The following is a 52,404-nucleotide window of genomic DNA, read 5'->3' on the forward strand; positions in this document are numbered from 1 at the left end:
CAGAAGGAAAAGTAATATCCAAATCATTTACTTTTAGAGTTCTAAGATGTTCAAAAGCAAAAGTAAGAGCAAAGATTTTCTTTTTAACAAAAGCAAGAAGATAAGTCTGGAATGCATGTTAAGTAGAAAAACAACCCCCCCCAAAAAAAGTACCGTGGTTGTAGTCTACTTTCAAAATAAACCCCAGCTATCATTGGTTATGCTTCTATTTTTAATTGATGTTATCAAATTAGCGTTCAGTACCCACAGTCAAGATGAATCTGACATAAACTGAAATTAACAAGTTCCAGTACTGAATTACAGCAATCTAAGATGAACTGCCCTATAGAACAGAGGTTACAATTCAGTTATTCTTAGGAGATAATAAATGCAATTAGATTCCATATTTTATTGGGAAAAACATCAGCAAAGTTCTCAAATCCTGGACAAAGACTTTAGAGCCTGAATTAGGTTGGCAATTTTCTCACAAGTGTAAGGGTTGTTTTTTCAGTCCAGGACTTTTAAATAACAGACTAATAATCAATAGAAATTAAAGTGACATTTTGACCCTGCAAGAAAACACAAACAATATCACAAGCACAATCAGCGATAAGCTCTACTGCCCCAAAATAAAAAATCCCCGGAGATATGACTGTTACTTTGTCTTCTATAATATTCTTTTACATTAATCATATTGTTCTCTCATATTGCACTCCCTTTGTTTATTTGGAGGCCTTATTTTGGCTTTGGTGAGGTTTTACATTTGTCCTTGTGAGGAACAGCAATTTTATAACTAAAAAGCATGAAAAGGTTAAGAGAAACATTTCCTTCCCTATTCCCCCCATAAGCCCAGCATCCCAAGAACATTGATAGTGAAGATCATGGAAGAAACAGTGCCCAAGATAGGAATAGGAGAATAGACAGGGAAGGTTGTAGTCAACAGTATCAAGCTTTAAGAAAAAATAAAATCCTTCGGCAAAGTATAAATAAATGTTTGAGTAAGGAATGTCTGTTAGGAGATACAAATTATCACAATGGATAAAAATGAAGAAACTTTCTGGCATAGAAACTGAATAAAGAAATGAGTCAATGTCCTTACAGTCATGAAATATATCTAATTCAGCATAAAATATTATTTGAAAGACAGAAGACTGAAAAAATTACAAAGATAACTCTTTTCTAGTGTTCTGGATCAGTTATTGATAAATGTAAAATCTGGGTGGCAGGGCTGAAAAAATGAACTTTGATTTTATCATTAAGTATATGCTTCTGGAGGTCACTTTTGACATGCCTATAACTTCGATAAATCTCGGAAATCCATAAAAACCAGCACAAAAATAGGCAAGTGGGTTTAAAGCTGTTTTGACTTAGATTTATTAATATGTCCCGTATTATTTTAGCTTCAGTTTCATGACTGGATATTCATGATGGTACAAGCTGGTATGAAAAAAAAATCAAAGATCTTAGTTTTCAATATCTCTGTTCTGCCACTGAACCACTGTTTTGTGTTGAAGGTGTTTCTTAGCAGCTGTTGTCTTTCGTTTGCCTAGTTGACAGGCTGTACTGAGGCTTTGCTAATAATTGTTTGATGATCCATTGGTTCCCCAGTAAGATATGTGATTTAAAAGCAAGTAATAAATAAAAAAGAAGGCAAAGTAGAGTAGCTTTTGTCTGAGATACTTGGAAACTGCTCATTATAAGTGTAAAAACTGTATTCTGGTTTAAAAGAGCTCATTTCCCATTTTTAAAAAGCGTTAATCCCTATATTCTTATCAAGGCTCAGTAGAGCCTACAAAGACTACAGAGATTTATTTTTTAAGGAACATAAGGTGTTCAGCTGCAAATGGAGGTGTTTCTACCATGTTCGAATCTCTACAGAATGTTTAAACTATATGAGTTTCACCAGCTTGTCCATATCTTTATCTCCACACCTGCATCTACTCATCTTGACAGTGAGGTAAGGAGTACAAGAGTTTTAAAGCCCTCAGTTTTAAGAAAGGTTTCTCTAAAAAACTGTGAACAATTTCTTATGTCTTATTTCAAAATTCTTATATACCATACAAGTGTAAGAGATGATATAAAACTAAAGAGTGATGGTTTGTAACACGCCTACAGAAGGCTTCAGGGCTACCCAAAACACAGGTACAGCCAACTCAGTGTTTGGAAAGGTCAAAGGTTACATGTATGGCCTATCTGAACTGTTGCATGCACCTGCGATATATGGCAGAAACGCTTCCAAAGGATGCAAAAAATTAGCTAACATTGAGTAGTTTTGAAGCTCTGTAAAAAAAGAAGTTTGGCAAACTCATCACCATTTGGGAGAGTAAACACCTGAAGGAGCTCTCAAGGAGATGTATGCCTTACAGCATTTTAAACAAATATCAAGGTAGTTAACTTGCATGAAAAATACACTGTCATTTGATTTCAGTAATTTTTTAAAAGGAATAGAATTATAATTGTTTATATCAAACAATTACCAAAATTGCATAAGTTGCTATGTTACTTTCAAGCACCATTTCAGTCCCAAGCACAAATTACAGAAGAGAATTTCTGTTGCATTTCAAATGCTTTTGAACCACAAATTGTCCTACGCAGGGAATTCATGCTCCATAAGTTTTCTGGGCAGAATTAATGTTATGCAAAGACACTCTTCACCATTCGTTATCCCATTATATGCTAGCTACATTTTCACACTCATTTCTAGCACTAATTGGGTTACTTAAAAAATAAGAAATTAAATCAACAGACCTATTTTCTAGGAATCCATCCATCACTGCAGCACCTAAGTCATGCAAGATCGTCATGTGTAGAAAAAGGGGGTTTTTTATGGTTCAGCATCTACGTGTCTCTCATTAGGTTTTGGTTCACAGCCCCAACCAATTCTGTCAGTAGTCACATACTCCAGGCAGAGATCTCCTGGTCCAGCCTGCTCATCACAGTCAGACCTATAGCAAGATGGTTTCTTCTGCCGACAGGAGGTGGTACCATTACAGCTGTGAAATTACTTAAATCCTATAGACCATCTTTGTAAAGGTATCTGAAAATGCAGATACGCCTCCAGTGTTATTTTTAAAACATACTGGCTCCCAACTCCTTCAGGGAGTCAGCTGCCTTAGTATTTCCAAATTAATCTTGCATGAAACCACCTTGCAAAATTTGCCCACCTGTTTTCTTTGATCTTCCAACAAGTATCTGTGACAGTGTCTGGGAGCAAACTCCAGTTTGCCAAATGCTGGTTCAGGATACCTGCAGGATCATCTTTCCACTCCTGGAGCTGCTAATTGAAGAGCTAGACTATAAGCTTTGTAAGGGACAAAACATTACCAGCTTTTTTTTTTTTTTTTTTTCAAGTGCCACAAATATATCAATAGCTTCTGTTAAAAAGAAATTTTTAATTCACAGCCAGTTTCCACCAATACCAGTTTCCCATGGATACTATTTAGCTTCACTCGTTGAAAGCAAATTAACAACGTGGTGTGGAACAGAGCTGTCATCTGTGCATTCATTTATGCCCAACACCCTGCGCTTTGGCGTATGATACGCTGAAAAATGAATTCTTACATGATCAGATCTCAGATCTATCAAAGTATTGTCTACATGAACTCTTACTAGCAAAGCAGAGAGTAAGGAAATAAAAAACTGGAAAAAGAAGATAACTCTCTTTTCAACTGGAAGCAGCTGTTCAGGCTGTCTGAAAAACAAGAATTCAGTTTGTAGCAACAAAACCGAGACCACTTGAAAATGTTCAAGGAGAGAGAGAAAAATCCTCAAATACAGACCTGACAAGCCTCCCACGCTTGGCGAGACACTCGTGCAGCTGGCTCCCACCTCGAGCTCCTCCTCAAGCAGAGCTGTATCCCAGCACAGTGTCACGGCCTCCCCCCTGCTCCATGCCAGATGTGGCCTGGGGTCTCTGGGTCTAACACAGCAGGTCTGACACTGCCTGGGCACTTTCCAAGGAGTCCAGATAAAAAGCCGAGTGTCCTGCCCTCACAGCCCCTTGCGACAACATAGCTTGTCTGAAGCCCCCCGTGCAGGTCATCTCTCCCATGGCATGAGCCACTCCTAGGTCTGACATGTCTCCAGAGGAGAGGTCTGCACAACTGGAAAGTGACTGTCAAAAGTTTTCATGTAGTCCAGGGATAAAACCTCTATCTAGGACATGGGCGAACCATGTTAGAGACCCGAAACACCCCTTTTCAGCCATAAAAAACTGTCTCCTGCGTCCCCAGAAAGCACCTAGCACCTGAACTGCAGCCTTTCTGGAGCCTGGTGTGTTTGTTTTCAGTCAAAATTACACCCTTCTCTAAGAAATCTCCCCTAGAAAAGTCTTATCAGAGCAAATACATTTACAAAGAATTTCAATTTTGACAAAGCCATACTTCTTAGTGATAAGTACAGCTCTCGCAGTTGCATCCTAGTGCATCAATGTATGCTAATTACTGGGACGTGGTGAGCTTTGTTCTCTGTTTACAAAAATGAAAGCATAGGCATGAACTCTTTCTGTCAACTGTCATAATTAGCAGTAAGCTAGTTTTCACTGATGAAATTTTCTGGCAAGTTGTCAACCAGAAAATTGAAAATCAGAAAGAGAACATTTATCAGACTTTGAAAACAAGTGTAGCATTTAAGCATGTTTAATGCAAGACGTGATTTCACTGCATACCACTAATCCATGTGGAGCAGAGTGGAAACAAACAGAAATGGGTATCTGTTGAGAGAGAAGGAAGGGAATAGATTAGCTAACAAGGGCATGTGTTATACAAATTTGAAGGAAGGTCTAAAGCATCCAGTTTTTCTTATTTACTAAGTTGGAAATTTCTGGATATAGCGGTAAAAGCCCTTCCTTATCTGTGCAATTTTGTATATCCACGGTGGGAATTCACCTTACACTTGCTACACAAGTGTTTCTGTCTCCACTGAGGACGATGAAGAATGCTGAACTAGAAAAGACTTAATCAAAAAGCCACAAAAGTTTGGAGGATTCACCATGTCAAATCGGACTGTTGTTCTTGCAATATCAGTGTACTTCTACCACACCGGAAGTGACAAATGACTTGGCAGAGGGAAAAATGTAACACATCCGAACTCAGATTTAACAGAACAACTACATATAAAACTCATATTTAAACTCCTAATTTCTCATTGGCTTTTAACACCACTGATATGTAGTAAAGTAATGTAGTTTTCTAGCAACTACAGCAAGAATATGTTACTGAGGAAAACAGCTATAAAAAGCCTTCATACTGAGAGTATGGGAAATTAGGAATATATGCAAGTTTTACAAATAACAATCTAGATGAAAGCAATTTAAGACCACTTCAGGACTATACACCTCTCCCTTTATTACTGGCAGGGTGTAACAAGGAGCAGGACAAGACATGCCTGCCCTGAGAGGAGAGAGGAGGATGCCAGGTGAATACAGAAGGGCAGAGTCAAGAAATAGAGAGTCTCCCATCTCAGACACATGGAAGATGAGGTATTTGGAGTTTACGTTTTGAAAGTCAGCAAGATAATTTTAAAAGAGATTACATGATTATTCTAAGAGCTTTTATGAGCTCCTTACCACACTTCAGTATGAAAATTTCCATCATAAAGAAAAATTCCCTCTATATTCCTATATGAGTCCTTCTTCAATATCCAAAGCAAGGAGGGAACTATCTGGCAAACTCATATCAGACTAACACCATAAAGCAGAAATTTTCTTGGTGTATTTATTTTGTAATGTGGGTGTTATTCATGAAAAACATCAACAGGGAGGAGACTGACCATCTAACCTTGCTAATATGTGTGCTCTTCTCTGTCCCTCAAAATAATATTGTGATTCCTCAAAGGCTAGACTGAATGGCTTTTCAGATTTAACTTTAAAGATACAGGCTTGAGTCTTTGGGATGGTTCCCAAAGGCACATCAAGGATGGATGCACCTCCAAGGGCCAAATTAACAGGGAAAATAGTTCCATTATCCATCACCTATTACTGCCCAAGAATAAAGTGGCAGCAGCCGGAAAGATCTTGAAGTGGGATAAGGGGGCCAAAAGGGCACCTCCCAAAAGTGCCTACCAACAGGTTGATTGTCTTCTTCATGATGACAGAAGATTGTTTCTGAAAAATTCCCCACCACCAGCCTTAAGACTCCAGGATCTGTGTCAAATACAATGCTCATATTTAACTTTCTGCTTCCAAAGTACTTTCTTATCTTGAGATGGAAACTGCTTAGAAGCCATACCAGAACATATTAGCAGTCAGGTGTTGTAAACCCATCATTGCTTAGATGGTCTACTTCAAATGGGCAACCTTCAAGTTGTCTCACCCTCTCTAGTTAGCTCCTTCTAGGCAAAAGCTTACTATGAATACTTTCCTCTGGACTGTCTCATTCAGCTTGTAATGGAGTTACACTGTCCAAATAACTTTCTGTTCATATGTAGCCCACAAATACGGAAACTTTCTTTGAGATGCTCTCAGCATAGGAGCAATGTAGTGAGTCTAGGAAATGAACAGTGCTTCTGAAGATGAAAATGAATCTCTTAAAACATTAGAAGTTTGGTAAGTACTCGTATCAGAACAAGGAACAGGCACAGGAACACAGATGTTTCACCTGGTCTTGACAAAATACATTTTCAGAGCTTAGGCAAATGTGATAGCAATTTTTACAAATATTTCCAAAGAATTTTCAAGTAAGTGAAAGGTAGTTTCAAAGGGCATATATTCTTCTTCATGTTCACCATGAGGGAGAGAACAGGATGTACAAGGAGGGGCTGGGAGACCAGGGTTTGTTCAGCCTTACAGAGTGAAGGTTCAGGACTGAATGTATTACTTCCTTCAACTGCCTAATAAAAGGGTGTAGAAACAGGGCAGCCAGGCTGGAGGTGCATGGTGAAGAGGCGATGGGCACAAGCTAGAACATGGTAAATTCCAGTAAGGTACAAGGAAAAAATAATTCAGCAAAAGCAGGACGTAGGTATAAGAGTCGATCAGAAAATCAGTGTTGTCTCAACATTGTCACCAGCGACTAGGCCCCCAAAACCTGGACTAACATCTTGACATGAGTTTGCAGTGGCTTGTTGAGCTGGCTATCATGAGACTTAGAGAAAAGACTGAGGTGTGACCATTGTACGGAGGTATGAACTATGTCGATATGTGGTACGAAAGTACGGACAACGTTGTGACCTGGTACAAGCCTATTCTACTGGAGCAGCAAAGTGAAGAACTGCTGTCAAAGAAGATGGACCGGACTGGCTGTGCCAGCATCGATGAAGTAATCTCAAACCTCAGTTGAACTTTCCTCATTATAGTGTCATTATAATATAAAAACACACCTCCTGGTAAGAAGCTACCTGCCTCCAAAGCTGATCACGCCTCAGACACTCTTATCCGGGCATGCATGGAAGCTTTACTCCAGACAGGCGGAGATTGGCAGCTTTCCACGGGACAGAGGTGGAGTGGAGGTGAGTCCAAGGAGTGTTACCTAGAATAAAAGATGGTTCCTCGATAACTGAATTTCTGAAGATCTTCCCCACTGAAAGACCATGACTGTCGAAGAAGAAGCAGCAGAATGCCTTCTGGATTCGGGACCATCAGGACACCTGTGGACCCGTGGTGGTAGCTATAATCCTCTTTTCCCCTTTTTCACTTTATTTTTCTTATTCTGCCTTCTTTCTATTGCAAGCCGCTTTATGGGCAAAACCAATAAAGTAATTGTGTGTTGAAAGCATAACTCCCTGGGCCTGATGCCATTTCTTTTGCGCTTCGGGATCACAGCTGAAACGAACCATCATGCATCCACCGATGAGTGGACCATGACACTAGGTCAAAAACTGGAAAAGGTTTTCCAGAGAGGTTGTGGGATTTCCATCCTTGCAGTTATTCAAAACTATGTTGGACATGGCCCCCACATAACTGTCTCTGCTTTAAGCAGTGGTGGGATTAGATGGCCTCCAGATGTCCCTTTCAACCTGAATTATTCTGAGATTCTATGACGAGTAGTTAATGAGATTACAGTAAGGAGGTTTGTTAGACATGTAGATATGTAGATAAAACTTTTCAACATCAGGAAGAGTGAAACTCTGAAATCAATTGCCTACAGAGTATGAACATCACTAGAAGTCCCCCGAGAACAGTGTAGGGCAACATGTCAGACAAGTCTTTTTGATCCTGGGGTGGGGTGGGGTACTGGGAGTTCTACTTCTGCTCAGTGTTTAAACAATTTGCCATAATGCCTTAAGTCCCCTTTTTTAACACTTTGTTAGAAAGGAGAAAGATATTAACCTACTTAAGCCATTTAGAGGTTAAAATAAACACAGGTAAATCAGATCTACCAACCTGTCAAGCTCCAACTTTGAAACATGGTGTTAGAGAAAGCTAAGGAGGCAAAAAATATTCTTAGATGACACAGAAAATGTTGTCAGATTAATTCCTTAGAGGACATACATAGAGAAGCATAAGGAAGGCTGGTAGTGGAGAGGTTTCTGATGTAACCCATTTTCCACAATAAAAATGACAGACCTCAAATTGCATCTAGTCTTCCAAAGTCCCAACTTCGGGACTAACCTGAATCATTTCCCTTTAATAATAAATAAGCTGTGTAGCCTGGAGAGACATTATATTAATTTAGGGACAAAGTTTGCTATGCAAATAACATAAAGAGCTTTTCGCAGTAGCATGCATGAGAATAAGTAGATGTCACCATGACAGTATTGTTTAAAGCAGACATGTGGCCTGCTAGGAGGTGTCTCATTTGATGAATCTCCCACTGTCAATGTCACCGAGGGTGAAAGTCCAAAAGAAGATATGAAAAGGTTTATAGACAGGCAGAGGTAGGGACAAATGTAAGGTTAAAAATAAATTTAAATAGTAATTGGAGGCTAATAGTCAGTTAAATTGTTTCAAAAATAGGAAAAAATGTTTAGGAACATGTGAGTAAAGAAAGGATTTAAAAATTAAAATTTGTTATAATGTCTATTTAATTAGAAGCAGAAAAATATTTTTTACAACTACAAGCTATAATCACAAGACAAAAAAGTATACTTAACAGTGCCATCTTTTATAATATTACAAAAATGTCTTGATCACCATTCATTAACTCTGTACCTTTTAAGAACTTGAATTGATTTATTTTATTTACGTATACTAGCACCGTGACACCATATGCCTCTACCATATATCACATTTTGACTTTGGTATTAAGAGTGAAAAATGTTCTGCCTGCAACAACCACAGACTCAAGTGTCCAGAAAAAGACGGTATCACAGAATGGTTGAGGTTAGAAGGGAAGTCTGTAGGTCACCTGTTCCAATGCCTCTGCTCAAGTCAGGCCACCCAGATCAGGTTGCCCAAGACCACGTCCAGATGGCTGTTGAATATCTCCAAGGGTGAAGACTCCACAATATCTCTGGACAAGTGCCAGTGCTCGGTCAGTCTCACAGTAAAACTGAATTTGCTGATGTTCTGAGGAAACCTCCTTTGTTTCAGTTTGTGCCCATTGCCTCTGGTCCTGGCACTGGGCACCATGGAAAAGAGCCTGGCTCCATCCTCTTTGTACCCTCCTTTCAGGTATTTCTATACATAGATGAGATTCCTCTGAGCCTTCTCATCTCTAGGCTAAGCAGTCACAGCTCTCTCAGCCTTTTCTCATAGGAAAAGCTTTCCAGCTCCTTAATCACCTTCATTGGACTATCCAGCATGTCCATGTCTTTCTTGTACTGGGGAGTCCAGAACTGGATACCACAATCCAGGTGTGTCTCCCTAGTGCTGAGAGGAGGTGAAGGACCACTTCCCTCAACCTGCTGGCAACACTTCTCCTAACACAGCCCAGGATGTCATTAAATTACTGGTAATAGACCGCTGTTACTCAGCAATAATCATGATTTCTTCCTCATCATTCAAACCCACCATTCAAATCATTGTCCTAACTTTATAAGTGGTGTGAATGCAACGTAGAAACTAACAGAGAATACAAACAAAGCTTAGTATTTTATCATTTACCTTACTTTGCTCTTTCCAAGATCCACGAATTTTAAAATTGAAGCTACTTACCTAAGTTTTGCGGTGAGATAACTAACATGCCTGTGTCCATAGGCCATAGCCACATGCCACAAGCGGAAAGCCATTTGGGATGCCAGTTTAGCTCCTTGAGCAACTGTTAGCTCCTGAGCCTTTTTCTTTGTACTCCAAGAACATCTGGCCACTACCAGCCTCCTCAGGGGCAGGTGATCAGAGCGCCAGGCCACCAGCAGTATGCTATTTTTTCCCAGAAAAGAAGAAAAAAAGACTGTTTTCCTTTTCCCTTTTTTAACTCTCCATCCATCATAATGCTTTTCTGAAAGGAATTCCACATTCAGATCAACTGTATTAATAAACAAGGCATATTTCCCCATCTACTAACTCCTTCCCTACTAATCAGCAAATTTCCACTTTTTTCCTCCATTTAGTAAAGCGATGATTCATTTTCTACCTCAGAGGGCTCCTGTAAGGCTGAAGCACCCAGGACATGTGAAATGTTCATATCAAACCAAGCCACAAGACAGTTCATAAATTCATAAAAAGCTGTTAATATCATTGTAATCCACAAATATTTTTCTCACTGACAGATTTTAGCCCCTGTTTATGTTTGTAGGGGGAAGAAAGCTCATTCCTCAACACTCATCTCATGAAGACCTCTCTCCCCAAGCAATCACTTTAAAAATATGACCCTCTAGGCCCTGCCTGAGTTTATTTCAAGCCTTTAAAAGTGATAAAAGTAGATGGTGGAACTAAAATAGAACACACTTTGTGGTTTAGTCTGAAAATAAATGTTTAGCAGATAGTGGATAGGCAGCAAGAGAACAGATACGTGAATGCTGTGTGCTGCCCTAATCTTTCCTATAGCATCTTCTAGCATGGCATATGCTCCCAACCATACAGTGCCATAACTGGGAAACAGCCAAGTGTCCCCATCAATATCAGTGCTTGGCCTGGCTCTGGAAGGAGCTAAAATTTCTTAGAAGGCAGGACTTTTTAACCTCTCATTGCAGAATTGAGAGAAATTAGAGAACAAATTTTTGAAAAAAAAAATATTTTCTTTCAATACATTTTTGCAAAAGTATTGCCACATATCACTTGTTTTGGGACAACACCAGATAAAAGGTGAAAAGAGTAAGGCAATTTCCAAGAAGTGTCTTCTAAGGGTTTGCTAAAAGAGCAGAAGTTTTTGAAATAGTAGTGTAACAATTTTTAGCTTATGAGGAATGTTTTTCCGTTTAGCTGGCTGAATTGCTCACAGTGCATGTTGAGACAGCATAGTCTTTTCTGTGCATGTCTACACGTCATTTGTGTCTTGCCATGAGGTTCCACAAAGTTTGTTGGACTGTCATAAAATAGAATTAAATAAAATAATGTATAAGTTCCGAGGGTGTGTAATGTTCAATGACTCATGACTAGAGCCAATACTGACAGACTGGATCAGATGAAAAAGTGGTCTTTATTACTTCACTACACTTCTCTGGCAAACAGAAAAAAAAACCCAATCTTTAATTCTAGTAATTATATAAGCTTAACAGCAGTATGAACAATATGGTGGCAGGGGACATGGTATGATGGAATGACGTATCTCAGTTAAAGCAAAACCCTGCGCTAAAAGGTTGATGATTGTTAGGATGCAAATGGTACCACTCCATCTTCTTACCCAAGAATGGCAAAATCCGTGTACCCAAGATACTCCTACCTATATCAGCTTCTTAATCAGCAATACCCAACACTGAAACTCATCCTCCCTGGGATGGAGCATAGGAATCAAAGCTTTTTGAGTAGGAAGAAGTACAAACCAAGGCTTTCAGCTGCATGTCCTGCAACAGCTACATGGCCAGAAGATGCCACTCCAGCAATACCTCTGTAGGTGCCTCAGCCTTTGAATTAATTGCCTTAACAAGATACAGTTATTCCGTAAAACAGGAGGTCCTCAAAGTCCCATCTGAGGGTTTAAGTATCTTCCAACAAACGTATCCTCCAGTCTTGTCTCCTGCCTGGTTCCTTCTACTTGGTCAAACCAATCCCTTTCCCGTGTCACGAGCCACTGCTTGCCATTTGGGAACATCTCTGCTGTAAAGAACATCAGACTGGCTGGAAACCCTGTCAGTTCATTTTCTGCAAAACTATAGCATTTCCTTCAAAGGGGCTGGCCAGTTATAGGCCTGGCAATTCATCTACCTGAAATTCTCTGGCTTGATATTTAAACAAAGGTCTTCTCACTTCTCTCAGTAACCAAATAGCTTGCTGCATTTCTTCAGAGGGAAAGAAATTTCTATTCATTGCATGTATTTTGTAAAGTGCCTTGGGATCCCTTCAAATGAAAAGGGCTATAAAATGATACAGTTTTATTATTTTAATTTATTTGTAAGCTCTGTGTTTTTTGATGAGACCAAAATGCTTTCTGCAGAACAGCATGGTGCTTGTCCTGGCTATCATCTGATTTTTTTTAAGCCATATAAACAAGAAATATCCCTTTATAAAACCTTTCTACTTTTTTCTATACTGGTTAAGAAATAAATAAAAATGTTATACAGGTGTTTTGCAGTGGTTGTATGAGGAAATGTAATCTGACATGTTGCATATGTGATACCAGTTAATATTACTTGAATAGGTAGGATTCAAAATTTGTGTGCTCCTGGCCAGAACTGGTGTGAAGAGTTAAGCTTGTAAATTCATAAAAAGAGCTCTATATTAGTCATCTGATATTAATGGGGTGTGAGTTGCAGCTCTGATGTTCATGGGGTTATCATTAGGTCTATGTGACCTAATTGTATTTTATTTTATGTCTAAAATTCACTTATCAGAGTGAAATCATAAATGTGGTTTCTGTCACCCACAGAACAATTACTTTCAGTACAAAGCCCGTGAAGAGCAAGGTCTGCTTCTCTTTAAAGAGTAGGTAGAATTTAACAGAATGTTTTATGCCAGCAGTGTACTTTCTATATCTTACCCAGCTGCCATTTAACACTACCAAAACCTATAGGCATATACATTTTCCTGAAGCTTCCTACAGGTCCAAGTTTTTGCTTTGTGTATGCTGAGCCTGTGCCCAAGCCAAGCAACTCCTTGCTCAGTTCATGCTTGTGCCTGACAGCTGTGGCTTGGACACCTCTGGCACGTGCCTCCTGGGGTTCAACAGAACCTGCAGCTGCAGCCACCACCATTTGGTATTCAGGCAGGTGAAAATAACTCTGTAGTAACAGAATTAACCTGGGGACAGAGCACTCTACACCGTGCTCAAATCCAGCTCTGAGTTCTACAATATGAGGTTCAAACTTGTATCACTCACTTGGGTCAAAGCACCCTGGTAATGCACACGGAAACTCATCGGTGTTGCAGAGGTTTGCCGAGAGTGGAAGTTGCAGAGATTTTTACACAGCGGAAAAGGAAAGCTTTTCCACTGTATAAAACCAAATAAAGCCTGTTGGACATAACTGAAGTGTTCTCATGGGATGAGAAGCGCGTATGTTCTCCCCCTGACCCCAGAGACAATACATGGATTTTTTCATTAGATGAATGAGATGTCTCAAATGTTTCATTTTGTCAAGAAAAATATTTCAATTACTTTCATAATGTTTTATACAATCCATTTATTACTATTGTTATTATTATTATTGCTCACTCTTATGGCCGCCACACTGAGGACCCAATTAGTATCTACCTCTGGATTATGGCGCAATCAACAGCAAAACATTTTTAAAAGGCACAAACACAAATGCAATTAAGAACCATCTGTATCATCATATGTTGCTGATATCTACAGGGTGCTGTAGGGTGGCTAAATTTCACTTTGCCCTCTCAGATAAGGAAAGAGAAACTCCATACCAAGAAACAGCTGCCAGGGAGCACTGTATGTGCTTACATATGGGACAGAGCTGTAACACATGCCACAGTTCACATAGGGACAAAGCACTGTATTTTTAATGTGATTGATATAGCTGGAGGCACTCACTGAGTTTTTGGGATATACAGGAGTTGCAAAAATGGGAAAAAAAGGAGGGGAAAAAAAAGGGAAGATAGTGATGTACAGATAACAGCTTTACACCTACAGTCCTTTTTTTCAGGCAAGAAGGCAACAGGAGCTGGAGCAGGAGTGGCAAGAAGAGGGGGGTATGATAAGCTAGGTAAGCCTAATCCCTGTGCAGGAGTTGTGCTGTCTGTGGCAACACCACCAGTAGCTCCTTCCTCAGTTGGTGGCATAACTCTTTGCTGAGCAATGAATGGCCCGTGCATCTCTCCATCCCACCCCAGACACTTCTTGGACAAACCAGAGATGAGAAACATCACCAGACTGAGGAAAAAGGTGCTCTGAGAACATGACATACCAACTTACCTACTACAGAGGGCAGCATACTAATGCTATTTTTGAGCTAATAAAGGCATTTCTTAATAGGGCATTTTTGGCCATACAAATGTCTTCTTCTAAAAGAAAGGAAAGACAGAGGAGAGGTATGTATCCCTAAAATCCATCCTGGCATTTCCTTGGCTAATTAACCATGGTTTTAGTGGTTTTAGTACATTACAACTTCACAGAACAAGAGTATTTTCACAGATCAATCAAAGGACTGTCCAACAGATGCAGAATTTCAATGCTGTGTTTCAGATTTTTAGAAACAGAAAATGAATATAGTCAACAGGTTTCTAGCCCATACTGAGCAATAACAGAAGACCAACCTTTAGTCCCAGGTCTATCATCAGACTGCCTTCATGATTGCTTCCTGCTAATGCTTTTTGAAAACCTTGTGAAGCAAAATATTTTAAGAACGGTCCTGGCTTTGTTGGAGACAGACAGCTAAGTATTTGCTTTGACAGGAGAGAGTCTGGAACAAAACACAGCAGCAGTAATAAGTAGTCTTCTTCCAAGACATGATGGCCTATACCAAGAAATTCTGCAGTATTTCACAGAAGTTTCCAAACTCCCTTTTTACCTTACAACTTTTTCCCACCAGACCTAATCTTTGGTTCCTCAGTATCCATCTTTTCTACTTTATCGGAATACACTGAGACCCTCTAAATTGTTTGTGTTTTCAAACCTTTTAGAATGTATTTCAGCTGATTTGAAGAGAGATAGGTTGCTTTTCTTTTGAAATGACAGGAGGAAATACAAACTTCCATCTTTCAGAAAATACACACAATTCTTTCAGTATTGCTCTGAAAAGCACTTACTTCTCAAATACAATTTTCTTCAATTGTGAGTTTGTTTCAAATGGAAATATTTTTATTATTCTTTGGCTGTGCCATAACAGAAAATGCAAATTAAACAATTCTCATTTCAGATCAAAATATAAAATCCTTCTTCTATTAAAATCTTTTAAAATGAGACATAAACAGCACTTTGGAGTGCCATCCCATCTCTACCATTAGTCCTCAAAGCCACATTGAAAATTCTCCTTTGGTAATAGTTTCTTTCCAATTTTATACCCCTCAGAAATTTGCACTTCCCTTCAGAAGAGAAGAATATTTGCTTCCTTGCTAGCAAAGCAAGGAAACTCAGACCCCAAATGTTAACATGAGCAGGAGACTGAAACTGGTGCTAAATCTTAGCTTTCTAATTACCAGCTGTCTCACAGTCCTGATCTATCCCAGGGACATGCTCAAAGCCATCAGATTCCCATTTAGGAGGCATAGGGGGCAAGGTTCCCAGAATTTCTAATTAGGGCTGAAAACATGATAAATTATACAGACAAAAAAAATCTTGATCTTTTACCTCCTTGATGTAGCCGTATCTAATGACACGCTTTCTGAGAAGGTTTCAGCCTTAGCATTTCACTTGCAATCACAATAAAAAAGCTCCACCTCTCGAGATACTTTCATCAAATATGGTATCGAGTAATGCTGAGCAACATACCCTGCTGTTTGCACGTGGTAGGAGGAAGCTATTATCCCAGTTACATTTCCTGCTGTTTGCACGTGGTACGAATGCAGCAGGAAGGAGGAAGCTATTATCCCAGTTACATTATTATCAGTCATGAGTAATTTGTGACAAGTATTTATATTGATTTTGAAGATGTGGACAAAACATGTGCCTTTTTCTAACAGGATTTTGTCAATTATCCGCATATCACACATGCAAAGCACTGTTGCAGATGCTGAAGGGGAAAACGTGGATTTCACCTCTTATTTTTCACAATTAGATCATTTCACATACAATAGAGTATTGGCATTATGGTAACAAGGTTTTTAACGGTTGTGTATAGATCAAATGTAGCAACGAATATAAACATATAAGGAAAATATTGTTAGCTGTTAAAATTAGCTGGTTGGTCAAATATTGTTTTGTGTGTTCATTCCCCAGAATCCACTGTATGAAAATGTCCATTTTTTTCTTTTTTTTAGCTTCCTAAAAGAGCACTTCTTTGCTGTCCAGCAGATACAGAATGCGTTGGCACATACACCAGAGTACATCATCAGCTATTCCTTTCCTGAGCAATAGCTCTCATTTTAGATTCCATTTTAAAATTGTAGTTTCTCAGTCCTAAGAAGGAAAAGCTTCTTCTTATAACTAGTTTCCCTTCCCATCAGACACTGTAGTTCAGCCAAAAATTCCTGGGTATCCTTCCCAGAGCAACATTTACTAAAATGCCCTGCTGCACAGAACAGGGCCTTGGAACAAAGTTGGGCACCAACTTCCCTTGTGTTAATAACACCTTCTATGTGTCCTAAATACCTGGAATTTGTGTTATATTCCTGGCAAGGTTAGTGTTAGCTTAATGCCTAAAATGGTGGTTGAAAACTTGAAGGTTTTCATCCTCCTAACTTTGTTATTCAACTACATAAATAATTCTTTTGGACTATGACTGAGCCATGGCCTTCAATTTCATGTGCTAGCAATACATGCTGTATGTATAAAAGTACTTTTATTTATGAGTTTTCAACTTGTTTTCATTTTCAAAAGCTGTGGTTTTGTTCTTCTGCTACGGTGATAGATCATCTTTATCCCCTCTCAACATCCATTTTCCTCTGTGTGTAGGGTGGCCCATCCAGCCCCCTTCCTTTGTAACCTGAACTTAGCTAATGGAAACACATGCTAAAAAGTTCACATAGTGCAAAGTTGCATTTTTCAAGAAAGAAATCAAACCAAAGTACTTTGATTCAGCCAGTTGAAACATCTCCTTTCAGTCTATCACTCTAGCAATTAATATATGTACTCACTATTTTGTACTACACACCTGCAAGATACAGTTAAAAATGAAGCACTTCGATATTATCCAGGCAAAGTTAATTTCTTTATTTGACAGTTTAGGTAAGTTATCACAAACTCCGTCAGTTTTGCTGAATCCACATTTTTCTGAAAAAAAAAAAAAATACTCCATTGGAAAAAAATGACTAGATTTACAAGGGTTATGTTTGATTAAGACCTGATAAGCAATTAAAAACAAAAAATCCCAGCAAAATCTCCCATCTGTCTTCTTTGCGAGAACTACATTTAATTGCCAACACCAACAGAAACAGTGGTTCAAATCAATGAGAGTTTTCCCTTTGTCTTTCACAGGAAAAAATTTTCCCTTTGATTTTTCCCCTGAATTTCTCAACATCTTGAGATATTGCTCATTCACTAAGCTTGGAGTTTGTCACAATCTGAGAATCATTTCTCTGTTGTCTGCTGGTCTCGCCATTTCGTACATTTCAAACAGATTTTGACTCGTGCTGTGCTGTCCCATTACCACACAGCCTTCACGTCGGAGCTCTGTCTTTTAGGCAGCATCATAAGTATTTAAAGCTGGAACCTGAGCAATTCAAAAATATTACCTTTCTGCGAGGAGGTGGGACAGGGGAAACAAGGATATTCTCATTGGTGGTCGTTTCTGTGTTTATTAAGCCTTTTATTAGTGTGCATAAAGAGTAACCAAACCTTATCAGAGAGCAGTTTTCTGCAATCTTTCACAAAAAGAGTATAGAAAGGAAAAATTAACTGTCTTTACTTTCATATTTCATTTTTTGAGCAGTCTTCATCATTCTGTGAGGTACATCAGCTTTGCTTTACTTCCTTCTTTTCCTTCTACTGTTTCACCAGTTCATAACCCCTCAAAAATGTGTTGCTGCCACTCCTATCATGTGGTCAAGGCTGCTTAAGAGGAAGCCAATTTCTACCATGACATCTAAACCATTCTATGATTCTACGATTCTATGTGTGGGGGAGACATTTAAAGGCACAAATGAGACAAGACATCTAAGGCCTACCAGAAACTGTATACACTGTGGCATGCATATTTTTGAGAGTAGTTGCTTTGCCCCTTGGGACCTAAGTTCCTCTTGAGTGCTGCGGTTGAAAAGTTGAGAGTGCTACTGTGGCCTGAAAAAAATTAGTTGAGTCTCTTTCCTTTAGCCTGGCAAACTATGGAATTTAAATGAAATTACAGGAACAAAAATGCTTATCCATCTCCAGACTTCCTATTCAAAAATTATTATTACTAAGTATAAGGAAGACAACAAATTGTGATACTTGTGTGACATCTTTTTTCTCCCAGGACATGTATTTTCCCAGAGTCATGTATTTTCCTTGAAAAATCTTAACTAACACATACTTGTCTTAGTTCTGTAACTGTGCAACACAGATTACAAGTTTTTCTCTTAGATAGCTGGAAAGAATACAAAATCTGACTACTCTCACAGTATGTGAAACTTGCTTTTTTGGTCCCATCTGATATCAGCACAGGAAAACACAGAAAGGAACGTATTTTATTCTGTGTGCAGTTTTTTAATGAAAGACAGTGAGTGGCATCTCAAGTTAGCTACTTTGCCAGAGGCTAAATTAAAAATTAAGTCCAATCCAAAACAAGATAGCATCTCTCAGCATTAATCACCTCAAATGAGAGCAGTAACTACCTGAAAAATTAGCTCATTCTGTTCACAAACAGTAGCAGAATGTATTTTTTGCATTTGAGAAATGATGCATAATCCTTCCTTTCAGAGGTGAGACTGAAACAGCCCTCCACTCTCTAGTTAATCTAGTACCTCTACACTGAAAAAGTCTGACATTTCAGAAAAGATATTTGATCTGCAAACTTCAGAAACTCTGTTGCAATGCTCTTTTGCTCTGCTCTCCAAAGCTGAGACAAAAGCACTGAACCAGAATACTGTTTTCCATACAAAAGATTTCCAAATGAAAAGAAGCAGGGAATACAGAAGGCGACATCCTATTATCCACACTAGCTGATTGGAAATTAACCCCCCTAGAAGGTCAAATAACCCCCTGCCATACTTTTGCAAGACAGAATTTTTGGACCCCCCCTCAAAGGGAAGAGAGGTGAGATTGACTGCAGCAGGTACGGCTGATTCCCAGGCTGCCTGCACTGTGTCCCCCATGTTGTTGCCTTCCTCCAGGACCCATGGGATGGCACAGCCTATCCCTGCTGCCCCATCCCCTTCGCAGCACTGCAACGGCTGGGCCGGGCACCCCTCACCCCTTCCTCCACCTCTCGCTGCCTCCTGGAGATATGAGAGCAGCCTGGCTACACAAGAGCAAAGGCAAGTCATTTGTCTGGAGTTATCCAGAAAGTGAGGTGCTTTACAGGGCTTAAATACAGGTTTCCAAAGTCATCATGTACGTCCCTGTGAGAATAATCGGTTTTGCCTGTTAGTCATTCCAGTCTGGGAACTGCTGAACAAACAATGAGAATTTAATCATCGGGAAGCAGATTCTGTGAACAAAATCATCATATTATTTTTTAATATACTGTCTCAGCTATAAAAAAAAAAAAAAAAAGAATCTTGGCCAGCTTTCCTTTGTTGTTCAATGAAGTGTGGTAAGCTGCCTAATTTGACAAGAAAACCTTCAAGACTCCTTTCTGCCGCATCCAGACTAATTTGGCTGTTAATGTTCCATGAAAGACATAAATCTTTAGAACATATTCTTATATCACTTTTCGAGCCTAGTATTTCCATACCACAGAAAAGTTGCTACGATCTCATATTTTCCTCCTAGTATGATAGGCAAGATGGTCTCCTTACGAAAAACATAATCACCAAAAAAAATTGGTGATTATAAAGCTCCTTTTTACAAATAAAAAACATTGATTTTTCATTGCAATGTGGAGAACTGCACATAATGTATAGACCAGTAACTCTATTGAAACTCAGAATTACATATGCAAATGGTAAATCATGAACAACACAGGTTATTTGGAATTAAAACAATTGGGGCCTACTTCTTTCACAGTTCATTTGCGTCTACCTTGATATATACCATGGATTGACATTTTTTACGTTAAACACTTTCTTTTTGTGGCTGTTTAAAGGTCAGAACTTTATTTGGAAAGGTGTACGCATGTAACAAAAAAGCAGAAAGAGGGACAGATGAGGAAGTTAGACTCACTCCATCGGTTGTGTGAGCACCGTTCATTTCCCTAGGTAAATCAAATATCCCAAGGTCTGCAATTCCCTCATCATGTAGAAACAATCAGAAAGTGCTAGATTTATCCAGAAAGGATTATCTTGAATATATTCATTACCAAAGATAATTGCATTAGAGCAGCTAGTTTTCAAGTACCGGACTCCATGGCCTGAATCTCACAGCTGTGCTCTACACAGCAGGGCTGCTGAAAGGCTGTGAACACCTCTGACTGTTCAGGATTGCTTTGGCACTGCAAGATTAACGTAGGAGCATTGCATTTATCAATCTGAGATCAAAGATATTTATATACATGACTATATTAACAATAAAGGATGTGGAAGTTGTGCAGAAGGTTGAATCTCTACAGCATTTCCACAGGAACTATACTGCCAGCTACAAGAGCAAATCTCTTGATTTATAGTGGTGTGCATAAAGGATTGTTGGTCCAGTAGGAATGACCAGACTGTGTTTCTGAGAAAATTTGCCATGCAATGAAGGCATCCACCTTATTCATGATTTTGTATAAAGAACAATGTTACCAGGAAGATGTCCAGTGACCAGATCTGTTCCTAGTGAAGATAACGAGAGCATTCCTCCAAACTTCAGCAACAGCAGAAGTGGGGGCAGTAATATGTAACAATTAGGAAAACAAAAGACTACAGATGGAAAGTTAGGCTCAGTTTTACCATAAACTTACCTTCAGCAAGCCAGTAACTTGTGTAGCTGTTGGCGTCTCCATCTCCACACAAAAACAGAGAAATTTACTGAATTCATAGGACTGTATCAAAGAAAATCTATCATCATCAATAAAATGGGAACTTTTCTGATCAGGTGCCATCAAAGCATCCAGTATATTTATTCTTCATTTCTTTTTTATCAGTCCAGTTAATCAATGTGCTAATTCAATAGTTTCTAATTCATCAAATATTTATTTTAGTCTGCTTACAAATTGTCCAGGAGAACAAGTACAGCACTATTTTTAAGTATGCCCATTTGTCCCCTTTACTGAAATAGGAATGCAATTATTTCCCCCATGTAATGAATGTGACGTGGTTTTTTGTCAGTTTTGTAACAAGTGAAGTATTTGAAGTTTTCTAGCCTCTTGTTCAAAATACTCTCTGAAAATGCGTATTGTATTATTCACAATCAATAAATATACAATCATCTTGGAAAATCACACATAGAAAACATTACACACAGGTGATTAAACACATGCTAAAAATATACTAACAATTCTCCTTGAATCCCAATATTTTTAAATGCCAAAATTCTTTACCATACACAGACACAATAAAATCACTTTGGTGTGTAGGCAGATCATGCTTAAATTGGATTTCCACAGCACAGACAAATGTTACAGATATATTAGTTGAGGACAATACTGATTATAGCTCTGGCATTCTTCTGCAGAAACCTCAACAATACTCTTCACTGTCAAAGAGTATCACAAACCAAGTTGTCAAACTGCAGGGTTTAGAAGCAATCACTGTTGGGGAAAAACTACCTCCAGCATAACTCAGTGTTATGACCGAAGGTTGCTTAACACAATCTTATGTATTATAAAGAGAAAATCCAGAGCTTTCCTTATCCAGAATCATCTGGTACAACACTATCTTCTGCCACCCCAAAAGTGTGTATTAGTACCCGCTCGAGTACAGCAAACATGGTGCCAAGACCTGACCAGGTCCTTTTCATTGGAGCTTATTTTCAGGAGGTTCTTGTGTGTCGATGATTGACTTGCTTTAGTTCACACTACTAGGATTTCTGAAATATTCCAGAAACATCTGAACATCTGTCTGGGTAAGTCTAGTTCAAACTGCAGTGGTAATCTGTGTCAGTCCTAGGTCATTGGACTCCTCTCTCTCTTGGGGACAATAAGACGACATTTCCACGACTAGTCATACAGGTTTGTTTGTCCCATCTGCTTCCCTCATGTAAGTTGGGTCTTGCACAGTGTTTCTGACTCTGCTGGTGCTCTGCCTGTCCATCCTCATCTTAAAGGGGAAGCAGAAGTCCTTGAAACATCTCTTGAAGTTTTCATCCAAAAAAGCGTAAAGGATTGGATTGAGGCTGCTGTTGGTGTAACCCAGAGCAATACAGAAGTAATAACTGGATATAGCTGCAGTACTGTGGGACACATCCCCTAATGCTTCAACCAGCACAAATATGTGAATAGGAGTCCAACAGATAATAAAAACTGCCACAACCACAAGAACCAACCTGGTGATGCGGCGCAGGTTTCGATCTTTTTCTCGAGACCCTGAGAGAAGCCGTACGCTTTTCAGCCGCAGGATCATCAGAGTATAGCAAACAATTATAATGAGAACTGGAATAACAAATGCAAAAACAAAGACACAGATTTTCATGAAGATGTCCCACCACACATAATCTCTGTCTGGAAATTGCAAGGAGCATTCAGTGCTAGCAGTATCTAGGAATGAAAGAAGTAAGAAGAAGAAAATTGCTTTATTATTAGATATTCTAAACAATGTAATAATCACAGCATAAGCTAGGAAAAGTGATTATCATGTCATGTGATACTAATAAATGGAGTTATCATTAAATCACTCCAAGGAAAGCTTTCGATTACTATTGAAACAGGTTTTATGCAGCTGTCTCTAGAAATTACTTGGAGAGATAGGGGCTTTTTAAAACGCATAACATTGTATAAAATTTGTTTCCCATGGGACAATCTAAAAACGCAGAGCACAAAAATAAAAATTTGTAAAGATATTTCCATTTGAATCTCTCTGAGATTTAAAGCCAGAATGAGTACTGTGTTCAATGGAGTAGATATAATTATTATCAAACTACATATGGTTTTGTCTGTGGGTGGAGGCAGATTTTTGGTATCATGAATGGTGGGAACCGAACGAGGTTTTGATCGTAGGAAGATTTTGCCAATACATGATAATTGTGTAATAATCTTTTCCCATGTGCCTTCTTCAGTGCAAATGGAATACACATAAGTGCTTGCATTCAGAAAAACTTATTTCCTGGCAACAGCTCCTTTTTAGTTAAATAGAAGCAAATAAAATATGTGTGTGTGCAGAGTCAAATGGAAGCTGCTCTTTTTGCAGATCATGTAATTGAAAATTCAGCCTGTGCAGACCCTGCGGGATCTGGGCCACTGACACCAGCCCCCTCCCTTTCTCATCACCCGTGCCAGGATTCAGTGTCACAGGCTGTAACTTGATTTTACGTCCCAAAAATATTCTGTCTGACAGGAGGCTGATAAGGAATGAAATATTTGAGGTTTCATTTGCTCACCTCACTGGAGCCTTCCAGCATATAAACCACATGGAAAACCAAGAAACAAGATGAATGGCAAGTCAGGAGAAGATATAAATTTACAGCTACTATCGGCAGTTAAACTCTACTGAAGACAAGTCAAGGTAACACAGGGATTTTTCACACTGAATTGTAGCTTAGATTTTATCCGCTTGAGCACTGCATTATTCTTTCAATTTTTTTCCTTTTCCCTACTGAGTTTGTCATTCCTCTACAAATTATTATGTATTGGCTTTTATTGAATCAGATCTAAGGGTGGAATGATTCAATATACTCTTGCACATCACTTCTTCATATCTGTCTCCAGCAGAACTAGTCAGAAAAATTCCATTAAACCATATAAGGGGCGGGGAGTTATCATTATAGTGTTATATAGACATTTCTGAGGTTAGATACCAGGAAGTTGTTAGTGGGTGATACTGAATACTAAAACATCCAAATAAAAATTTGAAATCAAACATAAATATTTTCAGGTTTTATTTTAAATAATATAACTAATGGATCATTCTGAAAGCTGAAAAGTGGAAAGATATCTTTTAAGCCTGATGGAGGATGCTAAGCTGACAGCACAGGTAAGACTTAACAGGGTCTTGACACTCCGTCAACTTTACTAAATCCTTTGTGATCCACATCGCCATAAGTCTAGTTGCTTTTATTTAATATTATTCTGGAAATGTCAACAATCGTCTTCAAAGAAGTTTTCATGTTGATTATTATTGTTACTTGTGGTAGATAATGGCCTAGCAGCAACAATAAAATCAGGGTGCAGCTATAATACCTAGGCTAGTAAAGCTGCACCCAGATGTGCAGTTCTGGATGAAAGTGAGGTGTGATCAGGGATGACTGCCCTGGACCACATCCAGCTGTTCACTGAAACCCCCTCCCAGAGCAAGTGGCCTCTTCAGATCTACTGACATAATTTCGTATAATTATCAAAATAAGTAGGGCACGCTTGCGACATTTTAATATAATTTGTAGTTGGCAACAGTATTTTAGAATTCCAAATTATCGATTACAAATTTAATGACTGTCTTACATCTCCTTGCAGTTTACTTTCTATAGAAAATCTTATTCTATATTCATTAATATTCATGTGTTTCACTTCATATATATAATGCTATGAATTGTATTTTCCCAGTTTACAACTGGCAAACAATCAACAAAGATCCGTGTCATAATTCACAATATCATAATAATTCTCAGGAACTTTGGAAGAGAATAAAATCCAATTTATATTTTATTCTTGCCGCCTGAAAAGATGCAGAACTAAGTACAGTGTCATAAGCTGAGTGCTTAAGATTTCATACCGATCTTTTCCACTCTGAAAGCCAAATATTCCAAATACATTGATAGATTTAAGGAAAAATACTGCATTCTAGATGGTATTTGAGTATAAATATATTTTAAAATGTGTTTTATAAGCTACCATTTAGGATTAATCTTAATCCTGGCACAGGAAATATATTTTTGTCGGATACGTTATTAATTACATCACCTTCTGACATCCATACTCCTCTGTACTGAAATGGAGCCTTAATACCACTACTGGGAATACTAATAGTACCTCTAAATTTTTATATTTTTTTAAAGTGAATGTTTCTCCAGCAAGAAAGGCTCCATTAAGGATAGAGAGGGAAAATTTACACAGATGTAAAATTTATTCTGCAGGGAAAATGTACCCAGAAGAACTCCACTGGGAGCAGTCCCAAACTGTGAGAACAAACGGCACTAACTGAGCATGGGGTGGGAACTTTAAGTATAATCACTTTCCATTTGGTGTTCAGTTGTTGTTTAAATCTGAGTCCAACAGAGACCCTGAAGCATATAAACAACAGCTATTTTGACCAACATAGCATAAAGGTTCAGTCCCAAGTCCAGCTGGCAAAAAGATTTTTTTTCTCCTTCACCATTTATCAGTGCAATTCATGAACACACTAGGCAAGACAATTAGCAGTAAATGCTCAAGAGCGACCTGGGATTGGACAAGCAGAGCTGTACAGTAGGGACTGACAAGCATTTGCCAACAATTTCCAACCTCATTTGGCCCAGCTGAGCAGTCAGCCTCTGTTTCAGGAGAAAAAAAAAAGGCTGTCCGCCACGTGACATGGAAAAGGCATTTAATCATTGCTAGCCTCAGAGCAGCCCTTGGTCAAAATGTGATGCTTACAGAAAACAGCAGTAATATTCTACTAGTTAAGCACGTTCCGATGAAACACCTGACCAAGGCAATGTTCCATGGCCTTCAAGATCTCATACGTAGTGGGACAATCATTCTTCCCACATGAAGATGCGTGGAGGTGAATGTTTCCTGAGCTAGACATTGTTTTATAGACCCTGTCAAAACTTTATTGGGGAGAAGAGTTACAGCACTGCAGATCAGGTCACTTGATCCCCCAAAGAGCTGAAGGAAGAGTTTCCAGAGGACTCAGCTGTCACCTACCCACGAGAAGACCAACAGCCAGAACAATATCTATACATCTTCAGCCAAATCAATCAACCCTTGAGCAGCTGTTAATGAAATGTTTTGTTTGCATTGATCTATGCCAAACAATTTAACACACAGCATTTATTGTCTTTGCCAGATAAAACAGTGTCCTTATGTAAAGTTTATCATTTCTCCTGGGAGGAGTGAAGCCTTTCTAATAGAAAAGGTTCTTAATTCAGGAACTTATTAATCATTCTTCAAAAGACTATTTACATCTCAAACAAGACTACCACCAAAAAAATAAGCATGTCTTGTATTCTATTGAGCCATTCATAACAGATGGCCCAACACAAGGACATCACTAGAGGCCTTAAGCCTTTTCAAGACACCGAGGTGCCCCTGCACCAATGTCATGCTTGCGGGTATGAAATATACGTGCGTGAGAATTCTTCTCCCCTTTCCTTCTTAAGGAGGATTGCAAAATAAGATTAACTCCATAGCAGGGCAGTTTTGATAATGAGTCACCAGTTATAAGGATTAAATCTGCAGCCCTTCACAGATTACAAATTTCAAGCAGAGCCTACAAGTGATCTAGATACAGATCTCATTGACTTCAAGTTCTTGTAGTTGCTTCCCTGCCATGGTCTGTATTCCCAGTTCCTCTGGTGATCCTTTTTCTCAGCCTTTCCAAGTCTCCATGTACAATCCCATCCCTTTCAAAGAATTTGAGATACTGTTATTTTCATGGAATTAACTTAATTTTCTCTGTCCAAATATTGACTTTTTTCCTTTCTTCACCTCGCCTTCAAGTTCTGGGAAATGGCTGCTGATAATAAGCTCCCGAGTCTTAATACTATTGATAGTTTTAATATTAATACTAATGACAAGCAATGTAGTTTCTACTCTTGGAACTTCAGCAGAACTACTCTCACAACACCTACAGAAAAATCACCTTAAGCACACATTTTAATTTTCATCCTTAACTGATCTTTGATCTGTCCACTGTGATCAAATTCTTGATTGTTTTCCCCTGGTGTCTGCTACTAGTTTTTGATGGTCTCATTCTAGCACGGACAATGTTTCAAAGTGCATTTTGTTCTTTCAATTGGCAAAGGCATCTGAGCTTAAATGATTTATACATCATATTGTAATGTTCCAAAACATATTCCAAAATGTCAGAATTTAGACATGCTTTTTGAACCAAGGAATGTGGACAAATATGCTCAGCGTGCACAAATTACTGAAAAAGGAATCAGCCAGGTTCAGCCAATATTCCAAGCTACATTTTACATCATTTGAGAAACAGAGAGACTCAATTTTGAATGCTTACACTCACCTTCCCTGACTTTGGTACCTCCAAGAACTATTGCAGATATACCAACAGATGAGGACAATAGCCAGATACAGATGTTGATAATCTTCGCTTTGAGAGGCGTACGGAAGTCCAGTGCCTTCACAGGGTGACACACAGCAATGTATCGATCAACACTCATCATGGTCAGTGTGAATATGCTGGTAAACATGTTATAATAGTCAATTGAAATAACTATTTTACACAGCACATCACCAAAGGGCCAAGAGTTCATCAGGTACTCAGTGCTTTGGAAAGGCATAGTCGTGGTAACTAGCGCATCTGCCATAGCCAGATTGAAAATGTAAATGTTGGTTGCTGTCTTCATCTTTGTATACCTGAAGAACAAAAAAAGTAAGTTTTTATTATTTCAAACTATGATTACGCACATTCAGATAGGTAACAGTTTATCTGTCAAGCTTTGCCATAGCTGGATTTTTTTCTGTCATTTCTAATTTATGACAGAACTGCACACAGATGCAAGACTCTTGGGATAAAAGTAAACACACTTGACTCAGTCTCTCAGCACCTGCAGTAGCAGCTAGAACTATTCACCACAGGCAAAAACAGGTATATGAATACATTTAATTTAATTAGCCAAATGCTGGTTTCAATTCTATCTTCTCAAATCCTTCTACAAGAAAATATCATTGTTACATTTGCAAGTGGTCAAAATGATTTGTGTTTCCTTTTCTTACAGCTGGCTATCAGTGATTGTGCACTTTCTGGTTTTGTTTTGTGGAAGGACTAGTTATCCCATTCTCCAGTAAGAATCCATATTAGCCGTTACATCTGACAAGCCAGATTGCCTCTTATATGAAAGTTTCTCTTCCTTGAATTCACTGCAATGTTGCCAGTTTATACAAGTTTTAGTCATTTCCCTTCTTTGGTCCTTCATTTCCAGTTTCTCCTCCTTTCTTATTCTCATCTTTTCCCAGTCCTCGCTTTAGTAACTGCTAATGTAAACGATGACTATTTTTTAAGTAGAATACCACAGTCCAGGGGAAAATGATCATAGCATCTTTTTCTGCATCCTTTAATTTCACCAAAATGAAGCACTTGTTTTGTCCAGCTGGTAAGAATAACAGCCTACACAGAAGAATAGGATCTGTTTTTTTGAGGCAGCACCCTGCTTTGTTCTGCCCTGATGACAGTCTGACTCTGGGGCACAATCTCTGTCCCAGGGTGTGGAGGACCACTTCCAGCTCTGCTTCAGACACAACGGATGAAGGAGAGCCTGTTAACATAAGGATATACCTAACTCTCCTTTCTGAGGTGCTTCCTCCCCCTAGTTACTTTTGCTTATTGCTATTAATTTATTTTGAGATTCAATGACAGATTTTCCTTCTCAAAATTGTTTCACCTACTATTTTGAATGTGTAGCCAAGCTAAAATGCAACACATGCAGAAACATATCTAGCTAGATTTTTGTATGTATCAGGTCAATGTGTACACTTGCCTTTAAAACTCTGATATGTAAAACAAAAAATAATTTGGAAAAATAGCGATGACAAAATGTGCCCAATTTGTAAATTAGCTATTAATTAAAATAGGGGCAGAAAGGTCATTTTATGACCAACACAAAATGTTAAAAATAGCATCAGTTTTTCCAAAACGCTCTAATTATGACTTATTGAGAAAAGGAAACCAAATGCTGGTTCAAAGCATAGAAAGGAACTGCAAGGAAAAAGAAAGCAAACCCTTCTCACCCAGATATCATGCCCAGGCTCACATATTGAACAAAGCCATAGCCCGTGGTGCATTAGAAATATCTGAGCAAAGACAGCCAAAAAGAAGCAGCAACAAAAGCTCTGCACTGATGCCGTGACCCCCATGGTCGAGACTCCTTCTGCCCCAGTCTGAGCTTCTCCGAGATCAGAGGCAGAGCAAGGAGGGACATGCCAGTCAGAGCTGGGCTTCTGCCCCTTCCCAGATCAATCTCCTCAACAGGCCCTCCAGCAGAGGAGGCAGTCTGTCCTGTAGGTCACGTTATAGCAGGTAAGGCTCTGTTCAAACACAAATGTGAGAGTATATAGCTAGAAGAAGCAAATACAAGAAATGTTAACAGACTAGGAACTTTCCTCCTTTCCTCCTTAAAAAAAAAGGGGGGAAAAAAAAAAAAGCAGCTCCAAGGGCATCTCAGCTGTAAGATTGAACAAAAGCTCACTAAACACTCAGATTGCAAATGGACTAATTTGTGTTAAATGTCTGAAAAGGAATAGCAGAAAGGTGATTTTACTTCTGTGGACATCACTGCCAATATTTGGAATTGTTGCCTTGTTCATATTGCAAAAAAAAGACTGAAAAGTTGGAAAGGATGCACAAAAAGCAACACAAAAATAAGTGAAAGGACTGGAGAAAATTCTTACTGTGAGTAACTTAAAGAGCTCAGCACATTTAGTTTATCAGAAAGAACACTGAGAGGTGACTTGATTACAGTGTCTGAAGGCCTCCACGGGGAGAAAATAGCAGGTACTGAAGAGCTCTTTCAGACTGCAAAGAAAAGCGTAACAAGGACAAATACGTAAAAGTCGAAGCCAGACAAACTCAGCTTAGAAACAATGACGGATTTTTCCTAACAGCAAAGGTGATTATTATTGGAAAGAAATTACACAAGAAAGGAGTAATTTTCCCATCTTTTGATGCCTCCAAATCAATGTCTGCTGCTTTTCAAAGGGTGTGCTTCAGTCAAATACAAGTTACTAGACTCAGTACAGGAATATTTAGATGAAATGCAATGGCCTGTGATAAGCAGAGGTGAAGTAACTAATACTTATTCTGAATCATTACTTCTCTAGATCTTTAAAAGCTTCCCCAAGGGTTTGGATAGGGAAAGTTTACTTTCACAGATAGAAGAATTAGTTTGACCTTTTTTCCTTAAAGAAAATCAGAAAAGCAGTGAAAAATAAGAAAGATGATTTCATTAGCCTTGAAAAATCAAATATCTGAAAGTCTTTATATCTGGCATTTCCTGTTCCTTGCAACATTAATTCCATTTTTGTGTGTGTGTATGACACTGTGACCACGTATACCATATATTCCCAGCAATCCTTTCCCTCCTTTCCCCACATTCCAGTGGCAGAATAGGAAAGACCCTCTGTAAAATAGAACTAGTCTTTTAGGTAACTTTAAAATTCAAATTTTTGAAGCTGCAACATAAAGCATGTTCTCTTTATACGTGCTGCTTATGTTACACATGTAAAGCGAACAGTTTTGATTTTTTGGGGGCTATGCAACACATGCACATAGAAGAAAATTAATTTTCCTCACTACTGTTGATCCAAAAGGAAGGATGTCTTGTCGTTCATAGGTAGCAAGAAACATAGAGTCACCCCCAGCAGCAGCATTTAGACAACATCCGACTTCCACTCTGAGCCAGATTAGGCTGCCAGCCTTTGAACAAGAAGGCATGAGACCAATAAATAGTGCTTCAATACATATTTTATTACAGTTAGGCAATCAGTTCTCCCAGGCACTGCAGAGGGATCATGTGTACCTAACTCAGGGATCAAGGGTGCACTGGTTAACCTCAGCAATGTTAAGTCCAAGCACATTTTACTAATGCAACCTTAAAACTCATTGCTTTCACACTATTAATGTAAAGAGCTTGATTACTTTCACCTGAAAGCATTGGCCTCTGTGTAAATGAGATGTTGGCCTTTAAAATCACTAGGCAATATAGATTAAATCATACATTCATTTAGAAGTTCATAAAATTCAGAAATGCCTTTGAGAATCTGGACTCAATCATTCAAACTCCTTTCAGTGTTTTTAATTAAACACCTAAAAATTATTAAATGCCTGCATGCCTCTGAAGATATGTGCTTGCGGGCTTAATCAAAAGTCCAGTTAAAGTCCTGGAGTGACTGCTGTTGCTGTCAGACACTTTGAAGTGGACTCTGATAGAATCTTTACTCAGACATGAGATGAGGGATTTAAATGATTTTCTAAACTCTTTCAATTGCACCAAAATATAGGAGGGAATCTTTTGTGTGTTTTGGTGCTTTCCCAGCACACCCTGCATTCGCTCAAATTTACACTTGAACAAGGTCAAAACAGTGATCGAGTAACGGAATCTTGTCTTCCTTTGCGAAATTAAAATTCTTGATCAAATACCTGTACTTCATTTAGGGAAAAAATGCTGCCATCTGCTTTAATTAGTCTAGCAGAGCAGACAGGGGAAACCTGAACATAACTACAGCATAGATGGAACAGTGGTAATTAATGACAAGCATTTTCTTAGTGTCTTTGAGATTTAACTTTCAAAGACAATTAAAATACTTATAAACTATTATTGTATAAACTGTTCATGGGAAATCCTGTGTCTAGAAAACGGTTTGTTAAATACTGGGATTTCATAACAAGATGACAGCTTTTCTAATACTACGTAGGAATGGAAGGTTTCTCTCTTAAATCAGGTGCTATAATCTAACTTCAAGAGGCAGAAAAAACTCTGATGGATTCAGCTATTTGGTGGATCTCAAGACTTCTTGTCAAGCTATAAGCAGGCCTCAAGCCTCTGTAGACTTTGAATAACTGGAAGATATATGGAAACTCTGCAGAAAAATAGTCAAGATGAAAAAGAGGCAAGATTTAAATTACGTCTACTTATGTGTCAAAATTCACAAAACTGTCACAACTTAGGCTAAATCCACTTTCCAAAAGTTGTTTGAGACTGACTTTAGGCTGACCCTTAGAAAATTGCCCCTGTTTCTCAGTTGACTCATTATTTCTGTACCTTTCCTTCTGGAGTAGAATTTACCTTGCATATTTTTTTAATTCAGCAAATAGGAAGAAATCACACCTTCAGATTAAGCTTATCAATGACATTGTGGTAACAGAAGGAGGAAGCATGCTATTAAGAAGTTGGTATGCTTTCAGAAAAATATCAAAATGTATTACTATATCTGCGAGCAGAGCCCCTTAAAGTTATTATCTCAAGCAAAGGAGAGAAGTGTGATTCTAAAGTACACCATAACATTAGTAAAGCTAACAAAAGCTCAGAAGGAGGGTCTGGTTAAATTTTTTTCATGTAACTGTAATAAGCTGAAATGTTCTGGCAGTATGGAACAAGGGATGGGGAGGGGAGCAAGACTAGCAAATATGTACTGCAACAACATTCTCCAGTAGCAGAGTGAAAGTACAAAAACATGAAATACAGCGAGGTATAACAACCACATATTTTTGGCAGATACCTGAGTTAGTGAATGAAAATGAAAGCTAAAGCACATCTAAAAGCAAATTGCAAAAACACCTATCAGCAGGATGCAGGCTGTGTTCCACTAGGTTCCTCTCAATGAAGTGTATATGGAGATCAAGCAGCTGAAAAGCTTAGTCAGGAAAGCTCTAAATCTCAAGGGTATATTCATGGCATACTCAGTATCACACTGCATCAGAACAGGGGGAAAAAAAACAGAAAACCAACCCAGGAGGATCTATTCCAAATACATACCGTGTCAAAAGGATGGCTCAGCTATCTTATGGATCTTCATAAGTCAATACAAAAGGCTTATGCTAATACAAAACTGAGACTGAGGTCATTTAAAGAATGTAAAAATCAATATGCTGCAGGTTTCATGTTCATATTGAGCTATATGTTATTACCACATTCTGAATGACAGCCAGAATTTTGCAGGGGATATGACTTCAGAAAACACTTTAAATATAGACAAACTTTATTACTGCACACATTGAAAGGCTGCCTGTCTCTAACATCAAAACCATTAGGAGCCTACAAAAAAAATTGTACATGTTGCCTACAAAATAGTATCCTACAGTGGAATTCTCTTTATTAATAAGCACTTGTAGGCATCTATTTTTAAGCGGCTTAAAGAAGAAAAGCATGATCTTGTCTTTTATTTTCCCCTCAGGCAGCATAATCTGCCTGAATGTCAGAAGGTATCATTAAAATCCGTACAATTTACCACTAACATTACTCCTCTGAACTAGCCATAAACTGAGCCTGAACAAGATCTTGCAGATTTAGATGAGATGTGGAAGCTTTCCTTCTTGAGTTAAAGAAGCAGCTTCTGAAATATGAAAGGGAAGTTCAGGTCTACATACATCCTGATCACAATGAAGAAAAATTCACACCGCTTAACAAAAATGAACTTTTTGTCCTCCTTCTATGATAAGGACTTTTAATATTTTCATGTGAGAAATACACTTAATGTTAGAAACACCAATACTGTGAAGTTTGTGCTTCCATGATCTTGCTAGGGGAGCTCAGAGAAATGTCAAGGTGCTGTGATTTATTGTGGCTTAAACTGAAACAGTGAGAATGCAGAATTTTAAAAAATCAATACTTTATCCAAAACCCGTATATCTAATAGAGACCCTAGACAATTAGCTTAGACTACGTACCTGATTTTTTTGACCTTTATTGGTAAGTAAGATGAATCTAGACCTTGTCAAGCAGCTGACTTTCACTTGAGAAACCTTATGCTGCTGCAGACTTTTTCCAGTGACCAGTTATGCTACATGGAGTTCCCAGGGTGTTGCACAGCCCATCCTAATACCTCTTACTTGGCACAGGTACATTGCCCTGGAGAGTGCTGACTCTCTGTCTCTGGTAACATCCATGTTTTCCAGTGTTCTTCTCTCTTGGAAGGATGGGTTTTTTTCATGAATGTCATGAGTTCCCTTAGCAGAGCAAAGTGTTTCCTATGTGTTTGTGAGAGAGGAAAGGGAGTAGGATTTCCTGGCAAAAAGAACAAATCTCATTGCTCAAGGGGACAAGGGTGGCAGCTCCAGAAGATTTTTCAGGGTCTTACTTTCCTCCTTAATCTTTGGAGAGGCTCTGATCTCCACAGGTAGCTATGTATGCAGAAGCTGGTTGGAAGCAGCCAAATGTTATTGACATTTGCTTCCCCTAGACGTTTCTGCAGGAGAGAAATAAGGAAAGAATTCAGAAATCTCTCATGCAGGGGTCTTGGGGTGTGGGTATCACTCTTGTTCTCAAAACAAGGTACCTGGTCTCCATTTTGCTACAGGGATGAATAATAACTGCCACTGCTGGGAGTGTTTTATAGGACAACTACACACTTGGATGTGTGGAGACCCAAATCTCTGGCCAGTGCTCCTGCAATAAAGTTGAATGGGAGACAAGGGACCTCACTCTATAACAAGTATAGGATTACGGGGTAAGGCAACAAATGCATATATCAGTAATGAGCTGGGTCAGGGAAAAGTCATCAGTCCCTCACGGGAGAGAGTTCGGAGGCTTTCTCTGGACTCCACCCATTCATCTGTTTTCCTCACCTGCCACAGGGAAACTCACAGCACAAACCAACTGAACACACGCTTTCCCAAAGGAGTTGATACAAGTGAAATGCAAAAAACTTTAAGACACAGTCAACTGAACAGCACAGCTGATAGCTTCCACAGTGAAAATATTCTTCTTCTCCTGCACACTTTAACAAGCCAGTGATCCTGAAAAGCACGTGTAAGAGTAAGTCCTGAGGCTATCTGTCAGCCAGCAGCGTGGTAAAAACAAATTCTGAGTGTGAACACTAAATGAACAGTTGCCCTATGGCAGCCACAATGGTTAGGCTACCTACAGTGCAGTGGGAAGTGGATTTAGCTATGCAGTCAGTCAGGAAATATAAAATCCTCTGTCTCCCAGGTGCAGGGTAGCTAAGTTTGGGAACCCTAGATATTCACTCATAATTCACTACTGAATGGCACTGACTTTTAGAGAAGAGACAAACAGCCAGGCAGAGCACCTTGTGTTGCACAGGTGGACTGGTGAGAAGCAGACAAAATAGAAATGTTCTGCACATGTTCTTGTCATGTATTCGTGGAAATTTATGCACCAAAGTAAATCATGTTAGGCTCTCATACTCATGCAGAGAGGACGGGGGTTTCATTGTAAATAATGTCTCAAAAATGAAAATAGCAAACTGCCTAGAATTAATTTTCACTTCCCTAGGGGTTAGAAGGTGTATCTAAAGAGAGCTGAACCCTCTGACTTCAGGAGAAATAAATATTTCAAAGATGATACACAGGCTAGCATGCAAACTTCCCAATATGACCATGGAAATGCTGGGTTCCTTTACATATTCTTTACACATATTCTTTTTACATTTTGCAGAATGCCAGCATGGTCACACACTCCTCCTTCCATGTCCTCATTCCATCTGTACACACCCCTTCCCCACAGCTAATTCAGTTTGTGCACTCGCGTCTGTCAGTAGACAAAATGACATTCATATTGCCATTTCCTCATCCCTCTCAAACTCCACAAAAGAGACTAACAATAAACAAAGCACAAAGTCTTCCTTGAGGAGAAGAGCACAGGGTACACACTTTGCAAGAATTACCTGATTCTTACAGATGGCAGGACCAAAACAGAGACATGAAGTAAACTTCATAGCGGTAGAGTTTATCAAAGTTTTTCTGGGTGCTTTTCCTTTAGAAAGCAATGTGTCACTGAAATCAAAACTCTCCTTGGGAACTCATCTGTTTCAGAGAATTTCACTTGAGGGACAAACTAATCACAGTTTGACTAGACAATGAGAGTAGGCAAGCCAGGAAGATTATCCTCCCTTGCCCTTAGCACATTCTAGGCCACACAAAGTCACCAAGTTAAGAATTTCCTGCCACAACACCTTTTCAGCAAATTCAAAATCCTCTGTTGGGAAAAACCAAATGAAGGGTCCTCGCTCTTCCCTTGCTCTGTCCTCTTCACCAGAAGGGCTTAGCCAGCCTGCCCCCCGCAACACCATCTCCACGCTGTGCTCTCTCCCCACATTTCAGCCAGGAGCATGAGCTTTGCCACCTTCTCCTGCTTGAGGACAGGCAAGGTATCTCCAGCTTTCTGCCTCACCAGCAGCCAAACTGGAATGTTCCTGTAAGTTTTCACTTTCTGCCAGTTCAAAAGGGCTCACCATAAATTGTCTTGCTTCCAGACATTGATTCCAGTTATGCCTTTCTCTGAAATAAATTACTACCTGGCTGCTGGCCCAGCGGAAGTGACTGGATGGATACCAAATTACTTTTCAGAAGCCAAACAGATTACTCACTATAAGCCATAGCCTCTCTCTAATACCATCTCTAGTAAACATTCCTTCCAACCCTTTCCTCTGCTCTCTCTGCTTTTTCAGTATCTGCTCTTCTTATCATAGCATCGTATTGGTAACTCATGTTGAGGTTCTCATCAGCTTATAAACTCCAGAGGTCTCACTTAGTCATTTTCTAGCAGGGTATTGAAAGTACTAGAAACATTCAAATTTTGTTTAAATGAGCCGTGCTTTTCAAACTGCAATACTGTTTTTTAAACCTGTCCTCTTCCATGTTTCCGGTTACTCTGGTCTTTGTGCCATCTGTAAAAGCTGTTGGTAATGATCAGTCTTCAAAGTTGTGATGAAAATTATGCCAAGTTTGGCCAAACCCTGCAGAACCTACCAAAATTACCTCCATTCAGTGAGGTACGGCCAGATGCTTTTTGAGATCCTGTGATGAATTACTAACAATCCATTTGATACCTCTGTACTGATAATAGTAAGGTGTCAAATGTTTGATTGTGCATGAAAAGGTAAAAAGCCATAAATGTCACAAAGTATAGTACAGCTCGGCCTTTACTTTTAGCAGCCAAACCCTTGCTTTCATAAAAGAATGAAATCATACCAACTGCAAGTAATAGGGAACAGGTAATTCAGTTAGGTTGACTCTTATGGAGCTTCATTTTTCATTTCAGAACAATATTCTTTCCAAATATAATTTAATAAAATTAGAAAAAAAAATTGAAAGCAAATTAACAAGTAATCTTTCGATGTTATCAAAATCTATTATTGATTTAAACCAATATATTAAATCAATTTAATTTTGTGTACTTTTTGTATAGGATTTGATTTTCATATAATCATAGAATGGTTTGGGTCGGAAGGGACCTTAAAGATCATTTAGTTCCAACCCCTCTGCCATGGGCAGGGACACCTCCCACTAGACCAGGTTGCTCAAAGGCCCATCCAGCCTGGCCTTGAACATTTCCAGGGATGGGGCCTCAACAACTTCTCTGGGCAACCTGTTCCAGTGCCTCACCACCCTCAGAGTGAATCTTTTTTCCTAATATCTATTCTAAATCTACCCTCTTTCATTTTGAATCCATTACCCCTTCTCCTATTACTACATGCCCTTGTAAGAAGTCCCTCTCCAGTCTTCTTGTAGGCCCGCTTCGGATACTGGAAAGCAGCTATAAGGTCTCCCCAGAGTTTTCCCTTCTCCAGCCTGAACGACCCCAACTCTCTCAGCCTGTCTTCACAGGAGAGGTGCTCCAGCCCTCTGATCATCTTTGTGGCCCTCCTCTGGACCCACTCCAACAGGTCCGTGTCCTTCTTCCATTGAGGGCTCCAGAGCTGGATGTAATATTCCAGGTGGGATCTCACGAGAGCGGAGTAGAGGGGCAGAATCATTTTATATGACATTTCTTAATAGCCTCATCCTGTTACATAAGATGCCACTCAGTTCATTGAATATAAGAATAAAAATGTATTACTGGTTATATTTTTTCTTCAATGTTAGGCTAAGCAGAGGAATACAAGCTTGTTCTTTTCCCTTAGGAATGAATCTACATATCTGTGACACAGCCTCTTGTTAAAACTGGTTTTTAATTGTAGAAAATTATTCCGTTCACTGGAAGTTTGAAGGATAATTTTAAGAAGAAATACAAGATTGGCTATTTAGGATCCTGATGATAGCAGTTGCTCTCAGTAAATGACTTCAGGAACAATGGGGGGAAGGCACATACATAGAAAAAATGAACCTTGAGTGGATTAAGAGACAGCATCTCCCAGAGTTTTTACCAGAGGATGTTTACAGTTCTGATAAAGGCAAATCTATAGTTAAAGTTGTAACTTAAGTCAGGATACTTTTCTTCCTCTCCAGTTGTCACAAGAAAGCACCATTTTCTTTAAAGCCAACAGCAAATTTTAGAGAAAAAAAGTCAGGAAGGAGGAGGAAGAGAGGAAAAAGACTTTTTTGCTTCCAAGGACAATTAATTTTATTTATCAACTTCAGCCAACTATTTCACCTCCAGAAATATCTCCTAAGATCTATGAGGTAAAGCTCATCTCAGAAGAAAAGGTTTGGGGTTGAGATAGATTCTGATCATGCCAAGACACACACAGCTGTATAACTTCACTGAAGTGATGTCAGAGAATTTCACCTGGTTTCTACAAACCCATTTCATACCTCCTCTCCTCCTCCATAGGGGAAGGACCACGTCTCCCATACAGTATCTGCATTTTCCACCAGTGCAAGAGGCAAGGTGATGCCTTCTTCCTCTCTTGACCCTCTCCCCAGGAAAAGCAGCAGCCACAGGAGAGTGTTACATTGCGTGTGCCACAGCTCGGCGTGAGTGAGGCACTGTCAGCCCACCCAGATGGCTGCTGGCCTGACAGCAGACACCCTGGGACTGGTACACGTGCCTCACAGCTGATGCCAACACGGGAAGAGCTCCTGCAAACCATCCACACTGTGAGAGCCGACTGCAATGGGCGTGCAAAGAGCGCAGGTTGCACCGCATACCCAACACATAACTCCTTCTGCACATTAAAAATAACCATTCTCGATGTGCCTGAGGAGTCTGGGGTGCTCACAGTAGTCCTAGTCTTGCTCTGTTAGGATTTTTAGTGACTGGGCTTTGGCTTTTAAATCTAACGGTTGCTGTGTGTTTAAAGACAGGGAATACCAGTATATCCATTTTATACATGAGGAAACCAAGACACAGGGACATTAAGGGACCTTCTCAGGACAGGACAAAGTGTTGAAGCCTGGTACTAAAACCAAAGGAAGAATCGAGGTCTCCCGAGACATAGCTTAACAGGCTATGTTGCCATCATGGTAATAAAGTACTGTTCCCACTCTGCTTTCAACACAAATCTCTATTTACAGGAACTGTACCAAACTCGGTTACTTTTCTTTCAGGAGCTTGCACATGTCATCAAAGTGCCGTTCTCCTGTTATTTTTCCCTCTGAGGGAACTCTGAGAAGGTTTTCCCTCTCAGCAGAAACACACCCCACCTCACCTGGAGGAGATTTCGGACACCCAGCACTCTGCACACAGGCTGCTGGGTTGCTGACTCGCTGGTCTCCGTGAGCTTCTTCAGCAGCCCTTGTGCAGAAGTAGCAAAACTGCCCCTAAGGAGGTATTAAAGCAAGAATTAGGCCAAGGCCTGCCTATGCCACAGCTTATGGCTGAATTTCAGCCTGTTTCTGAGGCATTTCAAGACTATTTGGAATCTCCTGAATCTACCACAGCATTGACACTTCAACAGTTCCACTGAAAGTCTCAGAACATCACGGATCTTGTTTTTGTCACCCAAAAGGTGATTCAGTGTCAGCCTTGAAGTGGTCAGGCAGTTAGACCAAGTGGTCATTGCAGGTCCCTTCCAACTGAACTACTCTGACAATATCAGGGGTTGTTTAAAAGAGCAAAGGGAGGAGGAACTGTGACTGCCTTGCCTGCCGCTCGGAGGGGGTTAGGAGGAGGAGAGCAGATCTGGAATTGAGAGAGGTGAGAAACGGCCACAAGGGGCCTCACACAAACGCTGTGCTCATCTGGAGGGTAAAGAAGAGCCACAGTCTGTCCCCATCCTTCTTTAAATTCGTGGCAGCTGGAGGAGAGGCAATGTGGGATAGCTGGGGGACACGATCCCCCTCTCACTTGCCACCTTCTTTCACAAACTTCCCACAGACCTTGGCTTTCCACACAAAAGGACATCACTGCAGGCTCATGAAACATGACCTCAACAGGTCATGAAAACCCATCTTGAGATGCAATCATGCAGAGGGTGGATGTCAAGGAAAGAGAGAGGGAGGTGAGAGCTTAGGACAAAAATGAAAAAAATAATTTGGAATATTTCAAAATCATAAGAAATGTTTGAAACTGGATATCTGTGTATACATGCACTTCATCTAATGATTCTAGCAGCGTTTAAAGCATTTGCAGAGAGAAAACTTAGGAGTGAGGGATACTGAAAAAAAAAAGGAAAAAAACAGGTATTTTGTCATATTTATTTATTTTTTTGATTGTGTAATCAAGAGATGGACCAAGAGGAAACTGAAGCAAAAGGCTAATGTAGGAACTGGTACAAGAGTGAGCCGTAGCTAGCTAGATCCTCACAAAAATAATCTTAGGAGGGTAACAGAAGGAGGAAAAAAGGAAATGCATATGCACCAGTACAATACATACATACTAACTTTTAGGGCTCTCACTAAATTGAATTTATTCCCACTGCCCAGGCCACTTAGTCAACTATCATTGTTAGTGACTGATGGCTTAGAAAATCTCTGCCTTTGCAGCTGTGTGTGTCAAGTATGGCGTCTCTCTTCTTGCAAGAGAAATATAAAAAGAAATGAAATCTCTGCTCTGAATGAAGGGCAAAAGGTCATGCAGGGGTATAAAAATTACAGCATCACAAAGCTGGAGCAAACCAGTTTCTTCACATTGACCACAGACATCCTTATTTATTGCATTGACTATTAAAGGAGATTTTATTTCCATTGTTCAAGAGTATTCACCTAGTTATAACTCATCTTTCGTAAAGTACCTCATCAACAACTTCACTGCTTCTAGTTAACTTCCCCCTATATCAACTCTGACAGTTATTTCAACCATCCTGCAATTGCTTGACCCTTATCATCCATCCTTTACTAACAGGATCTCTTCCAATACCTCCATTTTTTTTCTGCGTACAAGCTGATTTCATTTGAGCAATGAATACTCCACAGTGGGTTTGGTTTTTTTTCAGAATTTTTTGCAGGATTCAAATGGACTGTGAAGCAAGAGTGCAAAAAGTTGCACGATTTCAGTCCCTTTGGTTGCTCATTACCACTCTGCTGATCTTCACTGTCCGAACATTTTTGTAAATTGCAAGTGAAAGGGAAAAAAAGAGAGAAAAATCATAGTACAAGCTAGAATATACACCAATACACAAGTGTAAGTGTAAGTATCGGTGCATTTCACTAAGTGGTTTAATCTGAAAAACTAACTGACACAGATACATAGCTTTCTCCCTTTTCCTGAAAAACAATAGGAAAGGTGTTTCAGCATCTGCTTTGCTTTCTTCCATCCAACACCAACAAATGGAGTTAAACACCACTAGACAGAGAAACAACATCCTTTGCTTTACAGTAAGCATTTCCACAGATCTTTAGTGTTTCCTTTTTTCCCCACCTTGTTAAACGAGCCACTGGGTCACAAGGCAGCAATGTATAAACGTCCACACAACTAGACATATAAGCCATCCCTCGGGGACCCCACACAGAGGTAAAAAGCTGCCTTGCAGAAGTTTGTTTCTTCCACTTGAGCTTCCTCTCGGATGTGAGCAGCCTCTCATCCCTAGAGGGCACCAGACGAACGCAGCTCCGGGGCACAAAGTGCCTTTTCCACAGGCTGCAGGATTTATCACTTTTAAACAGCTTCTCCCTTCTGTCTCTTACTGCATGTCCAGGCAGACCACTGGGACTGAAAAGGTTGGGACCATTCCGATTACTTTCTTCCAGCTCCTTATGTAAGCACACTCAGAGAACATCCATAACCCACCCCCCTCCCTCCACTGTGAAATTTAGGGACAGCCATTTGCACCTCCTCCAACAGGTACCCCAAAGCCCCTTACCTTATGATGACAAACATGACCAGAGAGTTTCCCACCAAGCCGACAACGAAGACCACCGAGTAGACAGCAGTGATGATGATGGGGATGGCAGGGGAGATGCTGGTGTGGTTGTGCTGGGTGTCCCCGAAGGCCCCGGTGGCATTGCTGTCGTAATCCGCCCAGCCCAGGAGCCAGCTGCTGCTGGTGCTGGGGGGACGACAGGGCCCTGGAGAGCAGGTGGAGTCCGGCTCCTCCCGGAAAATCTGTACAGGGGCATCCATAGTGGCACAGCCCCCACGGGCAGGAGTGAGATCAGGAGGAAAGTGCAGACAGCAGGAGGCGAGTACGCTGGGAAGAGGGAAGAGACAGAAAAGAAACAGAAGTGCTATCACAGCCACTGGAATTTAAGACCTCCAAAATTTGTATGTGTTAAGGGCAGCTCTGCTGTGATGGGAACTGTAATTCACCAAGCAGAGATTTAAGCAAACCACATTCATATTAAATAATTACAAGTTTTTATATCTCGCTATGTAATGGCTAAGCGCTGCTCCTCCAGGTGCGCAAGGAAAGTTTTACTCCACTTTCAGAGATGGCACAGAGAAACAAATCAGAAGGGAAACAGCTCAAATCCATCCCCACACTTTAACCCCGTCTCTCCCATCCTCCATATTTTAAGTCAAACAGTATCCTAATGACAGGGGTTCCTTACTGCCTAAGCTCTACTGTAAAAGGGGGGAGAGAAAAACCCACCACCTCTCTGCACATCTGCTTTGCCATCCTGCTCTGAGTAATTTTTTTTCCAAACCCCATACCTGCTTTCAAAGAAGAGACACATTAATGACACAAAATACCTCTTTCAGTCCTGGAAATAGAGCGGAGTCCTCAAACAGATGTTCTTCGCAGGAAAAGAGACAAATACAAAGCAGCCGCTTGGCTCCTGGAAGTACCACCGACCTTCTAGGACTTTTGCACCTGAGGCACCTGCGCCTTCGGAAGGGCGTGCTGGCAGCGGAGCTGGTTCCCGGGCACGAGCTGCGATGTGGTAGCAGCAGTTGCTGCTGTTCCAGCTCCCACCACTTCGCCTTTTCCCTCTCAGGCTCCCTCTGCCTCCCTCTCCCTCTGCCAGGGCTCCAGCAGCACTCTGCGCTGATGCACACGTTCTCCTCTGGCTCTGTCCCCGCAGCTCAGAAGCTCACATGACTTCTGTCTGAACACTGAGAGGCAGATAAATTAAAAGAAAAGCAAAAAAAAATAAGTTCTGCAACGAACGAATGCTTATTTTTAACACACTTTCCCGAGTTGCCTTTCCTCGTTCCCCCTGCACTCCCAGGCCTCAAGCAATGACCCTCTCTGCCTTATTGAATTTCACATGCTTTTACAGACTAGTAGATGCTGAATAAACCAGGAATTTTTCAGTTCAGATGCCTTGCCTGCTCCATCAGCTCTCAGCTCCACTATTGTGCATACAAAGCACTTCTCACTGGGTGGCTGTGCCCCTGTTCCTTTACACTTGCAACCTGGAGGAAAGTCAGAAGCTGGCTACCAAAGCACAGAGAGGCACCCTGACTACTATCCTTAGTTTATTCAAGCTGTCCATGTGAGAAGCCAAGAATTCTTTCTAACACCACCAGAGGTCTGTTCTCTCCAGGTTCCAGCCGCAGCCAGGGATGGAGAGAGTGTGTGTGCAGAAATCACATCCCTCAGAGCTTATCCCTAATATACTCCAGAAAGCAGGGGTTGGCAACACACCAATCTGTGTTTAGGATATCCCTTAATTTGCAAACAGACCTTGAAATCTCCGCCAGGAGTGCCTTTAAATGGCAAATAGGAGAGGTGAGGCAAGACTCTGAATTGTTCCCACTCCGCTGGAAGAGGTGGGGAACAGCAGGGCTGGATGGATCTCAAAGCATGTAGCAGGAAAGCAGGTCCCTGCAGCGAATAGCAGACACTCATGACTCTCTGGGAATTTGGTGAAGCTTTGACAGCCGGGAAAGAGGTTGTGGGTTTCCTTCATCCTTTTCTAATGTTGAAAGTTTACTTTGTGTTCCTCTTGTTGAGTGTGATCAGGCTGAGGTTTCTATTTCTAAAACTTTTTTTTTTTCCTAAACCTCTAATCAAGGTGAGAAATTATGTCAGCTGGAGGGTCAAACGTCATGAAGGAGGCTTAAAAGGTACATAATCCCCTCTCTCAGAGGCAGACGCTTGTGCGAAACTCGTGATGGCTTTGACTGCAGTCATTGCTTTCTCCAGAACATCTGCTCACTATCACCCTCATAGAGCTGTCTAAAAGTTTCATCCTTAATGAAAATGGAAAAAAGTACTGAACAGCAAACACATGACAAAAGCATCCCCAAGCCAAATACATTTTAAGGATGGAACACAGACCTGGGACAACAATCATTTCTTGGAAGATAAAGGGAGATTCTAACATAAAATGTACCCCTGTCTTGTTTTTAGTCTCTGCGATCCATGGACTTTTACATATGTACTGAAGGGATTTACTACCACTACTTCTGAGACATGGCTTTTCTTGGCAATTTTCAACTTCCTGTTGACAGCTTCCCCAGACTTATTCACATTCTAAAATTAAAATATATAGGAGAGCTGTAAGATAGCAATATTTAGCATTCATTGATAATTCGTCTCTTATAAGCAATCATTTTGTTTGGATAAGCAGCTTAAATTTGAGCATATCCAGCTGCAAAATAACCCATAAAATGGATTCTAAGGGTTAGGCTGAAGTAAGGGAGAAAGAAGTGGCAGTTTGTCACTCTGCAATTGCTACAAGTGGATCAGAAACTTCTATATGGGGAAGAAAAGTCTGTTATTGCTCTGCATAAATCTGAATCGCAGATGATGTAAAAAACTCAGTAAGATTAATAGCAGGCTCAAAGCTTTTTCAAGCATCAGTGGCTGGACAGTAAGCTACTCTTTCTCTTGCTAAATTCTGTGCTGAAATTGTCCAGTGATCTTAGAGCTAGCATGAAAAAGATATGCTCACAGCTATGGTCGCTGACCCTTAATGAAGCGTGCATTGCAACTGCCTGGGACTGGAATGAGGTGGAGTTTAACCACGACACTGCAAATTACAGGGTGGACCAGAGACAACATTTAAGTTGCCTGTTCCTTTCTGTCTGTGAGTGCTCCACGTTGGAGGCTCAACTCTGGCTCTTGGTAGCTGCAGGTCTTTGCAATTCAGTGGGAAGAAAGCATCGGCCTAGAGAAATGCCTTTTCTTCTGGAAGTCAAGACAAATTCATATAAACTGTTAAAAATAGTCTTTTCCATTCTTGTGTTTGCTTTCTTGATGAAAACTTTAATATCTGGGTGATCAGCAGTAACCAGTCTCACCTCAGGTAGTGGAAACACCTGCAATGATATCAACAGAAAAACCAAGAGCAGAGGGAGAACCATGCTCCATCACCATCTTCCTCTCCTTCAACACGTAGCTGCTCAGTGCCTCTGTGCCCTTCCTGACGGTCCTGCAGAAAATGCCAGGAGTCTCCTGAAGTCACGAGGGAAGAGAAAGGTTTGCAGGTGACCTAACCCAGTCTGTCCACACACCGATGCCAGATGTCCCTATTCCCTCTGAGGGACTGCATTAGAAAAAAATGCACTTTTCTTTCAAGGGAAAGAAAGGAAATATTTAGGGAAGACAGACAGCACAAAGACACGCTCTCACCACTCAGCTACAACTTTCCTCCAGCACTGTTGTCACAAACCTGTGGCTCACACGCCCTCAGATTTTTTCACTACAGCACTGTGGAGTCAGTGTTCACCTCACTGGACTTTGGGAGACACAGCAGAAATCAACTGGACTTTTTTTCATTAAAATACAAAACTAGATACCAAATTCTATAGAGAACATCGTTTAAGCTGTGAATCCCAGCCCTCAAAGGTAAAGAAATACCACACTCAGTTGTCCAATACCTCGGCACGACAACACATGTGTATTTACACAACCATTTTTTTTCCCCAGGCTCTCTGCCTCATTTGCAGATCAGCTACACACATTTAAGTGGAAGGACAACTACAAATTAGGAATTTTGTACCTGTAAAGTGCTTTCTTTTGCAATCCTAGTGAAATTCTTTGAATGAATAAGGAACATGGGGGGAGGGAGATATGTGATATTTCACAATAGCAGGTGGGAAAGGCTTCAGCGTTGTCTTTTTTATCACCAAAAACTAAAGTAAAGAGCTGCCCCCATCAGCATACAGCTTCAAAAGCTTAACAATGTGCTGGGACATTAATTCAGCCCTGACTCAGAGGTAAGAATGAACCGCACTGAATCACCGGCACGACTCTGTGCGGCACTCGCTCTCCGTGCTGCAGCAGAGTCCCAGCTCCATCCCTCCAGCACATGCAGGGTTTGTGTGAAAGCTGCTTAGTTGCCGACATTGTTTCCCAGAAGACCGCGGCACTTTCTAGGTTTAAGTTAAATGTGCAGGATAGGGCAGACCTTGAAGTTCAACCATGCATTGTAACACTGGATACTTTGATCCGGGATCATTTGCAGAGGTCATTTTTTATTCTAGAGGTTGGGAGGCCAGATGAGTTAAGTGGAGCAGGCTATTGAGATGCTTTTTTTAGTTCAAAATTGGTTTTACTACCTTATTGACCAAAGACTACAATAATAGCACACCTGAGTAAAGGGAGGAGATGGTGGAAATGCTTTCTGATGGCTCCAGTTGCCAGGGAAACAAAGTTCTCCTGTCTCTCTGCATCCAGAAATGTTAGCTCTCTGTGTGAACTCAGCTCTTAGGAAATGGTGTATTTTGTCCTCTTCAAAGACCAGCAAGGGAGAGGAAGGGGGAAAAGAGAGGCAGGAAAGAGGCAGGAAAGTATATGTAACACTGCTTCCTCGGTAGTTTTTGTACACATAGTTTGGTCATAGCAGACTGTAAATATTCAACGTAAGACTTGTCCTTTGTTGTTTACTTGTAGATGGCAGAAGTTCATGTTACATTTTAAAATAAATTACTAGTACAGATCCCCACTGTTACCTTCAGAAACCAACACATTGAGACCATGAGCGCCAGGACAGCCTCTGTGGTCTGTCCCATGACACATCCATCTTCCATGGGAAAGACCTTGGGAGGGCAGGGCAAGTCCAGCCAATTGCAGGGAGTCACTGGGAGGGTGTTGAAAGGTTTCTGACCCCACGACATGAAAAAGGAGGGGTGTCATACAAACAGAAGCTAATGGGCAGCGAGAAGGTCAGTGGCTGGGATTAAGGAGTCCATTTGCTCTGCTCTGCTGTCACCTTGCCGCTCCCCACAGGCACACAAGCCAGCACCCTGGAGCAGGGGCAGAGTTGTCAAAGCAGGTCCCCACTTTGCCACCTTCCTTGCATTTTGTTTCATCAAGGTCCCCAGCTGGACATTTTATGTCTTCCCACTTCTCTGGAGCAGGCTGCAGGTGTGACTCCCGGAGGAGATGTAAGGATGCTGAGAGGGGTTGAACACAGGCCGAAGAACAAATTTTAGTGCCTCTCTTTAAAAGGTAAAACTGCAGTATTTTTCAGATATCTGTAGAACAGGTACAGATATCTGGTCTACAGACCAGATCACCTGATACAGATGGTGTTTTTTAACTAAAAAACAAACAAAACCCAAACAAACCAGTCTCTCTAATTATTATTTACAATTACTTCTCCTGTGGGGCACTATCAGTTAATCATCTTTCCCAGCAAGTTGGCTTCCCAGCATGTGGAAGTGCAGTTCTGCCAGCAGCCAGTACTCAGCTCCAGGGAGGGAACGGGGATCAGCTAACACAACCCAAACTTCCACCCAGCTTTCGGTCTGAGACAGAAGGTTCTGTTGATGCCATTGATAAGTTTTACAGGAATAAACAAAAGTCATTTTAAGATTAGCCTGGTCGTTTCTTTTTGGGATGATCCCAGTGGATTGTGTGGGATAAGTACTGACTTCTCCCCAAAGAGCTCAAGCTCCTGCAGTGCCTTCTTTTTACCTTTTTGACAAGTAAAGAAAGATGATTCATTTTCAGGAGGTAAGAACTGTGTTGATTATATGCCAATGATACCCAAATCTTAATCTTCTTCGCTTCAGACTTGGATTTGTTTGTTCGCTTTTTCTGATGCCTGGCAGAAGGTAAGAATCAGACTGAAAACAAATGGTGTAGCTGGAGCTAGAGAAAAGCAAATTTTACATACACAACCCCTAAATCTCGCCCCTCCCACCTCCTCTGCCTCCTGATTTTAGCACCTTCATTCATACATAATTAATTGCTTGAGCACAACAGTGTTGTGACAAAAGAAGGGTGAATTTAGTTCTCTGAATAAGGGATTGTGCCTGCACCAGGTGAGTAAAGCCAGTCTCTGCTGGCTCCAAGACTGAGTGGGGAAGGCTGAAGCTCCCTTAGCCGTTCTCCCTTCCCTTTCCCCCACTAATCGAGCCCTGTTAATTGCTCAGTCCATACCACAGGGAACCTACTTGAGCTGTAGGAGTGAACGGTATATTAATAGCAACGCTGAGAGTGAAGAGTATCAGGAAAAATCAAGTGTGGAGGACGAAGCCTTCCTCAACGCAGGAGCAGGAGTGAGGTGAAAGAGGGATGATTTAAATATACACGTCCCCATGATACTCACAAAACAAACCCTCAACTATTTGAAGTTATTTGGGTTTATTTGAGCCCCACCGAACGAATGGTTAAGCTCAAACACTAGGCTCGGAGGGACGCGGTGGGCGGGGACGCCCAGAATCTGCCAAACTGCTCGGGGAGCCCGGGTTAGCCAAGGGGCCACCCGAAGAGAGGCGAACCCGGGAGGCGGCGGGGCGGGAGCACCGGCGGGAGGCGGCAGTCCGTAACCCGCCCTCCGCGCCGCTTTCAGGCGGGAACAGCAGAGGGTGTCGGTGCCCCGGCGCGGTGCCACCGAGCAAAGCATCCGCCCACCGGGGACCTGTCCCGTGTGTGGTGTGTGTCCCCTCTGCGGGACCCCCCGGGGGTGCCGCAGGCAGCGGGGGGTGGTGCCCTCGGCAGCCCTCTCCCTTCTCCCCTCTGCCCGGCACTGCCCTTGATCCGTATTCCCTTTGTTTTCCCTGGTTATATTTCTAATTCCTCAGTGGCATCAAGCGACAGGGAGGCACATACCTCAAGCCTTTCGTGGCCATTTGCTTCAGCGTATGAAATAGCAACAGTTGTTAGAAGATAAAAGACAAAAAGATATTTGGCTTCAAGCTGGAAGAAGGTAGATTTAGATTAGATATTAGGAAGACATTTTTCACTTTGAGGGTAGTGAGGCACTGGAACAGGTTGCCCAAAGAAGTTGTGGATGCTCCATCCCTGGAGGTGTTCAAGGCCAGGCTGGATGGGGCTTTGAGCAACCTGGTCTAGTGGGAGGTGTCCCTGTCCATGACAGGGGGGGCTGGAACTCTATGATCTTTAAGGTCCCTTCCAACCTGAATCATTCTATGATTCTATGATTTAAGTTCACATACAAAATGCCACAAAGAGGACAAACAGGCATTTTACACTGTATTGTTTGGTGCTGTTACTAAACTGAAGATTACTAAGTGTGGAAATGAATCTGAAAACTCATGCCAATGTGTCGCAGCATATGGGAGAGCGCCTTTTGGGACATTTGTTTAAATAAGTGATGCAAGAAGAAAATTAGTCTGGGATCAATTTGACAATTGCTTACTGCCGAGCTGTGTATTAAACTGGAAAACTCATGCTTCACTTAGAACAGTACTAAGTGGGTCACATAAAATATCGAAGCCCAATTTTATGGCCATTACTCGCTGTGTGTAGCGCCACTAAATTCAGTAATACTGCTCATGGAGTAAAAATACCAGGCTAAATAATTCAATTCTAAAAGACAAGGAGGAGGGGAAGGAAAAGAAAATTCTCACTAGAAGTACAACACAGAAAATTGCAAGAGCAGCCCAAGCTGAACAAAACCTACAGAAGGCGAAAGTGTTGAGTAGGTATCATTAGTGCGAGCAAGTGGCACCAAAAAGAAACATCTAGTGTAAATTAAGGCTTTGGCAGGAGAACAAAGGAAATTATCAAAGGCTTAAACATTATGTTGAAGTATATACCACATGACTGCGTTGTCTTCACCTTTTTTTTCTGATTTCACCTCTTTTACTGTTATTATAACTGCCTTTTATTACAAATTATCAGCATATTCATAAAGTAAATGGCACCGAGGCAGTTCCATTTTATTTGAATAAATTAGAATCCCATACCAGCTAATTTTCCAAAGTACTTTTCAATTGTGGTAAAAGAAGATTGCTAATTGCTTTAGGTTGCTAATTGCTCTATGTACTGAAGGATTATTTTTTTTTAAGTAAATGCAAAGGTCCTTTGAAACCTCGAGAATAGAAAGTCTATTTAGTGCCCAATGGTTTTATTTCCATTGTTTCAATATCATGCTTTAAAAGTGAAGACACCTGTGTGTCTTTACTGCCTGTGACTTATTACTTGCTCTGTCATGCAAAGTGGCAGAAACTGCTGCTTTCTACCAGTAGGGAGAGTTGGCCAGTCAGGTGTTTTACACAGCTGGCTGTAAAAGACGGAACAATCTGGGGTTTGTCCACACAGGCTGTTAAAGGACAAGGTATTAAACACTCATGTAAGTGCTTATTTTACATGACAGAAACAAATCACTGATGAGCTTTAGAGAACTTGAGACATGTATACAGACTGTCATGTTCCTGACATGTAACTCTTTCGTTCATTTGCGTCCTACAGACAAAAACTCTCCTAAGAAATATTCACCTTAGAGGGACTGAGCCCAGAAACCAGCTTCATATGCAGTTATGCAGTATTTAAGAAAATCTGCAACATAACTAAAACTGGTGTTACTCCTAAAATTTATTTCCAGGTAACCAGAATATAAAAAGCTTTTTAGAGGTGTGTCATCAAATGGCTTTAAGTAATTTTGCACAGCAAACAGAGAAATTCCCTGAGACTGATCAGTTGGAAAAGACGCTGTCTCGTATAGTAAGTTTTCCTCAAGCTAGGAAAGCTCAAGATCTGCAAATAACCCGTTAGAGACTTCAGAGTTTCTTGAACACAATTTTTTTAGAAACAATTTCAGTGGCACTTTATTACTGCCGAAGATGAAATATGGATGCATATACACAAATGCAGGGAGAGTGAGAGAGAGGGAGCTCCAGCAGCCGAGGCTGGCAAATGGGTTGGTGGTTAGAGTTACAGAAACAACCCATCTTTAGGCTTTAGCCTTTCCTCTTGGACCTGGTCCATTGTAGATAAGCAAATATTGAGAGAAAAACAGACTGCTGTCTAGTCTAGTAGCTAAAACTCTTGCTAGACAGGTAGAAAGCCAAGGCTCACTTCCTTGCTCCAAACCAGATATCATAACTGTCTTATCTCCCACATGTTAGCCAAGAGAGCCTGTCCTTATTGTGTTCTACCAGTAATGTGTTTGTTTTTGTCCAGAACATTCCCATTTAAATTGCCTGGTCCTTCAGTAGCCTGTAAATTCTAGCAATAAAGATTAACTACTTCAGTGTAAATGGTAAAATCACCTTGCTAAATTTTAAGATGTGAATCTGAGTGTCTCACTTCAGTCATTCAAAACTTAAGTTTTGACCATAGATTTTGACTTATATTTACCTCGAATTTTACCAAGTGTTTATTGGGGTGTTGTGTAGTTTAAAGCCACACAATGCTTGTAGAATGATTAATCCACTTCTTAAATTGATGAAGAGTTGGGCAAGTCTCAAAAACTATTCAGATTAAATTTACTTTGTTAGCAGTCAGCAATAAATTCAGACGCAATTATGGGTCCTCTAGCAACACAGGTTTATTATTTATTATGTTAAAATTGGTATGAAATATGCTAAAAGTTATAAAGAAAAACCTTGAGATAAAAAATGTTCTACTGTTCTGGAATAGTCAGGCAAGTGTAGCAGCATTAAAATATTTATTGCAGCGTTATAGTACCTGTATCCTTCTAATGCTGCGTGGCAGTGACCCACGCAGTATTGTTTCAGAAATCACAACTTACACATATCTCAGAAGAGAGTTTCAGAGATTGTCTTAGGTGACCTCAGGGATAAATCCTGGTTGCACAGAAATGAGGGTCTTGATTTTATAGACAGGTCTACAGAGTGCAGAGGATCTTAATGAAGTGTTCTTTACAATTTTTCAGAACAATGCAGGGTATCTCTTGTCATTTTTTCCTCCATTATTAGAAATAAAAAAAATACAGGACCAGCTTAACTGAACAGGATGAAAGAAGAGAGAAGAGCTTCCAAAGTAGAGGTAACATTCTGAATTTGTGTATATTCTGGACAATGCAAGAATGAACCATTTGAAGGTAGACAGGATCAAACAGAGGCCTCTGCTCTTGTATCTTTGTTACATCTGGAAAAAAAAAAAATTTGCATGAGCTCAAGGCTGCCGCGAAAAGTTACATTCCTGGGTTTCTATAAG

General features: G+C 40.3%; 1 protein-coding gene across 1 annotated transcript; it reads right to left on the minus strand.

Annotated features, from left to right (window-relative positions):
- Positions 1–22,001: 22,001 nt before the first annotated feature.
- On the minus strand, positions 22,002–42,262 carry OPRK1 (opioid receptor, kappa 1). Its single transcript, XM_009889181.1, has 3 exons — positions 42,001–42,262; positions 27,368–27,720; positions 22,002–22,746 (listed from the first exon to the last, which is right to left on the minus strand). Exons 1-3 carry the CDS (start codon positions 42,258–42,260, stop codon positions 22,214–22,216), a joined length of 1,146 nt encoding a protein of 381 aa, XP_009887483.1. The 5' UTR covers positions 42,261–42,262; the 3' UTR covers positions 22,002–22,213.
- Between the last annotated feature and the right edge of the window lie 10,142 nt (positions 42,263–52,404).

The sequence above is a fragment of the Charadrius vociferus genome, unplaced genomic scaffold (genome assembly GCF_000708025.1).
Source record: "Charadrius vociferus isolate BGI_N301 unplaced genomic scaffold, ASM70802v2 scaffold347, whole genome shotgun sequence".
Lineage (NCBI taxonomy): Eukaryota > Metazoa > Chordata > Aves > Charadriiformes > Charadriidae > Charadrius > Charadrius vociferus.

Coding starts and splice junctions, on each gene's coding strand:
- OPRK1 (XM_009889181.1), bottom strand. CDS start 42,260: ATGGATGCCCCTGTACAGATTTTCCGGGAGGAGCCGGACTCCACCTGC. Junction 27,721..42,000: donor GTCATGTTTGTCATCATAAG/GTAAGGGGCTTT, acceptor TTTGTTCTTCAG/GTATACAAAGATGAAGACAG. Junction 22,747..27,367: donor AGGTACCAAAGTCAGGGAAG/GTGAGTGTAAGC, acceptor TTTCATTCCTAG/ATACTGCTAGCACTGAATGC.